The sequence below is a fragment of the Spermophilus citellus genome, assembly GCF_964194105.1.
Source record: "Spermophilus citellus genome assembly, chromosome: 9".
Classification (NCBI taxonomy): Eukaryota; Metazoa; Chordata; class Mammalia; order Rodentia; family Sciuridae; genus Spermophilus; species Spermophilus citellus.
Genome location: NC_138191.1, coordinates 116,840,793 through 116,909,539, shown reverse-complemented (window position 1 = coordinate 116,909,539; position 68,747 = coordinate 116,840,793). Strand labels below are relative to the sequence as shown.

General features: G+C 52.9%; 2 protein-coding genes and 2 long non-coding RNA genes across 9 annotated transcripts; 2 read left to right on the top strand and 2 right to left on the bottom strand.

Moving 5' to 3' along the window:
- The first annotated feature begins 16,535 nt into the window (after positions 1-16,535).
- Positions 16,536-27,196, top strand: LOC308655219 (antizyme inhibitor 2-like). The gene is made up of 10 exons (XM_081305141.1): positions 16,536-16,885; positions 17,480-17,653; positions 18,141-18,313; positions 19,385-19,519; positions 20,159-20,324; positions 20,798-20,945; positions 24,114-24,214; positions 24,960-25,177; positions 25,541-25,604; positions 26,839-27,196. Exons 1-9 carry the CDS (start codon positions 16,703-16,705, stop codon positions 25,563-25,565), a joined length of 1,323 nt encoding a protein of 440 aa, XP_081161267.1. The 5' UTR covers positions 16,536-16,702; the 3' UTR covers positions 25,566-25,604; positions 26,839-27,196.
- On the bottom strand, positions 19,627-20,807 carry LOC308655220. The gene is made up of 3 exons (XR_014023420.1): positions 20,433-20,807; positions 19,991-20,310; positions 19,627-19,658 (listed from the first exon to the last, which is right to left on the bottom strand). It is a non-coding gene; the product is annotated as an uncharacterized lncRNA (long non-coding RNA).
- LOC308655221 lies at positions 21,572-50,605 on the bottom strand. Of its 5 annotated transcripts, none has more exons than XR_014023421.1 (5): positions 49,896-50,605; positions 38,694-38,786; positions 27,533-27,647; positions 25,010-25,181; positions 21,572-22,686 (listed from the first exon to the last, which is right to left on the bottom strand). It is a non-coding gene; the product is annotated as an uncharacterized lncRNA (long non-coding RNA). The 5 variants fall into 5 exon arrangements; XR_014023422.1 differs by lacking the exon at positions 21,572-22,686 and adding an exon at positions 22,701-23,433; XR_014023423.1 differs by lacking the exon at positions 21,572-22,686 and adding an exon at positions 23,518-23,620.
- Positions 48,523-58,180, top strand: TINAGL1 (tubulointerstitial nephritis antigen like 1). 2 transcript variants are annotated; one of them, XM_081305140.1, is made up of 12 exons: positions 48,523-48,677; positions 49,207-49,524; positions 50,614-50,677; positions 54,199-54,291; positions 54,438-54,552; positions 55,578-55,701; positions 55,779-55,929; positions 56,034-56,223; positions 56,331-56,376; positions 56,621-56,744; positions 57,510-57,555; positions 57,644-58,180. In XM_081305140.1, the coding sequence occupies exons 2-12, from the start codon at positions 49,215-49,217 to the stop codon at positions 57,782-57,784; spliced, it is 1,404 nt and encodes a 467-aa protein (XP_081161266.1). In that variant the 5' UTR covers positions 48,523-48,677; positions 49,207-49,214; the 3' UTR covers positions 57,785-58,180. The 2 variants fall into 2 exon arrangements, with proteins under 2 accessions (XP_081161266.1, XP_081161265.1); XM_081305139.1 differs by lacking the exon at positions 48,523-48,677 and adding an exon at positions 48,770-48,972.
- The last annotated feature ends 10,567 nt before the right edge of the window (positions 58,181-68,747 follow it).

The following is a 68,747-nucleotide window of genomic DNA, read 5'->3' as shown; positions in this document are numbered from 1 at the left end:
TTTACTATCTCTCCTGAACAATGAGGTCTTGGTCTGTGTACAAGTCTGCTTGTATATGTGTGTGTATCTCTCTGCACATGCATGTGTGTTAGTGTCCCTGGGTGTGTCTTTGCCTCTCTCCTCCCATTAGGATAGAATGCTGGATGTGAAGGCACCCTCAGAACAGAGATTGCAAATAGGAGGCCCCTGGGTGCGTTTGACCCCCACCAACTTTAAATTGTAGTAAAAATATTGAGAAATTTTGACATATCTGACGAATGTCTGGATTTTTCAGCTCTTTTTAAGATATTGAGAAAGACCTGATGATAGAGGACCTGCAGTGCAGCCTGGCAATCAGAAAGGTCACAAATTTGCATTGCAGGGCACACCTGCATGCGATGCCTCTGTTGGAACCGAGTAGTGGCATTCCACTTTAGACAGCCATTGTCTTGTGGGTTTGCCATGAGACCTGTCCGGCCCATTTTTCTCATTTAGTACCTGCTAGACCCTGAGGTGGATTGTTCCAACCCCTGCCTTAGAGCAGTCATTGACACTACCGGCCCATTTACAGGTGAGGAGCCTGAGGCCTTGTGTGGGCAGACCCTGGACCCTGGGCCATTGATAAATCCTAGCCCAGGATAGCCCTGAGCCTCCCGGGTGGGAGTGATACGCCAGCCTTTGTCTTTGATCCTCTCGAGTGCCCTTCTTCCTCTGGACGCTCTATGGCCCCTCGTGTGATGCCTTCAATAAGCTTTTTGGAGGAGGTCCGGCTGCCCCAGCTGGACCTGGGCCCCTACCTGTGCCCCAGGAGCTCCACCTTCAATGCCCTCCCGCCCGCACGTGGCTCTCTGCTCTGCCGGGGACCCCCAGCTCAGGTCTGAGGATGGGGGTGGAAGAGGAAGCGGGGATCACACAGTCGTGGGGAACCAGTTCCAGGGAACCTGTCCTCCCCTGTGGACTCACCAGAGCCCAGTGTCCATCTGCCCTTCGACTTGGATCTGCCTCTGAGCCTGTCCCAGGGAGGTGGAGACTTACAAGGTGGAGCATCCCCTGGAGCAGAATCGAGGAGCAGGATTCCTGGGGCCTCTGGCCGTGTGGCTGGTCCCAGGCTTTCAGATATCACGACCCCCTGGGCTCTGCCTCCAGGGCCCAGCTGCTCTGCTCAGCTGTGTGCAGCTTCAGGGCTGGAGACCACGGGCTTTAAAGTGCCCTGTCCACCTCACAGCCTTTCCCCCAGGAGTCTTCTGGAGTCTACAGAGCCCTAGATCCAGAGCCTGGCCCGGATGAGTGCCCCTGCTGGGGGAACAGGTAAGGCAGGTGTGGATCCAGTCCCAAGGAGTCCAGATCATGGGCAGGAACTGCAGGGGAATGCGTAGACTTTGGGAAGATATTCCAGTGAATCGTTTTTGTTATAGGGGATGGGTGGGTATGGATATGGAATTCACAGGCCACCAGCCCTAACCAATCTATGCCAGACCTTCAAGAAGATGTTTCAGGGCCTCTGAGTTCAATCTCTAGGACTAAGAAAGAAAAGAAAAGATTTATAGGCAAGAGGCTTAATTTTCTGAACCTGTTACCTCATCTATAACAGGAATGTAGCTATGCCTTCCTTGTGGGTGCATGTGAGGAGCTATAACAGGATATGTGTAGAGTATGGAGACACTCGATGGGAGTCAGGGCACTTCATTCCTTTGCATGTCAGTCAGCAAGTATTTATGTACCTACTGTGTGCTGGGCCCTGTGCTGGGTGCAGAGAGTTGACCAAGGCTGTCCTTTTTGAATTTACGGACCATTTGAGATGTGCATTAGTCAGGTTCTTATCAGGAAAACAAAAAGGACTCCAGAATCCCAGACAGAGAGGGATTCAAGAGTGGCGACTTGCAGAGAGAAGCTGTAAGTGTCACAAGTGTGAAGACACGTTTCTCAGGGTCTTAAATCATCCCCTCTGGGAGGGGTGACCCTGACACAAGGATTTGAAGGCATGGATTTTGGAGCTGCAGGGGAGGGGCAGCCACTAAGGGCAAACACACGGCTCGTGACAGTGGGCAATGAGAGCTTGGGAAATGCTGGGGTATAAAACATCAGCCTCACTGGAGCAGTGGAGCACACCTGTCATCCCAGCGGCTTGGAAGGCTGAGGCAGGAGGAGTGCAAGTTCAAAGCCAGCCTCAGCAACTTAGCAAGGCACTAAGCAACTCAGTGAGACCCTGTCTCTAAATAAAACACAAAATAGGACTGGGGATGTGGCTCAGTGGTTGAGTCCCCTGAGTTCAATCCCCGATACCAAACAAACAAAAAACACCAGCCTCAGAGTGACCCACGTGAGGACCCAGGAGCTGGAGTACTCCACACCAACCTTCAGGCACCCCTAGCCGAGGGCTCCTGGGAGTGTGGCTTGATTCTCCAGGCATTTGTGGCCTGTGAGAGTGCAAGGGATACGTCTGCTCCAGGGACAGAGATGCATAGTGGTGTCCAAGGGCAGAGGCTGAGCCCTGAGAGCATCCTCTCCACAGAGAGATTAGGAGCCAGGGGAAGCACCTACAGTCGGAGCCCCCTGTCCTTTGTCCTGCACCGTTGCAAGTGTTCCCAAGGCCACCACCCTTCAGCAAGATACACTCCTTCGCCACTGCCACTGTCACGTCAGAATGGCTGGCCAGCTGGCCCCTCTGCTGTCTCTGAACTGCTGGCTCCAGCACAGGAGCCCACAGCCATCCAGCCCCTTAGCAGGGGCCCTTTCCTGCCAGGGCTGGAAGTCTTGCCTGGAGCTTCCACCTTCTTCCCACCTTCCCCTCTGGCATGAGTGCTTCCCATTGGCAGAATCTCTGAAACCCAACTGCAAGGGGATCTGGGAACTGTAGTTTGCAGGCTTGCAGCCTGGTGGCACAGAGAACAAGGAAAGGCCAGGAAGGTTGAGCATGGGGCTGTCAATAGACAGTCTCTGGCACAGGGAGAAAGACGAGAGAAGAACTCATTAGGACGTGTGACTTCTGTACATCGACAGAGAAGGCAACCTGAAAACTTCAGGGCTGTGCTACGGTAACCAAGTAGGTTGACTTTTCATAGCCATCTGGGGCCAAGCTACGAAGAGCCTGGCAATAGGAACAGGCGTTTGATCCATCCACCCTCCTCCCAATACTCAGACACCTTCAATAAAACAGTGCACTAGGAAAAAGTCCACCCTGCCCACTGGCACAGAGAGATAACGAGAAAGATCGTTTATCCTGGGAGAACTTACAAGCATGTCAAGCCTTCCAAGGATTTAGGTTTCGAACTTACATTTTCTTCACGGTTTGAGAAACCCTAAAGCTGCAAAATTAACCTACTCAGTGGTCTGTGGCTGGTAATGTCCCAGGGATGCCTGGCAGAAGCCATAGAGTCTGCTCTGAGGAGTCCCAGCCTCAAACCACAAAGATGAGCTCACAATCCCAAATTACACAACGAAAGGAGTCACAGCACCTCACAGACAAAGGACAGCAGATACAGAGAGCAGAAGGACCAATCCCCCACGAATCCTTGGGTGATAGAATGGGCAGATTGTGCTGAAGGAGGAGTGCAAAGAGAAACAGAGTGGATTGGTCAATGTGCAGGGAAGGCCATCACTCAGTGAAGGTGAGAGGTGAATGTCACCTGGGCAGATTGGTGGCAGGAGGACAATCTGTGTGTCAGAATTGGATGAGAGGCAGAGCAGAGGAAGACATTTCGTACATGTTGTGGGCAGAGCTCGGAAGCTTCCAGTCCCAGGTCCTAGTCTCCTGGGCTGCCGTACCATGCACCGCTGACGGGGGGCTTAAAACAACAGAAATGTATTCCCTCAGTCCTAGAGGCTGAAGTGTGACCTCGGGTGTCAGGGAAGGATCCTCTGGGGCTGGTGACCCCAGACCTCCCTCGGCTTGTTCCAGCAACACTCCAATCTGCTGCCCAACTTTCTCTGTGTCTCTGTGCCCTCTCCTCTTTATATAAGGACAACTGGCCTTGGAGGTGGGGCCCACTCTAAATCCAGGGGGATTTAATCTTGAGATTGTTACTGATGACGTTTGCAAAAATGCTATTTCTGAATAAAGTCCCATTCTGAGGTTCCAGTGGGGGGGACGCTCTTCCACCCCAACCTCCATGCCCGGCTCCAGGTGGCCCCTTGGCCTCTGCAGCCTCCAGGCCTGGCCCCTCTGTGCCGCTCAGGCCCAGCCTGGCTTCATGGCATCAGTGACTGGCGGGAGCTCGCTGCCCAGACCAGGGTCGCCGTGTCCACTCTCTGGGGCTCTGGAATTGCCTCTGTGCTGGTGACTCCAGCTTTCTTTCTCCGTCTCCAGAGTCTGGTCACCTCCCCAAGGACGTTCCGCAGGACCTCAGCACATCTCAGCCGGGCTCCTCTTGCTCCCATCTCGGTGAAGGGCTGCTCCACTCAGCCGGAGTGTCTCTGGCCTCTCAGCACAAACCTGGGCCTTGTCCTCACTGTGACCTTCTCCCTCACCAGCAGGCCACACCATCCGTGTGGAGAGCCTGGTAGAAGCCCCTGTGTGTTCTTGGAACCCCACCTGCTCAGGCTGCAGAGCACCCCTGCACCCAGCCCCTCCCGCCCTCTCCATGCACGGCCAGCACTGCCAGGCCCAGCCCCTCAGTGGCACTCTCTAGAGCCAGAGTGACAGCCTTTAGGGTTTCTCAAACCCCATCATGGCCTCCCGGCTACGGTCTTGCTGTCACTAGTGCAGCCACTCTGCTGCCCCACGGAGCTCCCTCTAATGTGCTCTTCTGAGACTGTTGCTCCCCTTGGAAGCGCTCCTGCGGCAGCCCATGTCTCCTCCTGCGGCATGTCTCCTCCTGCGGCAGCCCACCACTCGTGGGATGAAGTCCAGTCGCCTCAGCCCAGCCGCTGGCCTTCCACAAGTCACCCCACTCACATTCCAGCCCCATGGGCACCCGCTTTGCCCAGCCGGGCATTTCTGGTAGCTCACCACCTGCGCCCAGGCCACTGCCTCCGCAAGGACCATTCCCTCTGCTGGAGCGCTCTCCCCATCTGCTCTGCCCGAACCCCACTTGTCTGCTTGACAGCCAGCTCGGGTTCCCCAAGGGCCTTCTGCACGTGGCACCAAAGCCCTCGCCTCACCTCAGCGCCCCCTGAGCAGCCTGGCCTCCGGCCCTGGGGTGCACGCCTTGTCTTGCCCTTGTTCACCTGGCCCCTGCAGACTGTGGTCCCCTGTCCTGGCTCAGCTGGCTTCCCCAGCTTCAACCAGTGGAGGCTCAGGTGGAGCTCGGAGGGTGGGAATGAAAGAGAAGCACCCTCCTCCCCTGTCTGCCGTGGGTGGCTTCTCCTGCCGTGGCCATGTCTCCTTCCTGGCTGCAGGTGTCCTGGTTGACTCTGACCTCTGGGGTCCAACAGTATCCCTCGTCCTTTTTGTCCCAGCAGCACAAGGTGGGACTTTCCCTCAGCACTTCTGAGGGCGCAGGGGGATTATTTTAGTATCACTTCCATGCTCATGGCCACACACTTGGGGACAGAGCTGCACTCAGTGGTGTCTCTCATCTCCCTGGAGGCCCAGCCTCCCTGGGACCTCAGCAGGGCCCTCTGTCCTCCAGGTGGCAGTAGTGTGCAGAGAATGTCCAGCCACCGGCTTCTTCCCCCGCAAGGACTTTGCTTCCAGCTGCTTCCCAACCAGAGGCAGATTTATCGTGAAGCTAATGAAGCTTCAACTTCATGACATTTCACTCGCTCAAGCTTCTCTTGAGGCCCAGGGAGAGGCTCAGCAGTTTTGTATGAGGAATTTTGCATTTTGTTCCTTAAATCTTACAGAGGCCCCCAGTCTGTACCTTCGGATTCCATCAATCCTTTCAGGGGTCCAGGGGCCTCAGGAGGAAGGCCAGGTCACTGTGGGCCTGTGGTTGAGCCAGTGGGGCCGGAGGGCTTCCTGGTGGGTCAGGGCACTGATCACAGCCAGAGCCGGCCAGGCCACAGCAGCCTGTGACATCCCTGACCTGGCTCTGCTGTGTGAGCTGCTGGCTTCAACAGGCCACCTTCCCGCCTGGCCTTGGTTCCACTTCAGAGAACCAGAATGAAGATGGAATGCGGGAGGGGCCACCTGAGCCCCAGAGGCTTTCCCTGTCCTGAGGCGGCTGCTTGGTCCCCTTCCTCTAAGATGCCTCACTTTCCTCAGGGAGTACCCTCTCCAGCCGGTCAGTGTGGAGGGGGTTTTCTTGCAACCAAAAGAACTTTGGCAAAAACACACACACACACACACACACACACACACACACACACACACACACCTGGTCCTTCCCTTTAGCCGGTTTTTGATGCTGCAGATGGAATCCACAGGAGTCAGGCTGCTGGTGCCTGAGCAGATTTGTGTACAGCCAAGTGGGGGCTCTAAGGAAACCAGGGGGGAGCTTTGAAAAATGGAAGAATATGTTGGAAGAGGCTGGAACTGTGGACTGACTTTTTGGGTGGGAGGCATTGGGAATTGAACTCCGGTGCTGTACCCAGCACTTTGTATTTTTTATTTTGGGACAGGGTCTCGCCAAGCTGCTGAGGCTGGCCTCTTGTGATCCTCTTGCCTCAGCCTCCTGAGTAGCTGGGATTATAGGTGTGCACCACTACGCCTGGCTTGAACTGACTTCTTTTTGATGTGGTTTGAACCAGTTTGAGCTGATTTTCTCTGGTTTTGTTACCAATCACCCTGGGGTTCTTCTGCTCAATTTGGGATAGAAATCAGAAGGTAGCGAAGTAGAGCTCTTTTGGGTGTTAGCAGCTCACCTGAGGGTTCTTCTGTCCAATCGGAGATGGAAATCCTGAAGAGGCAGGTGATTCCACCCACACAAGAGTGTGGGAGTCCAAGATCACACAGCCGAAGGGCAGGGGACCCAGGGTCAGTGTCCTACACCGAAGCCCAGATCGGGCCTGGGTTACTGATGACGTTGTCTGGGGTCAGACAAACCTGACCTTCACAGTCTGGCCTGGCCTTGTCCAGCCAAGCGGTCCTCTCTGGAATCCTGCCCTGCCTCAGATACTGAACCAGAGAAATTACCCGCAAACCATTTCAGGCTCCAGCTGGAGAGATCCGGGGTTGATTTTCTGCCTCGGCTGTGATTTGTGGGCTGACTCTATTTTGCTGTGTGCACAGATCATACAAGAGTCTGGCATCTTCTCAGTTCTTTACAGAACATTAACCAGTGGCCCTTTGCTTCCTGATTCCTGGGACAGCTCAGCCAGGTCTGCACACCCATTTCAGAACACCCACTGAGCCCCGGGGCCAGGTGGGAGTTACAGGGACAGGCTTTGCCCGAAGCCCTGCATGGGTGCTGACGTCAGTCCTCACATCAACCCGGAGAAGTTAGCACGCGTCAGTCTCCATGACAGGGAAGAAGAGACACACCCAGGTCAAGTGCACAGCAGGCGTGAACCTGGCCGTCTGGCTGAGAGTTCCTGACTTCACCACCATGCTCCACAGAGCCATCTGAAAATTTGAACTTCAATTTCCTCATCCATAAAACAGGGACAATAATCCCTTGTTTCCCAGCTCATTCCTCTCTCCCCACCTGACTCTGCGCCTGCCCCCGTCAGAGCATCTTGGGTTTGCCGGTTTTGAAGAACAGGAACATGCCCCAGCGAGGACAGGGTACAAGTTGTGCATTGGGTGGGGCAAGGAAAGCCAGATCTGCCCCAGCAGGTGTCTGTCCTCAGGCAGGTGTGGACAGGTCTGACCTCCAGCCTCCTGTGGGGTCACCCAGGAAACGGAGCCACAGCACAGGGAATTTACTGGCCCTGCCTGAGGGGGTCCCTATTCTGCTGACTGTCAAAGAAGCCCTGGTCTATGACAAACCTGTCTCTGTGACCTTGGGTGAGTTACATCACCCCCATGTGAGAAGGAAGAGGAGGATAATCCCGTGGGAACAGGGGGCATTTGTCCCAAAGTCAGCTAACTTGGGGTGGGTGGGGAGCCCTGTCTGCAGATTGCCATGGAAGGTGTTTGCGTCCTTCTTTGACAGTGCGTTTATTTTTTATTTAATTTTCTTTTTTGGCCCTTTCAACTTTAAATAAAAATCATACAGCTAATAAGACAGTATTAAATAATATAAAAAGATGATGAAAATCAACAAATCTGGCCGAAAGTGGTGGCACACACCTGTAATCCCAGTGGCTCGGGAGTCTGAGGCAGGAGGATCACGAGTTCAAAGCCAGCCTCAGCAATTTATCGAGGTGCTAAGCAACTAAGTGAGACCCTGTCTCTAAATAAAATACGAAATAGGGCTGGGGATGTGGCTCAGTGGTTGAGTGTCCCTGGGTTCAATCCCTGATACCTCCGTGCCCCCCCCCAAAACCAACAGATCTGTCCCACATTCCTTATCCTCTAGATTACTGGTCTCACATTAGTCGGCACGTTTGGGAGCAGCTGTACCATCCCACCCCACAGGAGCTGATGGGATCGGGCTGGAGAGGACCCTGGGCAACTGGGTTTTCCTTAGCTCCCCAGTGATTTTGAAGGGGAGCCAAGATTGAGAACCAATTTTTTTTTTGAACTGGAGATCCAACCCAGGGCTTTTTATATGTGAGGCAAGCATTTTGTCACTGAGCTACATCCCAGCCTGAGAATCTATTTTTTTCTTTTTGCCCCAGAAAACTTGTTTCTTGATTTCCCTTCCTATGCAGGAAGTTTTTTTTTTTTGTTCTAGTCTTTCTTGATTTATCACTTTATAAATTATTATTTGTTATTTCTTGTTATGATAATTGACTGTATTATCAGAGTCACTGAAGCAGGTAATTAGACCCCTCACCAGTGACTTAGACAACAAAGACACCTCATTATCACATGTCCAACCAGAGTTGGTTCAAGGATGTCATGGGAGATTCCAGGTCCTCCCGTTGAACCATTTGTCATTCTTGGCACTGAGTCTCTTCTCTTGTCCTTCATGTTCCACACTAATCCTGGTGGCTCGTATCTGGATGACTGTGCCAGGCTGTCCCTCCAGGTCTGACTTAGATTCCCCTCCTCTCCCAGTCCTCTCCTACCGCTTCACAGATAGCCGCTCTTCTCCAGCAGGGTGAGAGGCCGACCATTCCTTCCCCCTGTGGGAGTGGACCCTGCCGGCTCTTCCGCTCACATCCCAGAGGCCCTGGGCTCCTGAACACAGAGGAGCAGCAGTGAATGGTTCAGAGTCCTGTGCATGGAAGATGCCAGGCGACTCTCTGGTGTCTGATGAACAAGTTAACCAGCCAGCAGTGTTTCCCTAGGACTCATGTCTACGCCTCATTCAAATTTCATTTATAAAATTGGAGGGGACAGATCCAATCAGTGCTTCTTAACCTATGAGTTATCATTATATATACGCACTTTTCTAGAACGAAGCACACATTTTGTTGAATTAACATAGGGTCTCTGAACGTCACAACAGATGCAAGGACTACTGGTTTTCGTCATCTCTAAAGGTCTTTCTAGACAGGTGCTGTGGCACACGCCTCTCATCTCAGCTACTGGGGAGGCTGAGGCAGGAGGATTACAATTTCAAAGTCAGCCTCAGCAACTTGGTGAGTCTCTAAGAAATTCAGTAAGACCCTGTCTCTAACATAAACACAAACAGGGCTGGGGATGTGGCTTGATGGTTCAGTGCCCCTGGGTTTGATCCCAGGTACATCCTCACACACACACATAAACACACACACATACACACACGAAAAAAGATTTTCAAAAGGGATGAACCAGGATTATGTCTGCTCTTAGCAGAGGGCACTCTGACTGCAGGGTGGAGGGTAGACTGCAGGGCAAGGCAGAGGAAAAACCACTGGGGTCAATGGCCAAGAAGGAGAGGAGTGGATGACCTGGGACACGGAAGAGGAAAGCCAACAAGGATCGGATGTGTCCATGGAGAGTGAGGCTGGGCAGTGTGGAGGAGGCGTCCTAATGTCTCGGCTTGTGTAACGACTGGATGGTGCCCCCTTTCACTGGGAATTGAAAGTTGCCAGTAACCAAGTTGGGATGAAGGTCAAGAGTTCACCTTGGGACAGGTCGATAGAATGAATGCTCCGTGCCTGGCACACAGTGGGCCCTTTTCTTACTATCTGTTGCAGGTCTTCCAGGTTCAACCCCAAAGGCCCTTCTCCCCAGGTCCCCTAGGCAGAGTGTCTCCTCTCGCAGCTTTTTCAAGAGACCTGCAAGTACATCACCCACCACTACCTAAGGAGGTCCTGTTGGCTCCCCTGCCTGTTTTTGACTTGGAGGCCTAGCGCCTAGTAGGTGCTCTTATAATGTTTGTTATATGGGTTAACAGGACACAAGCTTCTCTCTGGGGTCTTGCTTTCCTGGTTTCACCATGGAAGTGTTGAAAGCAGCTGGTCCTCATCCTTCCTGACCTCTGGGCTTCCATGGCGTGGTGGCAGACCGGCCGGAATGTGGACCAGGATAGACGCCGACAAGCATTTGCAGGCCCTGAGTACAGAGCAATCTCCAGTTCATTCTCTTCCCCAGAAGCTTCCAGAGGCAATTTGATCTTGCCGTGCATATTTAAGCAGGTCACGGAGGGGACAGAAACTTTCTCTCTTCTTTCTAGAAGGTAACCAGAAGTCTTCCCTCTTCCCAGAGGGGAAGCTGCTCAGTTGTGGGCTCTGGACACCTACTAAAGAATCCACTGCAGACCTTACCAAGCTGGGAAAGAGATCCCAGGAAACCTCAGCCAGAGGCCTCATTTCCTCATCTATAAAATGGAAGGTGCTGGAACACCCTGGAGTTAATGAATGTGCAGGCCACAGTGTCTCCTGGCCACCTTCAGAAGAGAGGGCCGTTTGCGTTCATCAGGTGATGAACCCTGGGGTGGAGCATCGTCCTCTCTCCAGGCTCTGACCTCACCGTGGTCATCGTGAGCTGAAATGTGAGGTGGCTGTGACATCCAACAACGGTCCCAAGGGTTCTGTGGTGTGTATGAGCCTCATTTGACCTTAACCCAGGTGAGCAGCAGTCCCTTGGCCCACTGTGGAGACCAATCTGTACCCTGCTCTCAGTTACTCCAAGGTGAGTAGAACAGTAGTTTTCAGCCTGTGTCCATAAAAGGAAAAGCCCCTAATGTTAAACCACGACGCAAAGAAAAGACCACCAACTCCAATTTTAAATCAAATTAAAGCAAGCTTGTAATTCTGGCCAGGACTGTCTCTCCCGAAAAACCTGGGCCAGAGAACAGTCCCCCAGCTCTCTAGGAGCATAGTTTTATAGCACAAAAAGTTGCAAAAGTGTGTGTGTTGGGGGTGTCTTGAGAATGTACAGATAACAGGATTTTGATAAGCATAATACAAAGGCAAATAGTAGGCTAATGATCTAAATGGTTCAACATTTCAGGTTAGGGAGTAAATTTACATCCCAACTCCAGAATTTATGAGGCACCACTGAGGTTTTAGAGAGGGTTGTTACCCGGTCGGGGAAAGCCAGGCAGGGGTGAGTTCAAGGCACGGGCAGGCATTCCAACAAGTTTAGAAATCACAGTGATTTATAGTAAAACAGAAATTAACTTTTCATGACTTTGTGACGAGATGGCTCCCAATCTTAAGATGGAATTAGGCTGGGATCATCACTAAGAGTGGACACGGCAGCACCCTGCCCTTGTCACCTGGTCACTTGTCATAGCTTTGCCCAGGGGAACTGCCAGAGCTATGAGCCTCTGACCCTGTCCCTTGAGGCTTCAGCAGTGGGACGTCCTCTACCATGATGACAACACAGGCCAACTCCAAGCTGACACCTAGCTGGCACCCCGGAACTGGAACTGCTGTGCATCCAGACCCTCTGCTTTGATGGCTCTGTGACACTCGATGCTTAAGTCCTTCTCTGACCAGCTGTTGGGACTCTTGGACTCTGCTTTCATCCTCTCCCCTGGGCTCTTGGCCCAGCATTCTGAACATCCCTTCCTTAGTCCTCTGTCACACACATGTGCATCTGTGTGTGTGACATACGATGCATGACTTGAGTGTTATGGATATTACAAAGGAAGATTGGAATAGAATAAAAGAACTTGTGATTTTCAGGTGACCCATGAGTAGTCAGTGAATACCGGCCACTGAAAGTGATGTACCTTGTGAATTTATCCTTATTCAATAAATTCTGATGTTGGGGTAAGACGCAGACGTTTGGTCTATGGTGCCATAGCTCACTCAGGACACCCACACTGACCAAACCAAAGTCATCGAGTTTAACACCAGTGACCCAAGAATACAGTCACTGGAGCGGAACCTGGGCTGTATCACAGTGAGCCTTGCCTCCTGGGTAGCTGGGATTATAGGCGTGTGCTACCGCACCCAGCTAGGAGAGAGTTTAAGTGTTCTCACCAAAAAAAAAAAAAAAAAAAAATGTAAACACTTAAGGTGATTGATATGCTGGTCCCTCTGATTTGATGACTCCACCTGTATACATGCATAGAAACACCACATCGCACCCTGTGAACAAATTCGGTTATTATGTGTCAGTTCAAAGTAAAATAAAACTTAGGGCTGGGGATGTAGCTCAGTGTTAGAGCCCTTGCTTATCCTGCACCCTGGGTTCAACCTCCAGGGCTTCGAGAAAAACAAAAAGTAAAATAAAATTTTAAAAAAGGGGGGGATTTGAAACTTACCCGAGTTAAAAGTACTGAGGATAACACTGACCCTCTTTTAAGAGAAATCCAGAGGACTTGGCAGAGGAGAAGCTGGGGCCCTGGGAGGTGAAAGGATCGCCCAGAGATAGAAACCATTTCTCTGAATCAGTGGGTGGCCGTGGCGGGTGGGGGTCTCTGTGGAAGCCACCGACTCCACCTTCCTGTTTGGACTCCCAGAGCCAAAGGACTTCTCCGGCTCATGCTTCATCTCCACCCACCTCTTTCCAGAAAGGACTCAGGAGGGCCCTAGAGGGGAGAGTCCTCCTTCCAACTCAGCCTCTTCCTGTTGTCCCTGCTGGACCTGTGAGCTCTCAGAGCCTGGGAGGTTTGGTATCTGGAGGGTGAGAGTGTGGAAGATTGCCCCCGTGCGCTCGCTCCTCCTCCCTCCCTCTCTCTCTCTCCTCCTTCCCTCTCCCTGTGCCTTCAGGGCCACCTTGACCCTTCAGTGGGGCCACCTCGGTGTGCTGGCTGTCATCTGGCATCTGTCACTCTAACGTGACTTCTTGGGGCTTACCACCTGAGGTGTCAAAGCCGCAGCCTCACTCAAGGTCACGTATTCGGGTCACACTCCCCTGTGAGTCAATCCCAGGTCAGCACCCCCTCCCAGGTCTCCTAATCCCCAGCAAGAACTGAGTTTTGTGTTTAGAATATACAGCGTTTAGAAATCAGGTGCCACCGAGCCTGCTGATCCTTCAGTGTCCTCTCTGGTCCCATCCCAGCTTAGAAAGTCACCCCCCTGAGAGTTCACATAGTCAATCCCATTTTCTGAAGTTTTGAATGGTTTGTTTAGAAGTATATTAGCTCTCTACACTGTCTTCCTGTGGGGTGAGGGTCTTTCCACGTCGCTCATCCCCTCCCATTCTGTGGACCTGTCCTCCTGGGCGATTTGTTGAAGTCCCCTGCTCTGAGCTCCATTTCTGGTCGGGTCCCTCTGTCCCACTGATCTTTTCTGCTCTGGGTCCTTATCAGGATGTGGAGTCACAGGCTGTGACTTGTGGTCCCTCGGCTCCCACCTCGTGATCACCCAGGAGACGTCTGGGGCCTCTGCCCACACACCAGGCCAGCCAGCAGCGCTGCAGCGGACGTTCTGACACTGTTATCGAAAGCTGGGTCCTTGTCCCCGATGCCAGTCCAACAATGAGGACACAGTTTTGAGAAAAAGGAAGAAGTTTTATCACAGCCTGTCCCAAGGCTGTGATTCTGCCCATCAGCAGGAACAGGGGGTTTTTATAGAGGTGATTCAGAGAAGATGAGATGAGGGAGGAGAGATCAGGAAGGAGAAGATCAGGGAGGAGAAGGCTGGGGGGAAAACACACGTACGTTTCAAAGCTACGAGGGATAGAGTCAGATCATCAAGTGAACCCCTGTTGCCTGTCTATCTGGAGACTCCCCAGATCCCACAGTCCCCAGTCCGATTGCTCCGCCCGCCAGATGCCTGTGGCCAGCCCTAGATTATTTCACCTGTGCTTCCGACAGGCCGGCTATGAGTTGGTTCCCACCATCCCTCCTCAGCTTAGGTGAATTTCTGCACTGGCTCAGGTAACTCAGGGCAGCCCCTCCATTCACCAGTTTATTATGAAGGACATTACAAAGGGCAAGGGCCGAGGAAGGCCCCGTGTGTAGGAAGGGGCTCAGCTAGAGGGAGCTCCGTCCCTTCGGATCCCCAGGGAGGCTTCCCTGCATCTCGGATGCTCACAGGCTGGTAGCCTCTGCATCCTTATTGGCCTCTCTGTGAGCCCTCCTCCCCGCAGGTCACTCTTCTGGAACGAGGAGGGTCTATGACCTGCTATAGGGAGAGGGCAGGTCAGGGTCTCTTTGTGCCTGGAGGCAAGACAGAAAGGCAGGGAAGATTCAGTTTCTGTAACGGCCTGGGGAAGAAGGCCTGGTTTCTGTGGCTGGCCTCAGGGAGGGAGTTTTGAGCCAGGAACCAAGGACGAAAACCAAGACATACATACCACAAAATCACACTGGCCTTTATTTATTAAAGACTAAATCTCACACGCATTATTTCTTCTACAAATATTTACTGAGGCAAATTCTGTGCTGAATGCTCCCCCACTCCCCCCAGTACTGGGGATTGAACCTGGGGGGCTTTCACCACGGAGCTACACCCCCAGTTCTCTTCATTATTATCTTTTATTTTGATACAGGTTCTAAATTGCTGAGGCTGGCCTCCAACTTTGGATCCTCCTGCCTTAGACTTCTGAGTAGCTGGAATCACAGGCAGGCCTGACTGCACTGGGCTCTGTGTTGAATTTCACAAGAGGATGCAGAAATACAGAGTGGGTTCCTGTCTCCCAGGCATGGCCATCTGGTGGGGAAGATTCCTATGGGCAGAATGACAAACACAAAGACCAACAGTGAGAGTGAGGTACTCGTGCATATTATCTCACTTAATTCTTATCCTGCTCCTTGATTTTCCATTTTTCCAGACAAAGAAACTGAGTCTCAGAGTAGTCAATTAACATTCCCACAGCCACACAGCTTGAGATGCTAAAACGGCTGATTTCAAGGCCATGGGCTTCCCTCTGCTGTCCTGGGGAGGCAAGGCCCCAGAGGGGCTGCAAGCGGGAGGCAGTCCAGGGTTGTAAGAGGGTTAGTTTCCGGCTTAAGATCCACATCTCGGTCTGGGGTTATAGCTCAGTGGTAGAGCATTTGCCTGGCATGTGTGAGACACTGGGTTCGACCTTCAGCACCACATAGAAATAAATAAATAAAGCCATTGTGTCCATCTACAACTAAAAAGTATTTAAAAAGTAAAAAAGTTCATATCTCTGCTAACCCAAGCACAGGACGACCTGGGCCCTGCCATTGTCCTCCCGACCCGCTGCCCAGGCACAGCTGGCCCCATAGATCCCTTGGAGGATCGAAGAGGACTCAGCACAGCAGTGGGTGTAGCCTGCAGAGAGTGGTAGCTGACATCCCATCCCCAAGCTGGTGGCTCTAGTCTGGCAGGGCCAGCAGGTCACACAGAGGCAGCGGAGACTCCCACAGAAAAGTAGGGTGGGGAGGGGTGAGGACGTGACTAGCCTCTGAGCCATGATGCAGACGGGCTCAGGCTTCTATTTGCAGAAGCTTCCAGAGATACTTAAATCTGGCTGAGGGCAAGAGGCTCCGGGAGAGCCTGGCTCATGCTCCAAGTGTGAGGGACCCGCTCCCCAGGAGTCGGAAGGGTTGGTTCTCCTCCCAGGCCCACTCCCAGTCGGCTGTGTGATCTGGTCACTTCTGGGTCCTGGTTTTCACCTTCAGGAGGAAGGGTGAATAGGAATATCTCGGCTCCCTTTGTTTCAGGCCATTGCTGATGCTCACATATGACAAGAGTGACAGCCCATGCACCTGTCGTGTGGGAGTCCTCCTGCTTGGAGGTTGGGACAGAGAAGGCCGGGGAATGAGGTTAGGTGGGGACAGGTGGGGAGGCACATCCCCTACCCCACCTGAGATGGGGGCTGGGATCTGTCCTTCCCACAGGGTTTTACCTGAAGTTTGGGGACACCACTGACCTTGCTCCCTGGGCTGTTCCTGAGAAAGCAGGTCACCATGGCCACCAGGTGAGTTAGGAGGGGCTGCAGACATAGAGCTGGAGCTTCTGGCCGCAGGCTGACCCCACCTTAGTCCCAGGTGTCAGCGGCCAGGGTTGGTCCAGTGGCTGCTCCAGGGAGTCCGGTTCCAGTCTCAGCTCTGCTACTAACCAGCTGACCTGGGGCAAGGCCCTTCCTCCCCCTGGCCTCTAGTCCCTTTTGTCCCTTTTGGTGACATGTGGCTGTAGGACCCTGCCTTCTCCCAGGTCCCAGTTCTGATGTCCTGGGAGCCAGAGGATTTTGGACTCTACACTTCCACTGCGCCTCAGTTTCTCACTTGAATGGGAGCATTAGGCGGAGGAGCCTGGGAGGGATGATAGCCCTCCCCCACTGGGAGGGTGGGCCCATGGGTCTTGCTGCCCGTACCAGGTGTGGGACCGAGGCTGGGCTGGGGCCGTGGCCCATCCATTTGGAGAAACTCACCAGGGCTGTGGAGTCTTGGGGCTGAAGGTTGGCAGGGGTCAAGGACTCAGACCAGCCACTCAGGCTTCCGAGGCCAGCAGGGAGCGGGGAGGAAGAGGCCGGTCCTCAGAGCAGGCCCGTTCCAGGATGCCGGGGGTGTGCCTGGAGGAGGCCTCAGCTGAAGTCTCAGGGACCAGCACCCACCTTGGGAGCCTGAAGGAGAGTCTCAGGTCCCCTGGAAGCCCATGGCCAGCGGAGCTCATCGCCCTGGGTCCTGGGGGATCGGCCCGGCAGGAAGTCCTGAGGAAGATCCAGGAGCTCTCGGATTCGGTATGGAGGGAGTCAGCAGGAGCTCACAGGCCTCTGGCCAGTCTGCAGTCAGAGGCTGGGGAGGACCAGGACAGCAGCCATGGGGCCATGGGAGGTGGGAGTCTTGGTTGTCTCTTTGATGGGTGAGAAAAGCGGCTTCCTGCTTTGTGGCTTTGCAAGGCCATCTCACAAGTCTTTTTCCAAGGCCCCCTTCAGCTGGGGGTCTTTGATGAGCAGCTCTGCCCCCTCCAGGGCCCCTGGTCGGGGGGATTTTACTGGGCGTCAAGCCTCCTTTTCCTAGCTTTGGTCCATAGAGACCATGCCTTCTGCTCTTTTCCTTTAACGGTTAGAGAAGGCTGAGGATGTGGCTCAGCACAGAGCCTGGTCCTATCACACCCAGGGCCTGGGTTGGGTCTCTGGCAGGGGAGTGGGGAGGAGTTAAAAGACCCGGATCAACTCCTCTGTGTCGTGCACTTGCTCTCTGACCTTGAGCCAGTGTCTTCCCTTTCTCAGTCTTCTTTCCTCCATCTGAAAGCGCTTGTTTCATAGAGCCGAGGGGATTATGCGAGATTAGCGGCTACCCAGCCTTCTCTCCCTGGGTCCTTGCCCCAACAGGTCCACCGAGATCCCTTCATGGTGGCCGACCTGGACATGCTGGCCAGCCGCCATGCGACTTTCCGCCAGGCCCTGCCACGAGTCTGGCCCTTCTATGCGGTGAAGTGCAGCAGCAGCCCCTGGGTGCTGCGCGTCCTGGCTGCCCTGGGCACAGGCTTTGACTGTGCCAGCCAGGTGAGCCTGTGTCCACACCCTCCACGGGGCCGTGTAACTAGGGTGGGCAGCCCGCTAGGGAACGAGGGAGCACAGGCTTCAAGCCTCAGAGCCCTGGTACAGCCAGTTGACCTTTCTGACCCTCAGTTTCTTCCTCTGGCCAAATGTGGTGGTGGGCACCTGTAATTCTAGCAACCTAGGAGGCTGAGGCAGGAATATTTCACAAATTTGAGGCCAGCCTAGGCAACTTAGCAAGACCCTGTCTCAAAATAAAAAATAAAAAGGGCTGGGGATGTGGCTCAGTGGTGAAGTGCTCCTGGGTTCAATCCCTAGTACCAAAAATAAAATAAAATAAAAAAGAGGCCAACTCTTAATTTCCCAGTGGAGTGCTTGGTAGGTAGCAGGGGTTCAATCAAGGGCAGCTCCATTTGCTCAGGCCAATCTTCCTGTCTCCAAAGAGTAGAGGGTCAGCAAGGTAACCCCCAACTCTGGTTTTCACCCATGACAGGTGGAGCTGGAGCAGGTGCTGAGCCTGGGTGTAGCCCCCTCACGCATCATCTTTGCCAACCCTTGCAAGGCCAGCGCCCACATTCAGTATGCAGCCCACCGGGGGGTGAAGCTCCTGACCTTTGACAGCGAGGAGGAGCTGACCAAGGTGGCCAAGCACCACCCTGAGGCCAGGTGAGCAAGCATAAGAATTGGGGTCAGTAGGTCAATGCTTTCCCTGGTGTACATTGGTATCAATTGCTTTTGTCTGCACAGACACCAGACAGAGCCTAGCACAAGGACATCTGACCCATGATGTCAAAGAAAAAGTACTCACATGGGCGGGGGGCGTGGCTCAGTGGTCGAGCACTCGCCTTGCCTGTGTGAGGCTGTGAGTTCAATCCCCAGCACTGGGTGGGGGGGAGGGAGGGAATTACTCACACTGGAGTGAGACAGGGCTCTCTTCTCAGAGGCATGGGTCTCATTCTATGTAGTCTTGAGAAAGTTAAAAATAGCATACTTCAGGGACACCGCCACATCCATGTTTATAGCAGCACAATTCACAATAGCTAAACTATGGAACCAACCTAGATGCCCTTCAATAGATGAATGGATTAAAAAATGTGGCATATACACACAATGAAATATTACTCAGCAATAAAGGAGAATAAAATCATGGCATTTGCAGGTAAATTGTTGGCACTGAAGAAGATAATGCTAAGTGAAGTTAGCCAATCCTCAAAAAACAAATGCTGAATGTTCTCTCTGATATAAGGAGGCTGACTCATAGTGGGGTAGGGAGGGGGAGCATGGGAGGATTAGACGAACTCTAGATAGGGCAGAGGGGTGGGAGGGGAGGGGAGGGGGCAGGGGGTTAGCAATGATGGTGGAATGTGATGGACATCATTATCCAAAGTACATGTATGAAGACACGAATTGGTGTGAACATACTTTATATACAAACAGAGATATGGAACATTTGTGCTCTATATGTGTAATAAGAATAGTGATGCATTCCGCTGTCATGTATTTAAAAAATAAAATCAATTAAGAATTGGAAAAACCCATCTCTGGTTCTGCAGGAGGTATGTTTACGATTTTGTCCTTTTCCTGCTCGTTCTTGCCTGGCAGGAGTCCAAGTTCACTCCCTCCGTCTCAGAGGCTGGATAATCAGGGGAGCAGGCGGGGGTGCAGTGGAGGGGGGGTAAAGAAGGCTTCGGTGTTCACGTGCCTAAACTCTCATGCCATCCCTCCTGCCTGCCCCAGGCTGGTCCTCCGGATATTGGCCGAGGACAGCAAGAGCAGATTCCCCCTGAACACCAAGTTTGGTGCCAGCCTGGAGGCCTGTGGACACCTGCTCCTGAGAGCCAGAGACCTGGGGCTGGCTGTGGTCGGAGTCAGGTGAGTGAGCAGTAGCTTTCCATGACGGGGAGGTGGGAGTCCTGGTGCCCCCCGAGCCCTTTTACTTAATGCACATGCTGGGCCAGCAGTGGCCTCTCTGGCCCCCAGTGGCCTCTACCCCTGGGTTCAATTCCCAGCACTACAAAAAGCAAATAAGATAAAAAAGGAAAGATTGCATCAAATGTGATTTGTCTGGGTTACTTTATGTTTTGATGTCTCCTCCCCCTTAAATGTTGCACCTGAGGAAATGGCCCCACCCTTTCTGGTCCTGACTGATTACTCAGCCTGCCTTCTGGGGGGCACTGGGAGTCAAGCTTCTGACGACAGACCCTCCAAGACCCTGCAATGGAGGCACTGGGAGGGGAAGCTGGGGGTGACACAGTCCCCAACTCCAGGATCGTCATGTGGGGTGTGTGCACCCTTGAGGACACCCTGTGCATATCTCAGGTTGCACATTCCCTGGGTACCCACCTGGGCCCGTGTAGAGGGGCACTCTGAGGTGTCAGACCTGTGCTGGTCTCTGTTCTTCACCTGCTCCCAGCAGCGCCTGGGCAGTGTTTCTGAATGCGTCGCTCTTCACGATGACCCTTGCATTTCCATCTGTGTGTCTCCCATGCCACCTGCCACGGTGGTGCTCAGCTTCCACGTGGGCTCCGATTGCCAGACCCCCCAGAGCTTCGCCCAGGCCATTGCTGACTGCCGCCTCGTGTTCGAGATGGGCCGCGGGGCCGGCCACCACATGAGCCTCCTGGATCTCGGAGGGGGCTTCCCTGGAGCCGAGGGCTCTGAGCCTGCGTTTGAGGAGGTGCGAGAGATGGCCCCGGGAACTGGGAGGGAGTCTGGTGTCCCAGTCTGGGATGAGCAACACAATGTGAGCGTGAAAGCCCGGTGTTTGGGGGGGCTCTGTGCACACCTGGGGTCCGTCTGTGTTCAGGGCCCTTTGCCTGACTGCGCATGTGCTACCTGCTGTGTCTCTCTTGGAACATATTCCGTTCGCTGCTGTCCCTGGCTGGGCTGCAGTCGGGTGGAAGTTTGGAATCCCCAGACCAGGGAACATTCTCCTTCTCCTGTCGGTTGATTTAAATGCTCTGACCTCCCACTTCTCAGGGTGCCTTTACCTCTCTTGCTGGGTGCCTTCGCCCTTCTGAGTCCTACCTGCTCCCTCCTCAGTAAACCTCTCCACATCCCTGTCACTGTCACTGGGGCAGAGGGAAACGGAGCATGCTAAGCCCACTGTATAGGAACTGGCCACAGGAGAGGCTGGGTCTGTCCCTGCAGATGGCGAGTGTCATCAATGCTGCCCTGGCCCAGGACTTTCCCGAGGACACTGATGTCGAGGTCATTGCGGAGCCTGGACGCTTCTACATGGCACCTGTCTGCACAGCCGCTGTCAACATCATTGGCAAGAAGGCGGTGCTGGGGCCCGGTGGGTGGGCCCGGAGGGCGCTGGGTGGGGAGGCCATGGGCCAGGCATCCCCAGGCCCTGGGCAGAGGATGGGCAGCTGGGCTAGGCTTTGCCCCTGGTGTGTAATCAGCAGGAAACGAGATTTGAATTGGGCTTGGAAAAAAACTCCATAGTGTCACTAATTTCTTGTTCTCAAGTAGACTCTGAAGTCTGGAATGAAGACAAAAGGTCTTTTCTTTCTCAATAGCCCGTGAATTTATGCTGCATTTATAAAGTTAAAGTCACAGGATACAGCTCAGGTCCCAGGCACCCTTGTAATGTATACCCTGTAACTAAGCCTAGTAAGTTCTCCTGCCTCCCTCCTCCCTCCCTCCTCCCTCCCTCCTCCCTCCTCCCTCCCTCCTCCCTCCTCCCTCCCTCCTCCCTCCCTCCCTCCTCTCTCCCTCCCTCCTCCCTCCCCCTTCCCTCCTCCCTCCCTCCTCCCTCCCCTTCCCTCCTCCCTCCCTCCCTCCCTTCTCCCTCCCTCCCTCCTCCCTCCCCCTCCTCCCTCCCTCCCCCTCCTTTCCCCTTCCTCTCCCCTCCTTCCCTCCCTCCCCCTCCCTCCCTTTCTTCCTTCCTTCCTGTTCTTTTCCAGGGCTGGGGATGGACCTAGGCCTTTGCACAAGCTAGGCAGGCCCTCTACCACTGAGTTACTTAGAGCTGCAGCACCAGACTAGTAAATTCTTTAAGCGAGTGAAAATGTACCAATTCACAGAACCAAAAATATAGCAAGTGTACCCAAATTCTCACGAGTAAATCAGCAGTATTCTATGATCATATCCTGAGGATTCTGGCCCAGAAGGTGACAAAGCCTGTTGACAGTGGGGTCTGTCTACCACTGGAGGGTCTTTCCATTGTCCATCTGTTTTGTGGATGGGAATGAGGTGGTTTGTTGTTCTCACAGAACTAACCAGAACCGCAATTTCATGATGAAATAGAGAACATGACTAGATCCAGTCCACTGCGGCTTGGTGGAAATTGACCTGTCACTGTTTACAAATCTCTTTAATCCCCTTCCATATCCTTTTGACAAATGATTGGCCACCGCTCCGTCACCCCCAGGCAGTCATGTCAAACAATCTCATTTCGTTGCAGAATGTCTCAGTCAAGAATATTATAGGCAAAGTGGTGCACGCCTATAATTCTAGCAGTTGGGGAGGCCGAGGCAGGAGGATCACAAGTTCAAAGTCAGCCTTGGTAACTTAGTGAGGCCCTAAGCAACTTAATGAGACCCTGTCTCTAAATAAAAAACAAAAAGGGCTGGGGATGTGGCTCGGTGGTAAAGCTCCCCTGGGTTCAATCTCCAGTAACACCACCACCACCAACAAAAAAAGTTATAAGATGAAGCATATGACTGAAGCCTTCGTTTCACCAAAGTCTGTTCTAGGTATTTGGAGCTGGTTATTTATGTCCACAATAGCAAGAGCTGCCAACTAGCATGGATCGATGATGTGTGAATTACATATTTTATCTCATTTCCACTCAGTGATACTGTGGGGTGGCTTTGGGTCATTCCCATTAAACAGGTGGAGATGTTGAGGCACAGAGAGGGGAAGGCCTTGTGCATGGCGGCACAGCCAATGTGTGGCACGATGGGGCCCCAGGTCCGTCTGACTCCAGCAGGGTCTGTCAAGCCTCAGGGCTGTCATGATGAACTATCCTGAACTGATTCAGGGTCCGTGGGCTGGGCCTGGGGCTGAGGAAAGAAGCTCAGTAACAGCAGCTGAAGAAAGGGGAGAAGCAAAGGGTGACAGACAGCAGTGAGAAGTTGGAGCAGGAAACTTGGGGACAGAAAGTCAATATTCAGAAAGACCCGAGCATCTAGGTGGTAACTGAAATGCCCCAGTGATACAGAAATAAGTGTAAAATTCTGAGTTTAAATCCAAGAAGCAATGTGCTGAGTGCAGTCTACTGACTGCAAAGAAACTGGTTTGTTTGGAGGTCATGTCCAGAGGACCTGGGGGTCAGCAACTAGGGAGAAAGCTACCACAGGTTTACATTGGCGATATCATTAGAGGCAGGGAGCTTAGACAGAGGGAGGTGAGAATCATGTAGCAGTCGGTGCTGGGTAGAGGTGGGCACTGTTTTAAAATGTGGGCAGATTTGTAAGACATAGACTCAGAAACAGCTGTCCTGAAGGGAGAACTTCATACGTGTGGGACAGCACCACAGCTGGTCAGCAGGCAGAAGGAGAAAGTGAACGGTGAGGGCAGAGGTCTTCACTGTGGCTTTGAAGGAAGGAATGGGTGGGGCTGGCACACGGTGCAGGCAGGCTTAGGACTAGCCAGGCTCTGGCCTCTAAGTACCATTCCTGGTCCCTGGGATGAGAACCAGGGGAAAGGGCAGGAGTCCTTTGCTGCTGCCAAGAATGAGCTCTTTGGGGGATGACTAATCCCTCAGGCATGAGCAGGGCCCCAGAGGCCAGAGCACCAAGAACACGCAGATCAAAATCACGGTCATCCAGGCAGCCCTGCCAGGAAGGAAAGAGACAAGTCAGCCCACCACCGAGCAGCAACCAGAACAGGACAGTCGGCCAGGTGTAGCTGTGCGACCTGGAGGCTGAGGCAGGAGGATGGCAATTGAGTGAGACCTTGCTTCAAAGTAGAAAATACACAGGGCTGGGGGGGTAGCTCAGCCCCTGGGGCCAACCCCTGGTGCTGCAAAACAAAACAAAACCAAACAAATGGAATCGTCACACAAAGGTGTGGCTCCCTCTTCTGCCACCACTCAGCAGGTGCTCAGGCACCTGGTCCAAGGCCAAGGACTTGGGATCTGTGACCCGGATGAATTCCAGCCCCACCACCTTCCCCTGTGGACTTCTGGCAAGACTTAGTTTCCCTGTTGTAAAGGACGGTTGTGCCTGCTCAGGGTGTGGTGAAGCATGTTATGAAACACACGTGGAGGCCCAGGACAGTTCCTGAGCTGTAGGGCACATGCTCTGTTGGGAGGAGCAGAGGGCCGTGGAAGCCCAGGGACAGGCCCTGGCCATGCATGGAAAGAGGATCAGGGAAGCCTCTTAGGGCAGGGGACAGGAGTTTTCCAGCTCTGGGCAGAGGGGCTGGGCCTCTCCCAAGGGTGCTGGGGTCCTGTGTGGAGAGTCAGTAGTGACACCAGCCAAGCACCCCTCAGTCCTGCCATTCCCGCTCCCAGGGGGCCACCGGAAGCTGCTCTACTACCTCAACGAGGGCCAGTATGGCTCCTTCCGCATCTTCCTCAGGGAGCCCACCCCCAGGACGCCCATTGTGGTAAAGGTAAGGGGGCCCTCGTGTGACTCCGACTCTTCCCAGACCCTGAGACCACCAGGTCCAGGCTCCTGCCCTGAGAGGGAGGGGGAGGTGAAGGATCTCAGATAGAACCTGGTTCTACAAATTCCCACACCAGGAGTATGAGTAGGGACCTGGTGTCCAGCTCTGTGTGCTTCCAAGAGGGGCCTGACCATCTGCGCCTGTGCAGGTACCTGGGCGCCCAGGTGCGTGGGTCTGTGGAGGATTTTGACAAGCATAATACAAAGGCAGGTAGCAGGCCAATGGTCTAAATGGTGGTTCAGCACTTAGGGAGTAAGTTTAGATTCCAACATCAGAATTCATGAGGCACCATTAGGGTTTCAGAGAGGGTTGTTATTTGGTCAGGGAAAACCAGGCAGGGGTGAGTTCAAGGTACGGGCAGGCATTCCAAGCAAGTTTAAAACATCAAAATACGGCCAGGCCACATAGAAATCCTAATATTTTACAGAAAACAGAAATGAATCTTGTTTAACTTTTGATGGCTCCTGATCTTAAGAGGAAATTAGGCTGGGTTCATCACAGGGTCTTCCTTTAGGTCAGTGTGCATCCCAGAGGCTGCCGGGCGCAGAGTAGCCACCCAATCATGGTTCCTGGTGTTGAATGACAGTGTCCTTGCTGGTGCATTGCCACTTGTGCCCAGGGGAGTACCCTGGGCCTGGGGAGCGGGTGGGGTGGTGTGCTTCTCTGACCCTCTCACCCTTGCTCCCTGTAGGAGTTCCTCTCAGAGCCCCGCCTCTTCCCCTGCACCCTCTACGGCCCCACCTGTGATGCCTTTGACAGGCTGTCCTTGGAGGAGGTGTGGCTGCCCGAGCTGGACGTGGGCGACTGGCTCATCTTCCCCTCTGTGGGCGCCTACACGTGCTCCATGAGCTCCACCTTCAACGGCTTCCTGCCCGCCAACGTCTGCTATGCCATCGGCCCCCAGCTCAGGTGCCTGGAGGAGGAGGTTGGGGGGAGGGCAGCGGGGGACTCTGCCAGGGCCTGAGCCTGGCACGGGGAGGCCTTCTTTCCCTCGTCAGTCCTGGCAGAGCCCAGTGTGTCCGATGGCTTGGACACTGGCCTCTGCCTATGGGCTTGACCTGTCTTAGACTCTCCCCAATCAAGTCCAAGGTTCCAGCAGCCCAGACCCTACTCGCTCTCCAGATGACCCTCCCCACCTGCCTCAGATGACCCTCCCCACCTGCCTCGGCTGACTCACAGCCCCTGCCCTGAGGCCCTTGCTCTGCCCAGCCTAGGGCTGGTCCCTGAGGAGGTGGAGGGACTGACCCTGTGAGTGACATCACATTTTCACAGAAGCCTGCTGGAGATGGCACCTTAGGCCCCTGTGTGGCTGCAATGGAGTGGCTCCAGATGCCTGGTGAGCCCGGGCGGGGGTGGGGAGGGGACAGCTGGGGGGGGGGGTTTCTGGAGGAAGCAGAGGCCTGGCTGCTTCCAGGAGCCTTGTTTTTTTATTTTTTTGTTTTTTGTAGTTTTTTTTGGTGGTGCTGGATGGAACCCAGGGCCTCCTGCTAGGCAGGTGCTCTACCACTGCGCCACCCCCCCAGCCCTGAGATGGGCATTTTTAAGGTCCAAGCTGTTCCCCTGCAGCAGGCCTGAGGCCCAGGCTGCTCCCTGGGCCTGGCCCTCCCTGCTCCTGCCCCACCGTGGGTCCTGGGAGGGCTGAGGAACCTGCCCAGCACAACACACGTGCCCTGCAGTGAGGCCCAGGGTGCTGACAGGACCTGGGTTTCTTTCCTTCCTCCTTGGGTCGGGTTCATGGCCCCTGTGCCCCTGCCGAAAGGGTTTACATGGACTGGAGATGCCTCCCCCAGGGCGTGAGAGCTCTGGCTTTGTCGTCAGACTGGCCTGGAGTCAATCCAGGCTCCACCATGAGCTGGCAGACGGTCAGAGCCTCAGTTTCCCCTTCTGTGAAGGGAGGAGAGTAGTTTCCCTCTCACAGGGATGTTGAGAGAATAAAGGAGGATAATGTCAATTCTCCCAAGGACCATTCATGTCCAGGGCCCGGCCTCTGGCTGGGCAGGGCCTTCCAGAGGCTACCCACCGCCCCACAGTCTGGGCAACCTCAGAGGGCATGGGTAGCACCTGGCCACACAGCTGAGAGACCAGGCCACAGCTGCCTCAGACCTGGCCTCGACCTCAGAGGACCCTCAGATTGGAAGTTTGGATGCATGAGGTGTGGCCACAGACGATTCTAAAGAAGAACACTTTTCAATATTAAAAATAACATTTGGGGCCAGGTGTGGTGGCTCACATCTGTAATCCCAGCAGCTCAGGAGGCTGAGGGAGGAGGATTGAAAGTTCAAGACCAGCCTCAGCAATTTAGTGAGGCCCCGAGCAACTTAACAAGACCCTGTGTCAAAATAAAAAATTAAAAGGGATGTGGCTCAGTGGTTAAGTGCCCCTGGGTTCATTCTCTGGTACTAAAATAAATAAATAATATTTGGGGTTTTAAGCTTAAAAATATGTATGCTACAGGGAAGGACACTGGCAGAGGGGAGGGTAGGAATGTCAGGATGCCCACCCTGCAGTGAGAGGGGAGTGGGCCTGGGTGTCCCCCAGCTCGCCTGAGGAGGGCCTTCTTGGACCCACAGCCTCTGAAGACAGTTCTCCTGCTGGAGTTGGTGCCACCAGTCCTGCCATTGCCACCTCAGCCCAGTCAAGGCCAGAAGTCCTTCTTGGGCTGAAGAACATTCACCCCCTGAACCTGAGGACAAGGTGGGCTGTGAATGCCTCCCGTGGGAGCTGGAGGGACCTGAGAGCCTGCCGGACACTGTGCTTCTCACTTGATTCTCCTTGGGGCCTTCAAATTGGGTGTGGAAGTGTCCACCTCTAACCCTCAGAGGTGTTTGAAAAAACAGATATAAGTGGGCTTTAGGGAAAATATAAAGCTGTATTCTGGTGCAAGAGAGGGTTGGTGTGTTTTGTTTGCCCTGTGGGTGCTGTCCTGAGGGATTGTGGATAATGATCCATCCATCCACCTGCCCATCCATCATCCATCCATCCATCCATCCATCCATCCATCCATCCATCATATACCAGTCCATTTATCACCCATCCACCTATCCACCCACCCACTCACCCACCCATTCATCATCTACATCCACCCATCCATTATCTATCTATCCACCCATCCACCCATTCACACATCCATCCATTTTTCCACCCATCCATTCATCTGCCTGTCCATCATCCATCCCCTCGATAACAATACGAGGGCCTCTTTTGCCTGGTGTTACTCTAGGCACACCTGTAGAGGGGTGGGACACAATCAGGGTCAGCGTGTACCTGAAAGGCTGAGCCAAGAGCATCTGCTGAGGAATCAGATGAGGTCTTTGAGGAAAGAGGAGTTAAGTTCAACTCCAGGGTTTGGGGCCACAGTTGCCCTTATGCTACTGGGGACCTGGAAGAGAACAGGTTAGGAGTGTTGAAATCCAGAGTTCAGTTTTGGACAAGTTTCATTTGAGAAGCCAGTTAGGCCTCCAGATGGGGTTAGGTACAACAATGTGATACACACGGGCATGATTTGTATTGGATGACCTTTGAATTCCTGGAACCAATGAGACCATCAAAGAAGAAACAGTTACGGAACTAAGAGTAGAACTACTCCCAGGAGGGAACCCTCAGCCGTGACCAGTGTTGCTGAGAAGTGAGGGACTGAGCCCGGTCACCCAGGGAGGATTGGCCTCCAGCAGGCGCTGCAGAGCTGGTGGAAGGTGGGACAGATCCCAGGGAGGCAGGACAGCTTAAAGCATGAAGTAGCCCTGGGGTCTATGCAGGTCAGGCTCCATACAAGGTGCCAACCCGTGGTCCCCGCAGCCCTCAAAGCTTTGCCGTGCCTGGCATGGCATGCCACCCATTTGCAGCTGTTACCCGCTGCAGACTTAGAGGGACGCCACTGTGCAGAGCCGCTGGCCCTGGGTCATCACCAAATCAGGGAACATTTTGAAATCCAATGCTTCAGTGTTCTGGGTTCAGGGCTTCAGGGCTTGCTCCCTGTGTATAAGCGAGCCCGGAGTCCCACGTGGTGAAAATAAGCAATTCTCCTGGCTCTTGGGGGATTAAACTTTTGATACTTGTGCTCTGGTCAGTGGAAGCCATGTCACCATTCATCCACAGGGACTTGCTGCCCCCCACTGGCCTCACTCCCTGTTGCACACAAGTGGAGCTCGGGATTTGCTAACCAACCTTGGCAGGTTGAAAAGGGCTGGAGGTGTGTGTGTGGGCGCAGCGGTGGGGGTGGGGATTGTTTGTGTTACAGATTTTCATTTGGTTCCTATTTTTGCAGTGTTGGGAACCAAACCCGAGCTACATGCATGCTCAGCCAACACCTGGCCACTGAGCACTGTGGAGTCCTGACAGGGGACTTAAATAGCCACCTGCACTTGGCCCTTCTATCTGTTCAGCCGTTCATTGCTGTTATTTATTGAACATCTGCTGTGTGCCATAGATGAGCAGGCCCTGAGATTGTGCTGGAATCAGAGGGGAGAGGTCATTCTTGTTAACATGACATTCTGTGTGGGTAGGGGAGGGACAGATAATAACCAGGAGCATGACAGGTCGTGATGGGTGCCACAGTGGAATTCTGACTGGAGAAGGCACCTGGGGAGACAGCCCCAGTGCCAAGACCCGAGGGGCTGAAAGGTTTAGGTGGGTCCAGGGAAGGCCCATGTCTCAGCCCACAGCTGTCCAAGGAGAGATCTCTGTAGAATGTTCTCCAGGGTGTGGTGGCGCATGCCTGTAATCCCAGTGAATTGGCTGAGGCAGGAGGATTGCAAGTTCCAAGATAGCCTCAGCAGTTTAGTGAGGCCCCAAGCAGCTTAACGAGACCCTGCCTCAAAAGAAAAAAAAATAAAAAGGGCTGAGGATGTGGCTCCATGGTTAAGCACCCCTGAATTCAATCCCTGGTACCAAAAAAAAAAATAAAAGAAGGATGTTCTCCAGGGATTGGTGATGCTGTGGATCAGTCCCTACTCAGCTGACCCCAGATCCTTGAAACTCTCCTCTCTCGGCTTGTGTGACTCTGGTGGCCGGGAAAACTTTTTATTTTCTTGTGAAAATTGAAGCTTAACAACCAACAAAAATATGTTCCTGATTTGAAGGAACCCATAGACATTATGTCAAAAACTAAAGCAGGAAATATTGTCCTTCAGGGACAAAGGTCAAGCTCCATATTTCCGGGCAGGGCACAGGAGCCAATGTGTCAGAGATTTGGCTGAGATGCAATTAGTCTTGCTTGTAGCTATTGCTGTGTTGTAAACATGTTTGGGACCCTGTCTACTGCTAATGGTGAGCTATTCTTGCAAATAAGATGAATATTTATAAGTTGATGTATATACAGTATGAGTGTGCTTTATTCAAATGCTATGAATGGTGTTCCGAGAAGTAAGTTGTGGAAGTAAGATAGGCCCCTAAATTGGCAATTTCCACATGCTGCTCAAATGCTAGCCCATTATGTTAGCTGGTGTTTTCCAGCATATGAATATTCCCTATAGGTTATTGTTCTTTGTAAAGTAAAACATTTTCTCCTTAAAAAAGGGGAAATTATATGAAGCTGCATGCACTGTAATAACCCAACTTGAAGATGTGTTTGGACACGGTCTAACAATTTACCCAGCCTCAATGAAAATGAAATAAAAATGTGTCTGAAATATGGAATGAACGCTGGGGGACTTAATGGAAGAGCACTTGCCTGGCGTGCCTGAGGCCCCAGCCCCAGCACCCCCACACCCCCCAAAAAAGAAAGAAAAAAAGACAAAGGGGGTGGGGGTAGAGAAACTGTTGAATATGGCAATTAACACTTTGTGTGTTTTAAACTTTAATTTTAAGAATGACTTTTAAAGTGGTAAACACTGAGCCAGGCATGGGACTGTGTTCCTGTAATCTAGTGACTCTGCAGGCCGAAGCAGGAGAATCAAGTTCAAGGCCAGCCTTAGCCATTTAGCAACACCCTCAGGAACTTAGGGAGAGCCTCTCTCAAAATAAAAAATTAAAAAGCCTGGGGATGTAGTTCAGTGGTAAAATATTCCTGGGTTCAATCCCCAATCCCCACTCCCCAAAGTAAACATGTGTGATGTCATCATTCAATTTTAAAGAAAATTTTCATTTGGCATTTACTTTGAGGCTGTGTTTCCTTCTTTTATTAAATGTCTATGTTATGTAGAGGTCATTTTTACATATTGTGGAAATAAATCATCTTGTTATTGTAAATTGGCTTCTATAACAATAAGCCATGCATTTGTTATTTTGTGAGTTGTTTCAAACAGAAAGCTCCTGAAATTTTTAGTGTAACCTTTCCTTTCAAGGAAAAAAATGTTTATTTATTACAATGGTCAGTCATTTTTTTAAACATAAGCAAAGTGTTAGGGCAAATACAGAACAATGTGTGGTTTTAGGAATACACGTGAGTATCCTGAAGTTCAGATTTTAATATTGAAATCCCAAAGGCTAATGTCTGTTGGGAATTTGAAACCCTTTCTGAAGATGTATCTGTGTCGTCTTTTGCATCTGCATTTCATCTCATATCAATGCCACTCCTCCACCGCCACCTCTTTGTCATCTCTTCTGACCTTAGGGGTCAGTCTCCAGCTCCTCTGACCCATCACCCAGGCTGACCGGAGGGACCTGACTGCACAAAGTCTTTCCCTGGCCCTGACCCCTTTCTCAGTGTTGCTCAGAATGCTGTCAGTACACCTGGGAGCGACTTAAATATGACAATTTGCAGAAATTATCCCGATAAACAGAATAAAATCTCTGAGTGAAAACCAGGAATCTTCCTGTTCAGTGAGTACTCAGGATGATTCTGTTTGTAAAACCATTTGATGATTAAATCTAACACAAATGTGGGCCATCACAACAAGCAGATGTCTGTACAGTGGATCCAGCCACCACAAGGCAAAGGCCCCAGTACCCACCACCACGGTCTGAAGGCAAAGCTTGTCGATCACCCAGGAACTCCCCACATGCCCCTCCTGGGCATCACCCCGTCCCTCTGTACCCCAAGAGCAACCGTCCCCCTGACTTCTGCTTCGCCTGTGTTTTATTCGTATGGGTTTGTTTCTGTTTGGATTCACTCTGAGTTTTGCTTGTTTGTTTACATGCGTCTTCAAATCTTATTTAGTCTTTGCTTCCTTTCCCATTTCTTTCCTTCTTATCATTCATGTTAGTGCAGCTTGATGGTCATCTTAAAGAGTTTCTTTCCCACTGTCCTTGGCAATTGCATACCCATGTTTCCCCTCTCCTCAAATTTCCTTTACTGGTGTACAATTGAATCTAGAGGCTTCATCAGACTTATGTTTGTTTATTTTTAAGTTTGAGACAGGGTCTCCCTAAGTTGCTGAGGCTGGCCTCAAACTTGTGATCCTCCTGCCTCAGCCTCCCAAGTCATTGGGATTACAAGCATACACCACAGTGTGTTCCTCCTCCTCCTCCTCCTCCTCCTCCTCCTCTTGACAAATTTAGGTGATATGTATTCAGAGACTCCTAGTGTTCTATTCTCTTTCTCCTCTTGTACATTTTTGGCCTCAAACTTGAAATCAGTCCAGCTGTCTTGGGTAAATATCCACAAATGGAATTGCTAGTTCATAAGTTAGATAAATAATAAATGCAAAGCATTCTGAGAATCTGATAGCTTTCTGGGTTTCGTCTAGTTTTGTACATTCCCACCAGCTATATGTGAAAGTCTCAGCTACTCCAAATTTAGTATTTGTTAACCCTTTTCTTTTTTTTTTTTTTAAAGAGAGAGTGAGAGAGGGAGAGAGAGAGAAGAGAGAGAGAATTTTAATATTTATTTATTTATTTATTTATTTATTTTTTATTTTATCGGCGGACACAACATCTTTGTTTGTATGTGGTGCTGAGGATCGAACCCGGGCCGCACGCACGCCAGGCGAGCACGCTACCGCTTGAGCCACATCCCCAGCCCCAACCCTTTTCTTAATGTCAGCCATTGTCGTGGCATGAAATACTATCTTATTGTATTTGAAGTTAATTCACGTTTTCCTAACAACTAACTGGCTGAATACCTTTTCTCATGCTTATTGGCCTCTTCCATAAAATCATTTTTTTGTGTGTGTGAAAGACTTTCCAACTTCTGTTTCAATGATCTGCTACTGTGTAACACACTAGCACAAAAACAAGTGGTTTAAGACAAAGCCATTCATTGCCATGCTGTTCCAGGATCTGAACTGGGGACATCTGGGCCAGGCCTTTGCTCTGAGTGATGTCGGCTGTAGTCATCTGGAGGTTCAAGAGCAGCTGAAATCGAAGACAACCTAACGCACACCTCTGGTGTCTTAGTTGTGATGGCTCCAACAGCTGGAGGCTGGCCAGGTGTCCCCGACTTTGAAGTCCCCCATCAGGGTCATCAGATCAGGTTACACGGTGGCTCTGAAGACAACATACCAGGTGAAGGAGCTTACTCGTTGAGTCCTTGAGTTCTTAGCCAAGTCCCACAAACTTAGGTAAATCCAACGACCAAGTCCAGAGTCACAAGGGAAGCGACCACCCAAGGTGAGGGATACAAGGTGCGTGGTTCACTGGGGTTGTCAACCTAACTGACAACCAAAGAGAGATTCTCTAATGAGCACTGGAGTTTAATCGAAAAGCCCAAAGCTTTGCAAAGGGAATGCGGGTGCCGCAGGAACCAGGGCCATACTCAAGCAGGCTGAGGAAAGGGGAGGTTTCTAAAGACAAACGGAGAAAGGAGGATTCCATAAAATGTGTGATGGCCACATGGCTCAGTGACCAAGATGGCACCCATCTGAGGTTGGACAGTTGCTGGGCAGACGTCCATCAAGAAGTATTATTATTATTATACTGGGGATTGAACCCAGGTGCTTAACCACGGTGCTGCATCCCAGCCCTTTTTATTTTGTATTTTGAGACAGGGTCTCGCGGAGTTGCTGAGGCTGGCTTTGAACCTGCCATCCTCCTGTCTCAGCCTCCCCAGCTGCTGGGATTACAGGCGTGTGCCCCAGCGCTGGGCCAGAAGTACTCTTTGCGTGAGGCTGTGGTGGCTTTCATGCAAAGCTGTGCTCTGGCAGACTCTCGAGACAGCTCCTCTCGGGCCAACGTGCGTGAGAACTCTTCCTTCCTAACCCTCGGCCTTATCTATGATTTTGCTAGGTTCACAGCCAGCGGCTCTGTTTTTTGGCTGTGAGAGCTTACCCAAGGGGCCCCAGTGCAAGTCGACCACAGTCTTTCATCCGTTTCTAATTGGATCATCTTTTTTATATCGCACAGCTCTGTGTATGCTCTGAAAACAAGCTCTTTGTCAGATGGACCATGTGCATTCTTCCAAGCCTATACTTTGCCTCTTCACTTTCTTAAAAGGTGTCTGTCTCCTCTTTCTCTCCACCCCCTACCCCCTCTCTCTCCTGGGGGTTGAACAGGGAAGCTGAGATACATCCCATACCCCATCTTTTTACTTTTTATTTTGAGACAGGGTCACTCAGTTGCTGAGGGCTTTGCTAAGTTGCTGAGGCTGGCCTTGATCTTGCAATCCTCCTGCCTCAGCCTCCTGAGTTGCTGGGATTACGGCTGTGCGACATTTACACCTGGCTAAAGGTATCTCTTGAGAGAACACAGTTTTTATTGTGATGAAGTTCAGTGTGTAATATTTTTCTCTTACAGACAGTCCTTTTTGGGTTCTAAGAAACTTTCACCAACCTCAAGGTCGTAAAGATATCCTTTGTGTTTTCTTCTTGTGTGTTTTGGGGTTTTAACTTTTTTCATTTGGGTTTTATTTTATTTATTTATTTTTATTTATATATTTTTTGGATGTAGATTGTCACAACACAATGCCTTTATTTTTATGTGGTGCTGAGGATTGAACCTGGGTCCTGCCCATTCTAGGTAAGCACTCTACCGCTGAGCCACAATCCCAGCCCTGGGTTTTATTAAAAAAAAATTTTTTTTCAGTTGTAGATGGACAGAATGCCCCCATTCTATCCGTTTATTTTTATGTGGTGCTGAGGATTGAACCCAGTGCCTCACGCATGCTAGGCAAGCACTCTACCACTGAGCCACAAGCCCAGCCCCCTTCATTTGGGTTTATATGGCAAATTAATTTTTTATTTGTGGAAGAAATAGGAATTGAAATTATTATTATTTATACAATAAATAATATATTAAATAATAGAACATAATAGTAAATAATATAAATAAATAACATAGTAAATAATACTGTGCATGCTAGGCAAGCATCTTACCACGGATCCGCGCCTCCAGCTCCAACATTTACTTTTTTTTCAAGTGAATACTCGATGTCTCCAGCATGGTTTATGAAGTGTTTTCTTTCCCCCACTGAATTAACTTGGCCCCTTGTTAGAAGACAGTTAAAAACCCACTGACTCTGTATTTACTATTATAAACAGTATTTTAATTTTACCTTCCAGTTGATTGTGGTATGAATACAAAAAGTTTGGGGTTTGTATGTTAATTTTGTATCTGTGACCCTGATGAATTCACTTTTAATTTTAGTAGGAGTTTTTTTTTGGGGGGGGCAGGACACAGATGGAGGGAGTAGAATCCACATATTTACTATCTACCCAATCATGTGATGTGGAAAAATGACAATTTCACACTGTCCCCCCACCCCCACCCTGCATTTATATCTTTTATGTCTTTTTCTCAACTATGGAACTGGCCGCACTTTCCAAAATAATGCTGAATAGAAGGGATAAGAAAAATATTTGCCTTAGGGAATCTTAGTGAGAACCTGTTCAGTGTTTCTCTATTAATTAAATATGATGTTAGCTATAAATGTTTCATGAATGTCTTTTATTAGAAGTTATTTTCTATTCCTAGCTTGTTAGGGCCGAGTGTGTGTGTCTGTGTATGTGTGTGTGTGTGTGTGTGTATGTGTGTGTATGTTTTGTTTTGCTTTCTAAATAATGAGTGGGTGTTTTTTTTTTTTTTGTACTGAGATTCAGTACTTAGTAGTCACTAAGCTACACTCCTAGCCCCTTTTATTTATTTTTAAATTTTATTTATTTATTTATTTATTTATTTATTTATCTGGAGGAACTGGGACTTTGCCCAGAGGCAATTTACCACTGAGCTACATCCCAGAACTATTTTTTTTTTGAGACAGGGTTTCTCTAAATTGGTTAGTTCTTGCTAAGTCACACAGGCTGGCCTTGAATTTGCAATCTGCCTGACTTCACTTTTTTTATGGATTCATTTGAGATTATTTTGACTTTTTTGATAGTAAATTACAATAATTGATTTTTGACCATTAAACGAATCTTAAATTTCTAGGGTAAACTCCACTTGCTCATGATATTTCTGTCCTTTTTATATGTAACTAATTTGATTTGCTAATATTTTGTTAGGGATTTCTGCAACTATGTTTATAAAGGATATTGCTTTGTGGTTTTTAAAAACAACATCTTTACCTGATTTGGTGTTAGGCTTATGCTGACCTCATAAAGTATACTGGGAAGTGATCTTTCTTCCCTCACACTGTGAAGGAGTTTGTAGAAGTTGGTGTTATTTTTTCCTTAAAGCCACCTGAACTGGAGTAATCTTTTTTTAATGGATTTTTTAAGAGAGAGAGAGAATTTTTTAGTATTTATTTTTTAGTTCTCGGCGGACACAACATCTTTGTTGGTATGTGGCGCTGAGGATTGAACCCGGGCCGCACGCACGCCAGGTGAGCGCTACCGCTTGAGCCACATCCCCAGCCCTGGAGTAATCTTTGTTAGAAATTTTTCTTAATTCCAAGTTCAATTTCTTCAGTTGATGTAGAGCTTATTTAGATTTTCTATTTCTTTCTGTTAGTTTTGATAAGTTGTTTCTTTCAAGGAATTTGTTAAATCTATTGACCTAAAGTAGTTCATATTGATTTTATGTGTAGAATCTTTCTTTTTAAAAAAAGTTTTTAGGAACTGAGGTTGTGGCTCAGTGGTAGAGCGATTGCCTAGCATGTGTGAGGCCCTGGGTTTGAGTCTCAGCACCACATAAAAATAAATAAAGGTCCATTGACAACTAAAAAAAAATTTTTTTTAAATTTTTAGATGTTGATGGGCCTTTATTTTATTCATTTATTTATATGCAGTGCTGAGAATTAAAGCCAATGGTTCACCCATGCTAGGCAAGTGCTCTACCACTGAGCCCCAGCCCCCGCCCCGGGAGTGATATTCTTTCTTTCGTCCTAATATTAGGCAACATTTGTCCACCCACCCCCTTCATTCTTGCTAGGGGTTTATCCATTTTATTAATTTGGTTTTTTCTTTCTTTCTTTTCTTTTCTTTTTCTTTTTTTGTACTAGGGATTGAACTCTGGGGCACTTAACCACTGAGCACATCCCCAGCCCATTTTATTTTTTATTTTGAGACAGGGCCTCACTAAGGTGCTAAGGTCTTCACTAAGTTGCTAAGACTGGCTTTGAACTTGGGATCCTCTTGCCACAGCCTTCCAGGTGGCTGAGATTACAGGTGGTGCCACCACACCCCGCCACTTTATTAATCTTTTCAAAGAACCACTCTTCATTTTGTACATTCTATGGCTTTTGACAAATGTATAACATGTATATACCATTACTGTGTCAAACTAAACGCTTTCACTATCCTAAGAGCTCCGTGCACTCACCTATCCGTCCTCCCACCCCCAGCCCCTGATGGCCGCTGATCTTTTTACCCTTTTCATGGTTTTGCCTTTTCCAGAATGTCACATAGTTGGAACCATACAGTATGTAGGTCTTTCTGAATGTAAATTAAATATACTTATAAATACAAATGTGTGTGTGTGTGTGTGTGTGTGTGTGTGTGTGTCTTGGAATTTGCTTGGGTTTTTGAACCTGTAGATTGATGGTGTATCAGTTCTGGGAAATTTTCAGTTACTAATCCTTCAAATATCATGTCTTTCCCATGTGTTCTCTCTTTCTAAAGTTCCAGTTAAGTAAATGTTAGATGATTCTCATTTATTCTCCAGGTCTTTTATGCTTTCTTCTGTATTATTTTTTTATTCCTCCTGTCTCTCATGCTCGTTTTGGATCATTTCTTCTGGCTTTTCTTCCAGTTCACCAATTCTCTTTTCAGCTATATCCAATCTGCTTTAAACTTCCTTTTGATTTTCTAATTATTATATTGTTCATTTTTGGAAGTTAAAATCTCTTTTCTACTGTTACTGTGTGTGTGTGTGTGTGTGTGTGTATGTGTGTGTGTGTTGCTGGGGATTGAACCCAGGGCCTTGTGCATACAAGGCAAGCACTCTACCAATTGAGGTATATCCTCAGCCCTATTGTTACTTTTTATAGTTTCCCATGTTTCACACTTTTTATCATTTCCCTGTTTCATGAAATATTTTCAAGCTAGTCTTTTGCTTATTTAAGATTATATTATCACCGTTTTTGGCTGGGATTGTAGCTCAGTGGTAGAGAGCTTGCCTTGCATGTGTGAGGCACTGGGTTTGATTCTCAGCACCACATAAAAATAAATAAATAAAGTATTGTGTTCCCATCTACAACTAAAAATATTTTTTAAAAAAAGAAGAAAAAGAAGAAGAATCGCCATTTTAATGTCTATGTGAAATAATTCATGTTTCAGTCTTTTATGGGTTTTATTGTCTCTTGCTTCTTCTTGTTCTTGCCATGGGGTCTGTTCCCCTTCTCTGTGAGCTTCACTGTCTTCACCATGTGCTTGCCATTGTGTGACTAGGGTGGAGCCCACACTGAAGGAACTCACCTCCAAGGAGGATTTCCATTCCTTCTTCCAGGAGCCTGAGGCACAAACAGTCTGGGAACATCTTGATCCAGGTTCAAGGCTTAAAAACACAGAGCACCCAGGAGATACAAGCTAGGTCATTCTGGGGGCTGGTTTACTTCTGAGAGTGTGGTTCTTTGGAATCCCAGCCTATTGGGGAGGGTCTTCTGTTTGATCTGCCTCTCTTTGCTCTGGATGTGTACCTGTGCCCTTTGCCCAAGGGACCCATCCAAACACTGGTTCCTATTGGCCAGATTCAGAAATGTCCTCAGAGTAAAAGTGAATTTCCTGCTTGGCTTATCTAGGTTGATGTTTTCAGTTCTGGTCTGGTAACTCCTAACCTCTGGCTATGCCAGTATCTCAGCACGTTTAACTGCTTTCAGTGGGAGGACCCATCTGAATAACACTGGCCTTCCCAGAAAAGAGAAGTCAGCCAGACTCCCGGCTGCAGTCTATAGAGATGGAACAGTAACCAACTGCCCAGAATCTTTCAACCAGGAAGCAACAAGCCAGGCTGCAGACAGGGCTGTCTTATCAATAGATCTTCACTCCCTGACAGTACTCTTTGAGACTTGATTTTTTTTCATATTTACATCCAGCTCTGAATATATGAGTGTCCACTGGACTCAGGACTTCGTGGTCTTTCAGTTCCCAGAGACGGACTCGCCCTCCCTTTCCCCTTTAGTTCTGGAATTTCCTCTGCTTAGACCTGACACTGGAGGCGGGTCATGGAGAATTCCTACCTTAGCCACAAGGGGGCAGTGGTGCGCAGAGAATGCCCAGGTTCTGCCAAGACAACCCGCCCACGCTTCCTTCTTGGTGGTCTTGGCTTCTCACTGTCGGAATAAAGAGAAAATGCTTTAGCTTGGGATTCAAAACCTGTTTCCCCTCTGCTTCATTTCACTTATCATACTGGCTGATGCCTCCTCTGGCACAGAGGAGGGGGCACAGAGATAAGCCTTACTTGCTTCCTATCCTTGAGGACGGGTGGTCTGCTGAACCCTCTCCGGGCTGGGTTTGGGGCTGGTTTTCCCACCTCCAGGTCCTTGCTCCCTGCACTGAGGTGCCTCCCTCCCCAGCACTGTTATCACCTTTCCCCCTCATCCTTAGGCTCAGCTTACACACCAGCTCTTCGGGGGAGCCTCCTGAACGCCCCCATCTCAATCCCCAGCCGCTCCCTGTGCTCCCAGCCTGGTTCTGTCCCTGGCAGCCTGGCCATGGGCTTGCCCAACTCCCAGATCCCAAGCTACCCAGGCAGGGAGGGCGCCCCTCAACTCTGGACCCCTCTGCCAGCCCAGGGTGCCGTGAGTGCTGGAGGAAGCGCCAGAATCAACACTCAGGGGGTTCCACTGTGGTCACAGCTCCTTTCTCCACCCAGACCCCAGGCCTTGGGGGGTCCAACTTTGCATTCATTGCTGAGAAAAATAAGAGAAGCTTCTAGCTCCAAGAACCAGTGGATAAAAAAAAAAAAGAAACCATGAGTCAGGTGCAGTGACACACACCTGTAATCACAGTGACTTGGGAGGCTGAAGCAGGAGGATCGCAGTTTCAAGGCCAGCCTCAGAAACTTAGCAAGGCTCTGTCTCCAAATAAAAAAAATAAAATAAAAAGGTCTGGGGATGTAGCTCAGTGGTAAAGTCCTCCTGGGTCCAATCCCCAGTACCAAACGAAAAGACATGAAAACCCTAGAAGAAAACATAGGAGGGCTTCTAATTAATTTTGGAGTTAGAAAGATCTTAAAACGAGAAGCCATTAAAAATATTAGAAGTGGCTCTTATGCTTTTGAAGAAATGCTCAGTCTTATTCAAAAGCAGATAATCATAAATTTAAAATATGTTGAGAGTTCATTTTTCACCTATCAGATTGGCAGACATCCAGCCTTGATAACATTCTTTAGGCAGCGTGTGGAGAGGCAGGCATGCTGTTCCTACTGGACCAAACCCCCATGGAGAGAGATGGCACTGTCTACCAAAAATCACAAAGGGGACTGTGTAGGCAGAACTCTGAGGTGACCCCTACTGCTTTCATCCTTGGGTTGTCCCCTACCCTGGGTAGGTGGGTCTATGAATACGCTGAGGCTGAACTCAACCACGACATTCCACGAGATGGTCAAAGGGATTTTGCTAATGTAAGTTAGGTCCCATGTCCCTAGAGATTGGGAGATGACCCTGGGTGGGTAAAACCTGATCAGGTGAGTCCTTTAAAAGTAGGGCGTTCTCCCTGGCAGAGGTCAGAGATTTGAAGCATGAGAAAGACGCATTGTGTCATCTCTGGCTCAAAGTCGGAGGGAGCTGTGTGACAAGGACTTCGGTTGCCCTCTGGGGGCTGAGGGAGGCCTCCAGCTTCTAGCCAGTAAGACAGTAGGGGCCTCAGCTCTACAACCCCGAGCAACCAAATTCAGTCAAGAAGAAGAACTGAGCTCGCCCCACACAGTGGCACATGCCTAGGGTCCTGCAGCCTAGGAGGCTGAGGCAGGAGGATCACGAGTTTGAGGTCTTCAGCAATTTGTGGAGGCCTAAGCATCTCAGTGAGACCCTGTATCATAAAAAGAAGGACTGGGAATGTAGCTTAGTGGTAAAGTGTCCCTGGGTTCAATCCCTAGTACCAAAAAAAAGAAACTCTGAAAGAATATAGGAGATGCTAAGAAAAAAGTAGGGGGTGGCAACACGGACGGAGTCAGAATGGGAATGATATTTTTTTGGCTTTGCCATGCTGGGGATGGAACCCCGAGGCCTGGACTTGCTGGGCAAGTGCTCTACCACTGAGCTGCACCCCCAGGAGAGACTTTTATTGTCAGCTTTTAAAATCTATACTTTTTGAACCATATGAACATACTAATGGATGAAAAAAATCAAATAAGAATGATTGTTTTGAAAGGAACCCACAAGATCCTGTCTCCACAGCCTCTTCCAGAGCCGCAGTCTTGCTCTTCTCGCCTCCATGGGTTGGTTCTGGGTGATCTCTGGCATTTGCCCTCCCCCCTTCTGCCCTAGAGACCAGGATGCAAATAGCTGCGTCTTCCCTCTGGAACTGTTTCTCGCCTGTGAACCGGGGATGATGATCCCTATGGGGCCGGCAGGGAGGAATGAGAGACCCGTGTCCAACACCCAGGCCCCGGGGGAGGCCGTGACATCTGTGCTGTGCAGGAAAGGGACTTCATCGTCCACAGTAGATGGACAATAAATGACAAGGACAGCTCCCTGTCTTCCCCTGTCACTGTGGTCCTTTCTATGACTATCCCTTCGGTTGCACGCGAGAGGGTCAAACTGAAGGATCTCTTGGATTTCTATGTGCTTCACACCCTTGGTGACCATGGGGGACACTTCGCCATTTCAGATATGGGTTAGTGAGGCCCAGGAGGGATGGTGACCTGCCCAAGGTCACACTGCAGCGTGTCAGAGGCAGAGCCAGGACTGGTAACTGAGGGCCCTGGCCTTGACCTAAACGCCTCCGTGGTGATGTCAGGGGAGACGATTTCCCGGGGACTGTCCTTACCTTCCCTGCTTCTGGTGGTGACTGCAAGGGGACTGCTGTCCACCCAGCCAGGACTGCCCTGCGGCTCCACAGCCTCTGCCCTCACCAGGACGCAGCAGTGATGTTGGGGTGTCCCTGGTGCTCTGTGGAGGGCACACCCCTGGGGAAAGGGCCAAGATTCCAAGTGTCCTTGTGTCCACTGGAGGAGGTGGCCCTCTGCTGCCTCTGCCTCTGGTCCCCACCTGCCTCCCAGCCCAGGTGCCACTGAGCTCCTGGACTTCCTCTCCTGGGCCAGGGGGAGGTCTCTGGTCACCTAGATGCTCTCAGCCTCTGGCTCTGCTTCTTCCCCCAGGTTTTCCGAGACCCTCAGGATCCTGGACTGAATGACCCGTCTCTTGTTTAATTGGTGTGAAGCTGGGCTCTGCTATTTGAGCCTTGAGCTGACAGAGGAATCTGAGTGTTTCTTTAAGCAGCAATCACACTGCCGGTTCTGTTTCCGACAGGGAAGTGCATCTGTCTGCTCCCCTAGTGGCTCCCAGGGTGCTCCTGGGGGGAGCGGGGAGGCTGTTTGCTGCTTCTCAAACTGATATGCACTGAGGCTGCAGAGTGCCCATGACAGCAGGCTCCCCTTCCAGACTGTTTTGACTGGTTAAATCTGGTTTTAAGGCGTTGACTCAGGAGGTTTGTGCCGGTTCCTACTATTTTAGCTAAATTTCCCTGGGGGGCCTCTGAAACACACTTGAGTCCACGGCAGTCAGAGTGGGGCTGTGTCTGCTTCCATTTGGGTGCCTTTGATAATAGCGGACTCTTATTTTGTGCTGAGAGTCGCCCGTTCCAGGTGCCTTCCATCTGTGAACTCACATAATCCTCACGAATCGTTCATTTTACTGAGGAGAAACCGAGGCATTGAGAGTTTAAAAACACGCCCCAGCTTGCAGGTGTGCCGAGCCAGGGCTGGAAGCTGCTTCCTACCTCCAGTCCGCCCATCACTGCAGGGTGAGGAGTGTTGCAGCCACTTAAGATGATTTGATACAGCCTGAGCCAGTTTGTTCTGCTTTTGCCAGTGTGGGCTGCTTTGTGCTGGCTGGATCTACACTTGGCCTTGATTTTGGCACATTCCAATTGATGCTAGATCTCAGGCCCTGTGCATCCTTGAAACCAACCGTGTTGGTTTCCTAGGGCTGCTGTAGCAAACTGCCCGGGACTTGGCTGTTGAACCAACTCAAGTGTGTTGGGCCAGAAGTCCAAAGTCAAGGTGTTGGCTGGGCTGGGCTGCTCTCCACCTCGCAGCTCTGGGAGAAAATCTGTTCCTAGTCTCTCTCTTCCAGCTGCTGGTGGCTCTGGGTGTCCCTAGACTTGTGGCCACAGAACTCCAGCCTGTGCCTCTGTGGCCACGTCTGTCGATGTCCTGTGTGAATCTCATATAGACCCCCGTCAGTAGACTTAAGGCCCACTCATAATCTAGGATGATCTCATCTCGAGATCCTTAACTTGAGAACTATGCAAGGATTCCTTTTTCCAAATAAGGTCACGTTCACAGATTCCAGGGCTCAGGACATGAACATCTTCTGAGGTTCTCCATTACAGCACAACAGGTCACAGCCTGGGGTTTCGTGAGGAGCCGGTTCTTAAGGGGGGACTCTCGCCGGTAGTGCACCCCCATAATCCCAGCTACTCTAGAAGCTAAAGCAGGAGACTTGCAAATTCAAGGCCAGACTGTGACAATTAAGTGAGACCATGTCTCAAAACGGTTTAAAAGGGCTGGGGATGTAGCTCAGTGGTAAAGTGTAGAGCACCCCTGGGTTCCATCCCCTGTACGGCGGGCGAGGGTGCTTTTTCCCTGGTGTTTACCCAGCCTTGGAGATTCCATTACTGTCTGCTCAGGGGTCAAAAGGGAAGGTGTGAGATGTGCTTGCAGGCCCGGAAGAACCTCTTGCACTTTTTCAGGACTCAACTATTTATTAATATCTCTGTTTGGAACAATCAAGGCTTCCAGGAAATGTCATGTGAGAGCAGCTCTGAAGATGTTGGAGGGCGATAACACCAAGCTTGGGGCGCCCGGGCCACAGGCTTTAGTGAAGATGCGGCTGATTGAAGGATGGCGGGGAATCATGAGACGAGGAGCCCGGACCCCAAACATCCTGGCACTCCTAGGTGCAGGGGTCACTGCATGGCAGGAAGATTTCCAAGGAACCAGCACTCAGGGGCCTCTGGCCCAGCTGGCCCCAAACACCAGTGGCCCAGAAATACTACAAGAAAGGGGAAGCTGTGACCTCTCTTCTGCCTTCCCCACTTCTGACTACAACTGATGGCCACGGAGCACTACCAAGTGTGACAGCCGACCTAGTCCCAGGACAGTGGTGATCAGGCTCCTAGGGTGTGGGCCCCAGCTCCTTGCTCTGTCCCTTACAGCTGTGCACCTTGGGCAAGCCCGAGAGCCTTTCTGAGCCTGGACTTTCTCATCTGTACAATGGAGTGGATCCCGTGAGTGGGAGAAAGCCCGCACTTGGCACCTGCATGTGTGGCAGTTAAAGTGCCCCTAGGCAGCCTGGCCGTGGTCGGCAACCTCAGAGGTCTCCCTGCACCGCTGCCGTGTCACACCCAAGCCTCCACCCTGCGTCCCTCCCTCTCCAGGCCCACTTCAGCCGTGACCTGCTCTTGCTCTGTTGGAGACATAGGGACCCTCGGAGGGAAGTCCCTGTCTGTAACTCGTTTCAGGTTCGCCTCCTCCTCTTGCTTCTGTCTCTCCTCGATGGTCGCTGTAGCTATCAGAGGCCAACTCCACACTCTTCCGCGGACTTCCCCGCCAAGCTTGCCCCACCCCCACGTCACCGAGTCTAGTGGGGATCTGTTCACATCTCACGATACCTGTCGCGGCAGACCTACAGCTCATCCGTGTTTTGGTGCCGGGGGTTGAACCCAGGGCCTCCTGGAAGCACACCCTGTTCCCCTGAGCCACACCCCGGCCCTCTCCCTGCTTCTTGAATCTCTTGGTTGGGCTTCTGGACATGGCTCTCCCCTGACCCCCCACCCCCCAACTCCCCTGGTCACTCTTGCTCAGTTATCTCACCACTCCCTCTTCTCAGCCAGACACTGATTTAATTTATTTGGTTCTAGCGACTGAACCGAGGGACACTTGGCCACTTAGCTTCATCCCTGCCCTTTTTAGTTTTTATTTAAGACAGGATCTCGCTAAGTTGCTGAGGCTGGCCTTGAACATGCAATCCTCCAGCCTCAGCCTCTCGAGTTGCTGGGATTACAAACATGTGCCACTGGGCCTGGCCTGCCAGATATTTTTAGACCTGGGTCTCGCTAGGCTGGCCCAGAACTCCTGCGCTCACAAGATCCCCCTGCCGCCACCGTCTGAATAGCTGGGACCATGGGCATGTGCCACAGCACCCAGCCTCTCTGCCAGACTTCTAATGTGGGAGGCTCCTGAACCCGACCTGCTTCCTCTGGTCCAGCTTGAGCTGGGAACCAGCCTAGGTCACACTTGCTCTGTGGTCAAAGCCATCAGGAGCCCACTCAGATTCAAGGGGAGGAACATCTTTGCCTCACGACAGGAAAAGGAGCAGAGGTTTTGCTAGAAATCTAGCAGCTTCCAGGATATCTGCCCCCACATCCCGTCCTGCGGCAAGTCTTGACAATCCTGCTCTCCCAAGATGCCTCAGAGGGCCCGCCTCTGACTGCCATGCCACCAGCCTCGATCAAATGAGCACGGCTAAGTCCAGAGCATCCGGAGCCTCCCGATGGCTTCTCTGCATCGACTTGTCCCCTATAATACTCTGTTCTCTCCACAGCAGCCAGAGAGGGTTTTTGTACATGCAAATCAAAATTATCTCATTTCACATGTAGATATCTTCAGTGGCAAGCCGGGGGCCGTGGCACACGCCTGTAATCCCCAGCAGGTCCGGAGGCTGAAGCAGGAGGATCGCAAGCTCAAGGACAGCCTCCGAAACTTAGCGAGGCCCTAAACAACTTAGCAAGGTCCTGCCTCAAAATTAAAAAGGGCTGGGGATATGATTCAGGGGTAGCACCCCTGGGTTCAATCACCGGTATAAAAAAACAAAAAACAAAAAGACTCTTAGTGGTAAAAGACAATCCCAGCTCCTTTCCACAGCCCGGTCCTGCATGGCCTGGCCAGCTCCTCCCAGCCTCCTCCTGCTCCTCCTGAGCCTCCCGGCTTTGGCTTCTCCAGCTGACCAGCGGGGGCGGGTCTCAGGGCTTTGCTCCTGTGACTGTCCTGGGCGCTAGGAATGGCTGCGTTCTTCTCATCCTTGGGTTGCCAGCGCAGCCCTCTGCTCTCTGAGACCACGCGGCCCACCGCAGCCATCCCGGCCCTCACGCTGGCGCAGACGTGAAACTTCATGTTTCCCAGTGACGTCTTGGTGGGCTGCGCTCCTTCGGGTCTGTGTTCCCGTTAGATGGCAGACTGCACGACAGCAGCACGAGGCCTGTCTGGTCAACCTGGGCATGTGGCACCCAGCGCAGGTATTTGTTGAATGAATGCAAACCTGAAGCTGCGCTGGAGGGAGTGGCACCCCCCTCCGTGGCCCCGAATCTTATCTCCCACAAGCCCCCGCACCTGCCACCCAGCCTCCACTCGGCCACCCAGCCTCCACTCGGCCTCCCAGCCTCCACTCAGCCTCCATGGGTGTTTCTCACGCAGAGTCCAGAGGCCCCAGGGGGCCCGTGCACCAGGACCCGCCCCAGCCTGCTGCCCTCCAGCCTGGCCAGGATCTGACTCAGGCCAGATCACAGCTCTGGACGGGGGGCTGTCTGTGGAAGCTCGAGCCTTAGCTGAGGTCCTGGGACCCCACATGTCGGGTCCTCAGCCGGGGACCGAGGTGGAGAACGGCTGCCCTGACCAGGCCTCTGCTCTGTCGTGAGTCCTTAGGGTGTGTGGCTTCACCCTCCCTGTAGAATGAGGGGAGTGTGGGAGGGTCTCCAGGCAGCAGTGGGGAGGCCAAGAGCAGACAGGGCCAGTGCTGCCCAGAGTCCCCTGTGAGGGAGGACAGAGTCACCTGCCTCCAGGGAAGGCCTCCAGGGGAAGACTCACTTGTGTCTCTCACTTGCTGCTCTGTCCCAGGCCCTGGGACCAAGCCCCTCTCTGGGCAAGAATAAGACACCATGAGTCACTGGGAGGGAGGGGAAAGGAAAGCGCGTGTCCAGCCCCCGGCCCTGCCCTCTTCCTCTGCTCCTTGGCCACAAAACCCAGTGAGTCACTAGATTCCACTGGGGTGGGCTCAGCGCCAAGCCCCGAGATGATGGGGGCTGCTCCTGGCTCTGCCCTCTTCCCCTGCAGGGTGTTCCTGCCTCCTATGCACAGACAGACGACGAGGACAGACAGACAGCTAGAAGCCCAGGCAGACACAAGCAGACACTGGCACTGGTACATGAACACCTCGAGGACAGGTGGACTGGACAGATCAGCCGCAGAGCCACATGCTCAGACACCCCAGCAGCAAGCCCACGCATACAGGCAAATGACAGACAGACAGACAACTTCCAGAGGACACGAACACACATGCAGACAGACAAGTGAGCAGGTAGACAAGCAGACAGACAGACAAGAACTGGCAGACGGGCAAAATGTCCAGACATGCAGGTACGCAGACAGGCGGGTAGACAGATGGACAGACAGACACAGATCAACCGCCACTCAAGGAGAAACTCCCACAGACACAAATGCTTGGGAATATGCCACATGGGCACACGTGCCACACACTCCCGGGGGCAGCACCCACAGTGATCTGGGGCAACAGACAGGCTGGGGCCCCTGAGCCAGTCCCAAGCCCAGAGTCATGGAGCCCATCTGTGAAAGCAGGTGCCCCGGGTGACTTCTGAAGGCAGCCTCTGTCGCCCACCCGGAGGACATGACCTCTGCCAATTCCAAGGGACCCACCCGCCTTACAGTGAGATGAATGGAGGTTAGATAGGAAGAATGACTTCCCAACCAGGAGCAGACGTGCAGGGGTGACTCAGGTGACCGGGAAGAGGGGGAGGCTAGAAGGTAGGAGCCTCTGTTCTGGCTGCTCAAGCAAATCTGCCCTGAGCCTCGGTTGCTCAGTGTTTTCCCAAGTCCCTGCAGGGAGCAGGGGCCGCTCAGGGTCTGCAGTGCCCGTGTGGGGCTGGACATTGCCCCCACCACCAGGGCGGGACCCCTTGGTGACTCACCCCCACTGTCCCATAGCAGGGGGTGGCCCAGCCACAAGCGCCCGTTGTCCTGGTCCCTCGGCCTCTGCCAGGAGCCAGCTGGCTGAGGATGCCCTGGCTGGGGGAGGGGCAGGCGGTGGGCAGAGGCGCAGGGAATTCCCAGGGCTTCTCCGGGTGGCAGAGAGCACGGGCTGCGGCAGGGACCTGCCCAGGTGTAGTGGCCGCCTCCCCACAGCTTGCAGAGCCCCCGCCTGGGCCCCACCCTGGGGGAGGGGGATTGCGCAACGGGAGGTAAAAGGTGACAGCAGGCCTGGTGGGACAGAGGCCTCATTGTTTGGGGCCTCAGGCAGGAAGCGGGGTGCTCGGCAGGGGGCCCCCAGCTGGCTGCTCTGGCCTTGGGCCCTCCCAGGGAAACAGGTGCCCAGTAGGATGTGGGTTTGACGGAGGGCACAGTGCTCAGGGCGGGCCCAGCAGAGGGAGAGGACAGCACCAGCACGGCTGCAGGGTGTGGAGGGGCCAGTCCTGTCCCTGCCTCCTGGGGATGAGCGCCCGGGGTGTCTGCAGGTTCCTCAATCCTGCTCTGGAGGATTCCAATCATTCCTGTTGCCCAGGCAGCTTAGGGCCGCCCCCAGCCCAGGTCACCGTGACTGGGGTGTGCAAGGCCAGAGGGGGAGCTGGGAGATTTTGTCCCTGGCACTCTTAAGTCTGAGCTCAGTTGGCCCCATCTCCCGCTCTCTAGGAAAGCTCCTCGGCCCGATGGTAAGTCCTTCTTAGTGTCAGACCACAATCCTTTCTGCTTGATTTACAGTTCTACCTCCAAAAGGAACGACTTCCACTTGTCAAAATCTAAGGAGGATAACCTCAAGCTCCTTGTCCTTGGGCCTGTCCCCTCCCCTGCGTTGCAAGCCCTGAGTTGTGGTCTGCTCCAGGTGCAAACGAGCTGGCTCCTCCTCCCACAGCCCAGTGGCCCGGGCAGGCACGGCCATGGGGCGGTACAAAAGGCGGTCCCGCCCCGTGCTCCTCACTTGACTTTGTGTCCGGCAGCGCGGAGCCAGGAGGCGGAGGGCAGCCGGGGCCCAGCCCACACCCCTCACCAGGTAGGGAGCTCCTCTGCTCAGAGGGCAGAGGGTGCAGACCGAGAAGGAGCAGAGAGAGGGACGGGCAGGCGAGGGGGCCAGACGGTGCCAGATAGAGGCACAGTGGAGAGGGACAGGGGACACCGCGGGGAGTGGGGAGGGGTTGGGAAGGCTCGGAGTCAGGACCCAGGTCAGGGACAGGGAGGGGCCGAGGAACCTGGTGCAGGAGAGAGGACCTGGGGCACAGGATGAGAGCCACGCGGGGTCCCAAGAATGCCACCACCCCGTTTCCTGGTCCTCGAAGGTCCCTGTGCAGGTCAGGCAGGGGCTCCCCTCCATGCCCAGGTCCCTCCCCAACATAAGCCAAGTCACAAAGCTTGGTCCCCCTGCCCTGCGGGTCCTGCCTGGGGACTTAGCAGCCGGGGTCCCCACCTGCCGCACCTCCTGGGTTTCAACTCCAGGAAGCGGGGGTGGGGGGGGTGACCCTTGGTGTGCCAGGGGCCTCTGATGCCACCACCTCTGACCCTGCCCTCTGCCCTCTCTGGCCCAGGAGGCACCATGTGGCGCTGTCCCTCGGGGCTGCTGCTGTTGCTGCTGCTGGCTGGCCAGGGAGCCCTGGGCTCCCGGCGGGGGCGCTGGCGCCGGGAGCTGGCCCCGGGTCTGCACCTGCGGGGCATCCGGGACGCGGGCGGCCGGTACTGCCAGGAGCAGGACATGTGCTGCCGTGGCCGCGCTGACGACTGTGCCCTGCCCTACCTGGGCGCCACTTGTTACTGTGACCTCTTCTGCAACCGCACCGTCTCCGACTGCTGCCCTGACTTCTGGGACTTCTGCCTCGGCGTGCCGCCCCCCTTCCCTCCCATCCAAGGTGGGCACCAAGACGACCAAGAGGGCAGTCACCTTGTCAGCCCCAGGCTCAGCAAGCCGCAGGAGCAAGGCTGGTGCCTGGACATTTCTAGGGAAGGCTTTGCAGTGTCTGGGAAAGAGACCCTTCCCACAGGAGGGAAGTCCCTCTTGTGGTCTAACTTGATTCTCTCTAGTAAGACTGAAAGAGAAGCTGCCCCTGGGGAAGGGCAGACAGCCTCCAGTCCTTTCTCCCAGTCCTGTCCAACTGGGGAAGGTGCTGGCCCGCCCCGCTGACTCACCCTTGGGCCGATAGAGCACACAGGGGTTGTCCAGGGTCACCTCAGCCACTCTCTGCCTTTGCTCAGGATTCCATACCTCTGAGATAGGTCATACCTGGGAGGTGGGTCAGATCTCTTTCTGCCTTCAGCCTTCAGCTTTCATCACATCCTTTTCCATGCACTGGCCCTGAGGAGAAGTTCTGGAATCCCCTCCCAGGGTAGGGTGCCGTGGGGGCTCTGAGCAAGGAGGCTGCACACCGGGGTTGCTATCCCAAAGTGCTGTGTTATCTGAAGGGCATTGCTTGCCTTCTCTGGGCCTCACCATCCCCACCCCAATTCTATGCCCCAGCTTATTTAAATGGCAAAGGATTCCAGGAATGTTGTGGCTGGCCTCCAAGTGAAGCAAGAGGGATTCGAGTTGGAGTCATTGAATAACTTCCCATGTAGAAGTTGGTGTGTGCCCCAGGAGATGTCTTTCCCCCGACCCTGGGGCACTGGGGTTTGAATCCAGGGGTGCTCTGCCACTGAGCTACATCCCCAGCCCTTTTTAATTTTTAGTTTTGAGGCAGAGTTTCACTAAGTTGCCCAGGCTGGCCTTGAACTTGCCATCCTCCTTCCTCAGCCTCCTGAATTGCTGGGATTTCAGGCTGGGCCACGGCAACGGGCAGGGGATGTCTGAGTTAAAGTTTGGCTTTAGTTTCGGGGGAGTTGGGGTCGGCATGTGTGTATGTGAGAGGTGACCTGGGGGAGGGTGTCGAGGGCACCTGACCCTCTGGGGACGTGGCCACCTCAGCGTTCTCTGTTTCCAGTTCCCCTCTCTTTCCGTCCTCCAGGATGCGAGCACGGGGGGCGCATCTATCCAGTCTTTGGGACCTACTGGGACAACTGTAACCGCTGGTGAGTGAGTGGGGGCTGGAGGGGCTGGGCTCCTGTGCCTCGCGGCCAACAGACTTGGTTAAAACCCTAGCCCTGTCCCCAGGTCCTGGGGACAGATCCTCTCCCCTCTCCGAGCCTCAGCTGCTCATCTGTAACGTGGGCATTTCAGCCGTGACGGCCCCTGCCAGCTCTCACCCTGGCATTCCAACACACTCCCAGGAGCAGTCAGCCATAGTGGCCGGGCCCAGGTGCCACCCGCAGTCCTTCCCGCCCTCCTGGCTTGGGCTGGGCCACCGCCCCTCCCAACGTTCTTGCTGTCATGGGAGAGTCCAAGGAGGGGACGGGGACGCCAGGAAGGAAACCTCTGACTGCAGCATCCGCTGCCCTGGGCGGACGGGTCAGGGATGGCCGGGTGGGCAGCCAGCCAGCTGCACGGGGCCTTCCCCGGAATGTGGCCCTCCCCGGAATGTGGCCCTCCGCTCCCCCTGCCCACCACCCCGGGCAGGAGGAGGAGGGGTCCCTGGCGGGAAGTGGGAAGGGTCCTGGGAAGCGAAGGCCACCCTGGAGAGGGGAGGCGGGGCACTGGCTCCGCCCGGCCTCTGCCTGGGTCTGGGAGGCCCCAGGGAGAAGGAGATTTTTTGGAATGCGCCGCACATAGCTGTTTCTATGGCCTCACGGGGTGAGGGGTGCCTGGGCCACAGCGGGAGCAGGACTCTGGGGTGTGCTCAGAAGCGGGAGGCAGGCCCCGGGTCCTGGTGGGGTGGACACTGAGGGGTTAACACTCTCCCGGGTCCCAGGTCCCCTCTGGAATGTTGGGACCTGCTGCCATCAGCCCTGTCTGGACCTGCTCGGGCAGCCCTGGGGCGCAGGAGGCAGGACAGGAGAGCGCTGACCGACCCCTGCCAGCCCCTCAGGACTGCTCAGGTGGCACGTTCCCAGCACCTCACACGGGGCAGTGGGCGCCCTGCAGGCTGCCCGCACCTCGGGGGCTGCTGCCCACACCTTGGGGGCTGCTGCCCGCTGCGCAGAGGGGACAGAGGACAAGGGCCGCCCTGCCCCCACGGACACCTCCAGCGCTCTGAGCGCCACCCACTCGGCTCTGGCCTGGAGATCCAGCCATACTGGGGCTTGGCTCCCCTGGAGGCTCCTTATAAGGTGACATTGGAGGCGGGTGCCTCGGGCTGGCTTGGAAGGAGCAGCGTCTTGTATCAGCAGAGTTAGGAGCTCGTACAGCATCACCGAGTGCCCAGCAGCCCGCCCTCCGTCCACACCCCGCGTCCCCACAGGCCTACTGCGCCACAGGCACCATGCTGGGCCCACGAGGCGCAGCCAGAAAGGGACCCAACAGTCCTTGTCCCACAGGAGCTTCTAGGCTAATGGTGAAGGACATGGAAAAAACCCACAAATATATATAAAAACACAAGCTGCTCCAGGTGTTAGGGGGAAAGAGGATGACGGGGATCCTTGTGTAGGGTCAGAGGGAAGAAGGAAGGCGCTCTGTGGAAGGACATTTCTACTGACCCCAAGGAGTGGGTAGGAGACAGGACCAGCAGCCCTGGCCCAGGGAGGGGACATGCTTGTGGGAAGGCTGGGAGCTAGGAGTGGCTCTAGGAGGTCAGCCACGTTCCACGGGCCCCGCCAGCTGGGACGAGGAGTCCTGGGTGTCCCGAGTGTCACAGGAAGCCTCCTGGAGAGCCCATGGTCTGGCTCACTTTGCTTACAGGCCTCTGCTTCAGAGCCGGAGGGAGATGGTGGGGGGGACAGTGAGGCAAGGACTTGGCCAGGAAGCCCTTGTCCAGGCCCAGGTGAGCGGTGAGGAGGGCCTGGGGCAGGGTGGCAGAGCGGAGGGGCGAGGGACACGGCTGACCCTGCAGCATTTGGATCTGAGCAGCCGGGTGCTGTGTTCTGAGCTGAGGATCCTGGGAGAAGCGGCGGGGGGAAGGCCATTTGGCTATTTTAAATCCGAGATGCCTTTGCTCATCCCGAGGTGTCAGGAGGTCAGCTGGATGTGAGTCTGAAGCCCAGGAGAAGGGGGGCTGGGGTTCCTGTGAGAACAATCGTAGTCCAGAACAATTCCCAGCACCTAGGCGGGCCAGCCCTGGGCTGAGTACTTTACGAGATGTTACTTAATCCCTGGAAAGTGGACTATTATTATCCTGCTTTACAGACAGGACCCTGAGGGAGAGAGTTTAAATAACTCTCCTAAATTCACACAAGGAGGCCGCGAGGATTGGAACCTAGGATTGGAACCCCAGAATCTGCTCACTCTTAGCCCCCTCACTGTACCGCCTCCGTCTCTCGGTCACTTAACAAGTATTTATTGGGTGCCCGCCATGCGCTGGGTTTAATTTTCCTAGTCTCTGAAGATGCCAACCAATACCTGCCCTCACGGGTCTTAGGAAATGGGTCCAAACCATGTCAACTGTAGGGTGTCAGGGTTGGTGACCTGCCAAGGTAAACAGTAAGACAGGGAAGAGGGACAGGAAGATGGAGGATACTGAATTGTAAGGTAGGGTGACCACGTTGGGCCCAATGGCACTCACCTATAATCCCAGCGGCTGGGGAGGCTAAGGCAGGAGGATCGCGAGTTCAAAGCCAGCCTCAGCAAAAGCGAGGTTCTAAGCAACTCAGTGAGACACTGATTCTAAATATAATTTGAAATAGGGCTGGGGATGTGGCTCAGTGGCTGAGTGCCCCTGAGTTCAAGCTGCAGTACCTCCCCCCAACAAAAAAAAAAAGATAAGGTGGCCAGAGGAGGCTTCCCTGAGAAGGAGACATTTGACTGAAGATTTGGGGAAAATGAGAGTGGGCCATGGGGAGGTGGGAGGAAGGGCAGCTCAAAGGCCCTGGGGCTGTGTGAGCATTCAGCCTCGCTGGAGCCTTGGAGGGAGAGGGTCAGAGAAGGGACAAGGGGACAGATGGTGCAGGCCTTGTCGTCACCTGAGGACTTTGGCTCCTGTTCTGTGGTGTGAAGCCAATGGAGGGTTTGGGCAGAGGCACGGCATGACTTAGGTTTAGCAGGACGGCTCTGTGGCTGTGTTAAAAATATCCCGGGGTGGGGGGACGTGGGGTAACAGGGCAGGTTAAGGAACAATGAGGCCGAGTGGTAATCCCGGGGAGAGCGGGAGTGGGGGGTGGCTGCTGGACAGGGTGGTTTGGAATCCGGGGTGTTCAAGGTAGACGGAGGATTGGCCCATGGCTGGATCAGCAGGCGGGAGAGCGTCAAGGGTGAGCTGGGCGCTGTGAGAAGGTCAGGATTTGGGCTGTGGAATGTTAGTCTGGGCCGCTGGCAGGTGCCCACCGGGTGTGGAGTGGCAGTGAGGCCCGTGACTCTGGAGATCAGGCAGTGAGCTGGGCAGTGGCCACAAACTTGAGAACTGCGAACTTGAAGTTAGCACCGAAGCCACCAGGCTGGGTGGGAGTGTCTGAGGGTCCTCCCACGGTGGCCGGTACCGAATCCCAGGCCCACATTGACCCGGAGGCCGTGTCCCCGCAGAGTCCCCAGCTCCCCACTCACTCTCCTTCCCTCCTGTCCTTGACAGCACCTGCCAGGAGAAGGGGCAGTGGGAGTGTGACCAGGAGCCGTGCCTGGTGGACCTGGACATGATCAACGCCATCAACCAGGGCAACTACGGGTGAGGAGCCTTCACGTCCCCCGGCAGGTACCTGTGCTCCGCCGAGATGCACACCGAGGCGGGCACACGGCACCCCTCTGGCCAATAGGCACCCCTCCCCTCAACGTGGGGAGAGGCCTCTGAGTCCCTCCGTCCCTCTCCTTCAGGTGGCAGGCTGGGAACCACAGTGCCTTCTGGGGCATGACGCTGGATGAGGGCATTCGCTACCGCCTGGGCACCATCCGCCCATCTTCCTCTGTCATGAACATGAACGAGATCTATGTAAGTCCACCCTTGCCTGTAATGCCAATCTGCAATCTGTGCCCTGCTCCTACAAGGGCTCAGACCTGTCCCCTATTATCAGGCTGTGTGTCCCTAAGTAGATCACTGCCCTCTCTGGGCTTTTGTTGCCTGCTTATAACCAGATGTACTGCACGAGAGGTGCTGAACTGTGTGGTCCCAGATTGGTCCCTCCTGCCTCCTCAGCCTGGGAAAAATGTTGTTGGATCCAACAGAGCTGGGCCAGGGCCCCAGCGGCCAGGAGGTCACCTTGGTATTTTAGGAAAGGAAGGACTGACGCTCTTCCAGTTCTGGCCAGAGAGCAGCATTTCTTGGAACAAATGCGGACCCAGCAGAACCCCTAGGGAGGAGGGGGTTTCTCCCTCCCACCAGTGGAACCCTCTGGGGGAGGAAGAGATGGGAACCAGGTCAGGGGGTGAGGTGGGGGAGCTTCGTGCAGCAGGACTGGGCTGGAGCACACACAGAGGGTCTGTCCATCAGCGGCAGGCAGGGGAGACACAGGGGCTGGCCCTTCCTGCAGAGAGACCTTGGCCCAAGGCTGGGGTGACCAGCCCCTACCCCTGCCTTACTTCTGCGGCCTCTGGTTATTTTCTGCCTGGTGCTGTTTGTCTTGGCCGCCTGCCTGGTCACGGGACGCAGCTGCTTCTTCCCTCCCCTGCCCTTTGGGGCTTGGAGGCCAAGGCCCTGCAGGAAGGAGGGTGTGGTAGATCAGAAGGGGCAGAAGGAAAGGGCAGGGGTTGGCAATGGAAAGTGGGCGACCCGGGTGGGGCCACGTCCCCATTGCGGCCTCAGCGCCTCACCTGTAAAGCGGCAGGAGGCGCTAATGGCGCCTGGTTCTTCCACTCACCTTGGAGGTGGAGGCGGCTGGAGTCTCATGCCACAGGAGGCCCTGGCTCCAACTGCAGAAGGAAGGCCCCAGATTATTGGTGGTCCTCCAACACCACAGTGCTCCTGAGGGACAGGCCACGCTGGGGCAGGCGGCAGACAGGGCCACCTTTGCCTTGCAGACGGTGCTAAACCCAGGGGAGGTGCTGCCCACGGCCTTCGAGGCCTCTGAGAAGTGGCCCAATCTGATCCACGAGCCGCTGGACCAGGGCAACTGCGCAGGCTCCTGGGCCTTCTCCACGGCAGGTGAGTCTGAGGGCAGGGCTAGCCTGGGGGGAAGGCGAGCCAGGGCCTGGCCCTGACGGCCCCTCTGCTTCCCCCAGCTGTGGCATCTGATCGGGTCTCAATCCATTCTCTGGGACACATGACGCCAGTCTTGTCGCCCCAGAACCTGCTGTCCTGTGACACCCACCACCAGCAAGGCTGCCACGGTGGGCGTCTTGACGGTGCCTGGTGGTTCCTCCGACGTCGAGGGTATGCAGCAAGGGGCTGGCGGGGGAGTGGGCAAGGCACCTGTGGGCAGGGCCTGGGCCATGCGCACCACATCACTGACCCTGTTCCCTTCTGCTGTCTCCCAGGGTTGTGTCTGACCACTGCTATCCGTTCTCGGGTCGTGAGCGGGATGAGGCTGGTCCTGCGCCCCCCTGCATGATGCACAGCCGGGCCATGGGTCGGGGTAAGCGCCAGGCCACTGCCCGCTGCCCCAATAGCCATGTCCATGCCAATGACATCTACCAGGTCACTCCTGCCTACCGCCTGGGCTCCAATGTAAGTCTGCACACGGGTGAGGGGGCAGAGGCAGGAGAGCTGGGGGTGACCAGAGGCCAGAGCCTCACTCTTGATGGGGGCTCTCCTGCCCAATCTCCTCCCTCCAGGAGCAGGAGATCATGAAGGAACTGATGGAGAATGGCCCCGTCCAAGGTGAGTGTTCTCTGCCCCGGCTCCAGAAGCTGGTGTCTGCTCGAGGCTAGGTACGGTGGCCCAGGAGGTCTCTACGGCACTGAGCAGCAAGTGCAGTGAGGCCAGGCGTGAGGCTTGTCCCCTCCTCACAGGCAGGTCCCGGATGGAGTCTTGCAGGGTGAGGTCCCGGTGTCTGGGCACATGGAACAGCAGCAGGTCCTATGATGGAGGACTAAGTGGGGCCTCCCTTGATCTCTGCCCACAGCGCTCATGGAGGTTCACGAGGACTTCTTCCTGTACCAGGGTGGCATCTACAGCCACACGCCCGTGAGCCTGAGCAGACCTGAGCAGTATCGCCGACACGGGACCCACTCGGTCAAGATCACAGGGTGAGAGACTCGTGGGCAGAGGGAGACTGGGGGCAGCAGGGCTTGCACTGGGGACCTGCTTTGAGTCCTTGTGACCTCTACCAAGTCAGGACTGCCCCCCATGCTTCAAAAGGAGAAAAAGGAGGCTCAGGAAGAGGAGGCCCTTGCTCTGAGTCACACGGAGAGTGGGAAGTTCTTAAGAGCTCTAGAAACCATTCCTTAATTAGACAGTGATAAAACAGCCCTGGGGACAAAACGACAGACGAGGTTTCAAGAGTTGCTCAGCTTCTCTCACCTCAGCACCTGTCCCAGCTCTGGCAGGTACAGGAATCAGGGCAGGTCACTCCGCCAGACCTCAGTTTCCCCCTCTGATACCACAGGAGAAGGTGGGATCAATGAAAGGTCCACTAAAGGAGTGTGTTTGCAGGGGAGTCTGGGGCCTCTAAGGTGCCCACACCCTCCAGGTCTTTTCCTCCAGTCCCTGGTAGGTACCCCTCTTTGGCTGCCCAAGCAAGGGAGGAGAGGCAGATGTGTGAGGTCCCACCCTGTGGGGCCCTGGAGGACCAGGTCCACGTTCTCTTCTTTTGTCTCCCCCTTCCCCTCTACCCTTGGTGTCTCCCCCACGCTGAGCTTGGGCACACAGACTCACAGATGGGGGGCGGGGCTGAGGGGATGCAGAGAGGGACAGAGGGTCCCCAAGTCCTAAGAGTGTTGCTCAAAAAGCAAAAAGGGTTCCCGCCCCCGAGAGCGGGTCAATCAGCTCCCTTGCCCCTCCCGCTCTGCCAGGTGGGGAGAGGAGCGGCTGCCCAACGGAAGGACGCTCAAATATTGGGTGAGTCCCGCCGCCCCCGACTGCTGCCTCTCTCCTGCTCCCTCTTCGCCCTCTCCCCTCCCCTCCTCACCGCACTTCTTATTCCCAGACCGCGGCCAACTCATGGGGCCCCTCCTGGGGTGAGAGGGGCCACTTTCGTATCGTGCGAGGCGCCAACGAATGTGACATCGAGAGCTTCGTGCTGGGCGTCTGGGGCCGCGTGGGCATGGAGGACATGGGTCATCACTGAAGTTGCAGGCACTAAGCCAGGCCAGGCCCTGGGGTCCCCATGGGGCGGCCGGTAGAAGAGCCCCCAGCTCGCCCTCCGGGGCGGCCCCTGGTGCAGGCGGGCGCCTGGTGCTAATCCCAGAGCCTGATCTGCTGACGCAGCGCCCGGCCTGGGAGCCCGGGCAGGCGAGGCTGGCGAGCCCCCAGACCTCCCAGCGGGGATGAGGCAGGGCCTGGCTGGCAGGAGGGGGCCTGAGACCCTGGGCCCCTGGCACTCCAGCCCAGATCCACGGAAGCCAGGACACCGCCAATCTCCAGCCCCACTACCCCACCCCACTCCTGTATTCTTGTTTTTCAGAGGTATTTATTTTTCTTTTCACTGTTTTAAAATAAAATCAAAGTATGGATGACTACAGTATCTCGACGCTCCAGGGTGGAATGCCTGGCCAGCGCTGGGATGGGACTTAGCCAGAGGGCAGAAAGGACTGCCTGAGCCCTGGCTGGTTGGTCCGGGTGGGTGGAGTGGACATCTTAGTCTCCATTCAGTCCTAATCGTCAGTGCCCTGGGCAGTGACCCACTGGGAGGCCAGAGAGGGATGGCATGGCCTTTGGCCCCCTGGGAATATGGAGACCGTGGGAACCACCTTTCAGACGCTGACTCAGCCCTGCCTGTAGGGGCAGCCAGCCCACCAATCAGCAGAGCTGGCGCCAGCGCCCAGTGGGCAAGGGGGGCACAGCCCCACAGTGCTGGGACCTCTGTCTCTGCAGATCATCTTCTCCAAGCCACGGGGGGGGGTGGGGGCTGTCACCTTCCCTCCTCCTGGGTCAAGCTCAGCCTGCCTAGGTGCCCTCTTAGCCCCTCACCTCACCAGGCTCCTAGTGCCAGCAAAATACACCCCGACCTCTGCCTGACTCTCAGGATCTGCCAACCACTGTGCGGCACCAGTGTCTTCACCCTGTGCCCAGGCAGCTCCAGCGTCCCCACTGCTCCTCAGATGGTTAGAACACGTGTGGACCGCCAGGCGTGGCACTCTGCTGCTCCCCAGTCCAGATGCCCTTCCATGCCACCTCCCAGGCCCACTCCTATTTCTGTCAATTCCAGGTTCCCTCATTCAAGTAGTCGCCTACTAGGAACTGTCCTGTGGGGGACTATTGATAGAGGCCATCTGCTGTACATCCTCCCCAAACCACCCCAAATCCACAGGCATGGATGGGACACCCCTTCCTGCCACAGAGCAGCCCTCTGCCCTCCACTTCATGTTCCACTCATCGGGGTGTCCACCTGCCTCCCCCACTGTGCCGGAAGTTCCTGAGGGCAGTACAGTGGGTCCTGGTCCCCAAACGGGCTGCCCTGGTATAAGGGGCATTTCGGTTTGTGGAATGACTGAGTAGCTGTGACCCATCTTTTCCTCCAGTTACTTCCCGCCCAAGATTGCGGCAGCCTGGTCCCCCGAGCACAGGTGCCAGCTGCGCCCTTCCTTTCCTGGGGCCCAGGACCCTGGGCCTGGGGACGGGGTGGGGCGTCCCCGAGTGCAGGGTAGAAAGGCGGGTAGCCGAGTCACGGCCTCACTGCGGGCAGGTGGCGGAGGTCCTCCTCCAGGGGCCCTGGCAGCCCCTCTGCGCGGGCGGGCCGCGTCCCCCGGGCCGGCGGGCATCACCTGAAAGGAATGCGGGGCGCGCGATAAGCGGCCGCCTTTGTCTCGCTTCCTGTTGGCCAGGACGTCCCGAGCCGGCTCCCCTGGCCCGCCCACTCGTCCCCAAGGATCAGGGCCGGCCGCGGCCTTGGGACGACTCCGGTGCAGGGGCCCGAGGAGGGCCCCCCCCCCACTCCGCGCCTTCGGCTCCAGGACGCGCCCCGCTGGAAAAAACCCGCTCGGGGGCCGCGGGGCCGGGGCCAGGCTGGAATTTTCTACCCGGACCTCGGGCGGAAGCTGCGGGGGCGGGGAGGGAGCAGGGGCGCGGCGGTCCCGGCTGCAACGCCCGCCCGGCCCTGCGCTGCGCCACGCCCGCCCGCTCCTCTCCGGCAGGGAGCGCCGAGGCTGCCGAGGCCTTGGCAGGTGCCGCGTGTCCTCGGCCGGCCGCCCCGGGGCTCAGAGGCCCATGATGGACGTGTGGTCGTGAAGAGTGAGGCAAACCTCAGGCGTCCCCAGCCGCATTCCTTACTGCCCTAGAGTCAGCCAGTAAGGAAACCCCGGCACTCTGGTCTCCCGCTGAGTGTCCCGGAGCTACTCCCCTCCTTCTCTGGGCCTAGGGCACCGGTCCTGAGACAAACCTGGGTTTGAATCTCTGCAGTTTGACCCACACCGACTCTGTGTAATATCAGATCGTTCATGGGGTGACTCTAGTCACCTCCTTCCTGTGATTGGGGGGCGATTAAATGACAAAGCACCTAAGCATTTAGCTCCATCTTGGGGCTTTTTAAAGGCTCAATAAATAGTAACAGCTCTGATCATTTCAAGGGATTGGACTTGATCAAGTAAGTTTTCATAATGAGCTAAACATTTAGGAAGAGCTTGGCTACAGGTTTCTGCCAACATTATTGTTCTGAATACTTTATGCATACAATCTTGTTTAAGCCTTGAAAGTTTTCTTTATTAGGAACAGAAGTTTAGTGGTTGAGACAAGATGCAGACCCAGGTCATCTAAATCCTCATAGTCATCAGCTCTGTACTAATGGAACTAGTTAAGATTGATAATGATAGCCCAATGTCCCTCCCCAAGACCTTTCCCTGACTGAAAAACTCTTACTCCTCCTTCAAAACCCAGCTTAAATGTCCCACCTCTCCAAACTGTTTCTTGGCACCCATCTTCTTGACCTCTAGGGACCCTGGCATAGCATAGAGGGAGTGCTGTTACAAATTTCTCATGGAGCCTGCTACGGTGGCACACACCTGTAATCCTAGTAGCTCAGGAGGCTGAGGCAGGAGGATTTGAGTTGAAAGCCGGCCTCAGTAATTTAGTGAGGCCCTAAGCACCTTAGCAAGACCCAGCCTTAAAATACATTATTTTAAAAAGAGGTGGGGATGTGGCTCAGTGGTTAAGCATCCCTGGGTTCAATCCACAATACAATAAGATAAAATAAAATAAAATAAAACTCTCCCACAAAAGAATGGGCAGAATATTTTCCCCCTGAGCCTCATCCTTTCCTAGCTACCAAATATCCCACTTGGGCATTAATTCTGGTCTCCTGTTGGGCCCTGCAGGGCCTCAAAGCACCTGACTCTATTCTCCCAGGGGCTGCTAAGTTACCTCACCAGTGCGATGCCTCACATCTTCCTGGTATCTTGCCAAGCCCCATCCCTGCCTGGCACCCATGAAGGGAAAGGAATCCGTGTCCCCTGAGCCTGCAGCGGCCCAGGCCGCAGGCCAAGCGCTCCACACGTCAGCTTGCTCCCATTACTCACTCCTCTGTGGGGAAGTGCATCTCAGGGATACCCAATGCCACCAGCAAGGTGGCTCCGAGAGCCCGGGAGGGGTGGACTTCCAGACAACGAGGAGGGCTGGTGGGCAGGCACAGTTGGAACCAGGGTGCCCAGTCCTGCCAGGACATGGTCTCTCTGCCTCTGTCTCTCCCTCTTCCTCTCTCTCTCTAGATTTGTCTGCCACGAGGAAAGCCACGTGGCCAATGATGGGAGCCTCAGCACAGCCATTTTCTGGGGAGTCTGCTGATTAACGTGGCTCTAGTTAGTGTCCACTTGTTGGCCAGTCGCTGTGCCCAAGGTCAAGATCATGGAAGTCATGATGGCCCTTGTGAAATCAGTGTCTGGGGGAAGGAGGGACGCTGGACAGATGGCACAGGGACTGCTGCCCTCCACCTGCCAGGTGAGGCGATGGGGTGACTTGTCAGCTCGCACAGCCCCTAGGTAGTAGAGCTCGATGCAGACACAGACCCGACTGCTTTCTGCTGACCTTGACACTCAGAGGGACGGATGAGTGAGGGCTTCCTCCCCCAGCTGCTCCCACAGAGCTCTCCCCTGGGCCCTGGAGAGGCCTTTTCTAGAATCCCTCTGGCTTGTGAAGATGCAGAGGCAGTCTCTTTTCCAGGGGAGACAAGATGGAGTCCTAGCAGACCTTCAGGGGCCATCCTGCCTCATCCATGGGATGGGATGAGGCAGGTGACAGAACATGCTGGTTTATCCATCAGAGATGGGTGCCAGGCGAGTTGTCCCAAAGACACACACTGCAGGAGAGGAGGGAGCTGAGGCTGGGCATGGGCGCGGGAGAAGGTGAAGTGACTTGCCCGGGGACACGTTATTAGCGTCCAATCGATGTGTGTGATATTACGACACACCTGTTTTTTGATGTTGTCCATGGATCCTGGTTCAAAATTCCCTCCCTGAGGCCAGTCACAGAAACTTCTGTCTTCCCTTTCTGCCTCACCTCCAGGTACAAAGAGACTCTGATCTCCCTCATCCTATGGCAGGTCAGAGACCCTCCTCATTATAGAGGGGAGCCGCGCCAACGGTGGGGGGGGGAGGAGGGCTGCACAGAGAGGCGCAGAGGCCGTAGCCTGTGAGCATCCGAGATGCAGGGAAGCCTCCCTGGGGATCTGAAGGGACAGAGCTATCGGGAGCCTCCCTCCTTAGCCAGGCCCTAGGCAACTTAGCAAGACCCTGCCTCAAAAAATAAAATAAAATAATGAAAAGGACTGGGGATGTAGCTCAGTGATGAAGGGCCCATGGGTTCAGTTCTCAGTGCCAAAATAAATAAATAACAACATAATAAAATAAGAGTGTGTGTGTGGGGGGGGTCTTGGGGTGTGATTCCTCCAACCTCTGAGATCTGATGCCACCTCCACGTATGGGTGTCCAGACGGAACTGGACAGAGGATACCCCCTGGTGTCCCTGCTGCACAATGGCTTGTTTGCTGGCAAGAAGGCCCCACGCCTTTTAAGGCCACCGTCTTCTGTGTGACTTGGGGCACTCTGAGTGTATGGCAGGAGACCTGAGTCTGGGTTGGAGTTTGTTTTTTCTACACGGAGGAACCTCACGGGTCATCCGGCAGCCTTTGTTTCCCCAAGCCGCGTCCAGGTGTCCGTCAACTCTGTGGCTTGTACCCAGACAGGGGCTTTGGCTTCCGACTTCACAGACGGCTGGGACCTGAAGTTTGGGACTCTTTTCTGCTGACGATTGAGGGGTGGCGGTTGAGCCACATCTTCAACCCTGGGAAGAGGGGGTAGCTGTGCAACGCTCCGATGGCCTCGACCTGGGGATGCAGGGAAGTGTCAGGGTCTGCAGAGGGGGAGCGAATCCCTGCTCATCTTGTAGAGTCAAGTTCCAAAGCCACCTCCTCTGAGAAATCCCTGCCTTCCCCAGACAGTCATCTTTCAGATACCCCGCCCCAGTCTCTCTGTCACCTTCCGGCACTGCAGACCTCCCCCGTCCCCCTCCCTCCTGACGCAGGTTTCTCAAGAATTGGGCTGGGCCACACCCTCCGCCCTCAGGATTATGGAGGGTTCCCTGGAAGAACGCGGGGCGTCAAAGCACAAGGTGCCCCCAGAGGGCGGCGCCCGGGTAGCAGCGCCCCCTGGTGGCCGAGTCCGCGCGTCGTGGCTGCGCAGAGGAGAAGCGGAGGCACCTGCGCAGGTTCCCAGTCCGGAGCACCTACCGATTACCGCGGGTTTTACGCACCTTCCAGGACTGAGTCATCGCGGCTCTTGTGACATTGCCTCCATTTTGACTCCCGTCTCCTCCAAGCACACCCACGCCCTGTAGGAGACCTGTCACTCAGAGCCAGTTAGACGCGGATTCAAGTTCCAGTTCCTCTGGCCTCCCCGAAGCTCACTTTCCACTCTGAACCTCAGTTTCCCAGTCTGTAAAATGGGAACAGTGATTTCTATGATCTCTTTGTAGAAATGGCTCTAGCTTGAGGAATTCCTTAAGAATGAGGAAACCGGGAGACAAGCTTATCCACCAAGAGCTAAATTAAGAAATGGGTACCTAAAGGGTGAGAGCAGAGATGCGCAAGTCTCCCCAGAGGGCCAGGCTTACTCTGGGACCCGCGGAAGCTGACAGGCATCCAGTGAAAGCATTAACCCATCACCCCAAGATGCTGAGAGGCAGCCCTGGGCAGCAGACCCGTGGTCAAGCTGAGCCTTGGGTTGAGGTGGTACTGGTGACGAGGTCCCTGCCCCTGTGACAGAGACCTGGCTGTGTGTGGGGGGATCCCTGAGCCAGAGTCTAATGAGTGAGCTGGGGTGAGAAAGAATGGGGCACAGGGTCCAGTGTTGGGGGCAGTGCACGCTGCCTCTGGGCACTCAGAGTCAGTGACTTTTAAAAACCCATGCCAGCCTGCGCCCCTCCACAGGACACAGATGGCGAGTGCTAATTAGGAGGATTTGGGCAGAATTTATTTTCAAAAAGACTCATGAGGAAGCAGAGTGTAGGGGGTCACAGGACAGTACAGGACCCTGGGGCCGGCAGCAGCATGTTTGTCACTTCCATTAGGCCTGCAGGACCAAGCGAAGGGAGAGGCCACTTGACTCTGAAGAAGAGAGTCTCTGAAGGCAGAGGCGACCTGCCTTGGAGAAGCAGGGGATAAAGACCTCGCTTAACCCATAACCTGGGCAAAACACTCAGGAAGGGAAACATCTGTCAGGAATCTACGGTAATTGTGAATTTATATGTATTTGGCAGCACATATTTATCTTGGTGAAACATATAAAGCCAATCTGGAGGAATTGCAGGGAGAAAGTGAGAAATCTATAAACACAGAGGGAAATTTTAATTAAACTTTCTTAAACCAATGGATCAAGTAACAAAACATTGGTAAGGACACATAAGTTTGAACAATGTAATTAAGGATGTTGGTCCATCAGATAAATATAAACTTTGCAATGCCCCCAATAGAAAACCCACTGTTTTCAAGCTGATGTGCAATATTTTAAAAAATACTGCACACTCAGTAATAAAGGAAGTCTGAAATATTTTCAAAGAATCAATATAGGGCCAGTGGTGTAGCTTGGTGATAGAACAGAGTGCTTGCCTTGCATGCTCAAGGCCTTGGCTTCAATCCCCAGCACTGAAAAAAGAAAGGAAGGAAGGAAGGAAAGAAAAGAAAAAAATCAATATTAGTATATTACTTTTAAAATTTTTTTTTAGTACTACAATTGAACCCAGGGGTGCTTAATCACTGAGCCACATCCCCAACCCTTTTTGTATATTATTTTGAGACAGGGTCTCAAGAAGTTACTTAGGGCCTCGTTAAGTTGCTGAGGCTGGCTTTGAATTCATGATCCTCCTGCCTCAGCCTCCTGAGCCACTGGGATTACAGACATGTGCCAACACGCCTGGATCCATCACATTCTTTTTTTTATCCCAATAATAAAATTAGAAATCAACAATAAAAAGTTGGCCAAGGAAATCCAATATGTTTGGCAACATAAAAACTCATTTCTAAATAATTCATGGGGAAAGGAGAAAATTATAAAGAAAATTACAAGCTATTTTAAATGGAATAACAATAAGCTAAAGTAGAACTTGGAGGAAAAATTGTAGCCTTCACTGCATTTATTAAAAACAGAAAGAATTGGCAACAAATGAATTAAACATCCAATTCAAGATACTAGGAAGAGATGATCAGAAAACCCAAAGAGAGTAAAAGGGAGAAAATCATAAAGATAAAATAGGAAGTGATGATACAAACAAACAACCAAAAGTTGGGTTGATTTTTTTTAAAAAAAGCCTTAATAAAATAAACAAAGCATTGCCATGAAATACACATTATTGGGAACAAAAAGAATATGACCAGAAATGCAATCAAGGTTATATAAAAAAAAAAAACACTAGAAAACACCACAGGGAGCTTTGGTTTTGGCAAGATCTGACTAAGATAATATGAAAACCTAGGAAATAAACTCGGAAGAAGTAGCTTGTTTGAATGGGGAGCAAATAAAAATAATGATCAATCATGGAAAATTCAAACTGGCACAGACTTGGCAAGAAAAAAAAAAGATGTTTAAAGGCTGCTTTAAAAACAACATGAATCTGGTGTAGTGGCACATGCCTGTAATCCCAGCAGCTTGGGAGGCTGAAATAGGAGGATCCCAAGTTCAAGGCCAGCCTCCGCAACTCGGTGAGACCCTTAGTTAAACTAAAAAATAAAAAAAAGGGCTGCAGGTGTGGCTCAGTGATAAAGCACCTCTTATTCAATCCCTGGTACCAAAAAATAATAATAAAATAAAAATTAAAAGAAAACAAGGTGGGCTGGGGTATGGCTCAGTGGGAGAGCACTTTCTTGGCATGTGTGAGGCCCTGGGTCTGCAGAGAAATGAAAGAAACTCACAAGGTGAAACTTAAACGTTGGAGGATGTGACGGGAAGCCACATTCTTAGATTATTCTTAGATTCTTAGATTATTCCAGAGTACATGGATTAACTTCAGACATGGTTAAAGAAACTTGCAGATTAAAAAATTAAGGATGACTAATGAAGGAGAAGGAAAGGAAGGAATTCCAAACCTGTAGAAACAGAGAATGAAGAAAATCCAGTCAGTCCACCATCAGCTAGGAAATGACAAATGAAAGAAGGAAGAAAACCTGGTTGGTTTCTAAGACAATCCTTCCCCGTGCCCTGGTGCAGTCCTCCCCCATAAAGAGCAGGCTGGACTTGTGACCTATTTCTGTCCCATAGGGTCTGGCAGAAGCCAGGGCAGGTTCGAACAGGGTCCACTTTCTGAGCCCCATGTTCAGAAGGGTTCCATGCTTAATGCTCTGCTCTCTTTGAAATTCTTCGCACTATTTTCTTTTCCCCTGCAGGCTGGGGATCAAACCCAGGGCCTGGCACATGCTAGATGAGCACTCTGCCACCCAGCCACAACCCCAGCTCCTCTCAACACGATTTTAATAAGGGACTCCACAAATTGTGTAGCCTGTCTGGTGTCCTATAGAAAGTTACCAGCTAAAATACAGGAAATCCAGGCAAATTTGAATTTCAAGGAAGCAATGAATAATTTTTTTTTTAGTGAATGTTGATGTAGTCTCTGAATTTTAAATTCAGCTGGGCATCCTGTGTGGGTATTTGCTGAATCTGGTGACCCTGCTAGAAAAGGCCTGTGACTTCCATTTTGATGACACTCTCTCTGGCTCTATCTCTCTTTATTTTGCATCATTCATTCTGGGAAAACCAGGTGGTGAACAGCTCTGGGGAGAGGCTGAGATGGGGAGGACATGGAGGCTCCTGCCTCAGCCCTGTGAGTGGATGTGGAAGCAAATCCTCAGCAGGCCCTCCAGATGGCTGCAGCCCTGGCCACAGCTTGACCAAAGTCTCTAAAAGTCTGAGCCAGAATCCCCTAAGTGTAGCCCCCCGATTCCCAACCCTTAGGCACTGGATGAGATAATAAATGTTTTTTGTCTGATTTGGGGGGGATTTTTTTAAACCTAGTAATGACTGCGATAATATACATGGTAAATGCAAAGCACAAATTGGATGGTAGAAATAAATTTTAAAACACTGATAATCTCAAACAATGTAAATGCACTGATTTCCCCTGTCAATAGATTATTCCCATCCATGAAAACACTTGCTCCAGCTCTGTGCTGCTCACAAAAGACACTCCTAAAACAAAACGTGGGCCTCCTGAAAGCAAAGATATGAGAAAAGGTCCCCCTGACCTGACACTGTCCTTGGCTTGACCAACAGTGAGCTCAGAGCCTTTGGCCCTCTGCTGCAGGATCCGGAGCTTTGTCAGGTAGCAGACAGAAATCCACTGCCCCTGGCAGGATGTGTCACCCCAGCACCAGTTCATTCCTCAAAATAGGAAAGTGCCAGCCCCAAAGGGTGACGATGATTGAGTCTAGGTCACTCACGTCTTTCTTGGTCAAGGGTTAGGGAAAAGGTGCTCATGTGACCCCTGTTCTGGAACAGGAGATGAGGGGAAATCAGGCCTGTGTTTCCTTACTTTTCTTTTCCCAGCCTGGCTCATGGAATCGATGCCTGAGGCTTTTCTGAATCTTGACTTGACTAACATGACTAACAGGGGCCCACAGGTGAATGCCGATGGAGAGGAAATGCAGATGGGTGCCACACAACCAGCTTTCAAAAGACGTTCCAGGGCCCGAAGTGCAGCTGGGTGGCAGAGCGCTCGCCTGTCGGGCCCTGGGCTCCATTCTCAAGCCTGCAATGACGAGAAAAAAGGAGTCCAGACCAAGAAGACCGTCCAGGCGTCAGTTTGCAAACCCTCTGGCAATGCAGTGGGCCAGGTGAGGTGTCTCAACATGCACCCACTCAGTTCGTCATAAAATCTTAGATTTTCTAGGTAGACAATCGCATGATCTACAAATATAGGATGATTTGTTTCTTCCTTCCCGATAGTTTATGCCATTTATCTATTTGGACTTTTCTTATTGCACAGGCTAGGTAATCCAGGGCAACTGGATCAGAAACAGCAGTAGTTGAACACCCTCTGTGGGTTCCTGGTTTGAAAAGGCAAGCTTCTAAGTCCTTACCACTAAGTAGAATGTTTATAGGTGGCTTTGGAGAGATTCCCTTTATCAGGTCAAAAAGCTCTTGCCTGTCCCTCATTTGCTAAAAATTTTAATAATCTGCTTAATGTTATCAAATGCTTCCTTCTTTCTCCCTCCCTCCCTCCCCTGCCCTTTCTTTCTTTCTCTTTCCACGTGCTCCACCAGTGCTCTGCCACCGAGTCACATCCCCTACCCCGACAGTTTCCTGAGGTTGAAATAGTCTTGCCTTCCTGGAAGAAATCCAACTTGGTGACTATGTGTTTTTAAACATATTTCTGTATTGAGTTTGAAAATATATTTAGGATATTTATGTCTATGTCCATCAGTGAAATGGACCTGCAAAATAATCTTCCTGTCTCCAACTCTCCTCATCTAGGTTGGGGAGCATATCAAATGCAGCAGATGATTTCCCCTCCTTTTCTGTTACTTGAGGCGATTTGTGTAAGACATGGGCTTTCTGCTCCCTGGATATGTACTCATAGCCCAGAGTATTTGGAGTCACACAGTGTGAGAGATTTACAGC

Excerpts from the sequence above, each read along its gene's own strand:
- TINAGL1 (XM_081305139.1), top strand. The coding sequence starts at position 48,930 with ATGCCACCACCCCGTTTCCTGGTCCTCGAAGGTCCCTGTGCAG. Across the intron at positions 50,678-54,198 it reads TGGGACAACTGTAACCGCTG|CACCTGCCAGGAGAAGGGGC; the intron begins GTGAGTGAGTGG and ends TGTCCTTGACAG. Across the intron at positions 54,292-54,437 it reads ATCAACCAGGGCAACTACGG|GTGGCAGGCTGGGAACCACA; the intron begins GTGAGGAGCCTT and ends CCTCTCCTTCAG.
- LOC308655219 (XM_081305141.1), top strand. The coding sequence starts at position 16,703 with ATGCCGGGGGTGTGCCTGGAGGAGGCCTCAGCTGAAGTCTCAGGGACC. Across the intron at positions 16,886-17,479 it reads TCCAGGAGCTCTCGGATTCG|GTCCACCGAGATCCCTTCAT; the intron begins GTATGGAGGGAG and ends TTGCCCCAACAG. Across the intron at positions 24,215-24,959 it reads GGACGCCCATTGTGGTAAAG|GAGTTCCTCTCAGAGCCCCG; the intron begins GTAAGGGGGCCC and ends TGCTCCCTGTAG.